General features: G+C 41.3%; 4 protein-coding genes across 12 annotated transcripts; 1 reads left to right on the top strand and 3 right to left on the bottom strand.

The window, feature by feature from the left end:
* Positions 1-17,299: 17,299 nt before the first annotated feature.
* On the bottom strand, positions 17,300-25,945 carry UTP18 (UTP18 small subunit processome component). Of its 2 annotated transcripts, XM_033077033.1 has the most exons (14): positions 25,616-25,945; positions 25,358-25,485; positions 25,170-25,265; positions 24,359-24,438; positions 24,049-24,134; positions 23,366-23,491; positions 22,348-22,522; positions 21,925-22,025; positions 21,077-21,167; positions 20,640-20,763; positions 19,571-19,745; positions 18,715-18,857; positions 18,084-18,143; positions 17,300-17,474 (listed from the first exon to the last, which is right to left on the bottom strand). In XM_033077033.1, exons 1-13 carry the CDS (start codon positions 25,913-25,915, stop codon positions 18,119-18,121), a joined length of 1,650 nt encoding a protein of 549 aa, XP_032932924.1. In that variant the 5' UTR covers positions 25,916-25,945; the 3' UTR covers positions 17,300-17,474; positions 18,084-18,118. The 2 variants fall into 2 exon arrangements, with proteins under 2 accessions (XP_032932924.1, XP_032932923.1); XM_033077032.1 differs by having other exon boundaries at positions 17,300-18,143.
* Positions 25,946-26,501: 556 nt separating this feature from the next.
* MBTD1 (mbt domain containing 1) lies at positions 26,502-60,624 on the top strand. Of its 8 annotated transcripts, XM_033076580.1 has the most exons (17): positions 26,522-26,609; positions 28,351-28,539; positions 34,156-34,357; positions 35,488-35,624; positions 36,200-36,314; positions 36,403-36,488; positions 41,921-42,038; positions 42,643-42,777; positions 43,247-43,335; positions 44,656-44,890; positions 45,409-45,464; positions 45,720-45,824; positions 46,635-46,788; positions 49,187-49,269; positions 50,243-50,477; positions 51,027-51,104; positions 57,353-60,624. In XM_033076580.1, exons 3-17 carry the CDS (start codon positions 34,204-34,206, stop codon positions 57,469-57,471), a joined length of 1,899 nt encoding a protein of 632 aa, XP_032932471.1. In that variant the 5' UTR covers positions 26,522-26,609; positions 28,351-28,539; positions 34,156-34,203; the 3' UTR covers positions 57,472-60,624. The 8 variants fall into 8 exon arrangements, with proteins under 8 accessions (XP_032932464.1, XP_032932465.1, XP_032932463.1 ...); XM_033076573.2 differs by lacking the exon at positions 28,351-28,539 and having other exon boundaries at positions 26,502-26,609; positions 35,488-35,621; XM_033076574.2 differs by lacking the exon at positions 28,351-28,539 and having other exon boundaries at positions 26,502-26,609; positions 36,406-36,488.
* Positions 60,625-61,673: 1,049 nt separating this feature from the next.
* On the bottom strand, positions 61,674-64,737 carry LOC117005444 (nucleoside diphosphate kinase). Its single transcript, XM_033077061.1, has 6 exons — positions 64,712-64,737; positions 63,998-64,219; positions 63,675-63,807; positions 63,118-63,219; positions 62,343-62,455; positions 61,674-61,910 (listed from the first exon to the last, which is right to left on the bottom strand). The coding sequence occupies exons 1-6, from the start codon at positions 64,735-64,737 to the stop codon at positions 61,793-61,795; spliced, it is 714 nt and encodes a 237-aa protein (XP_032932952.1). The 3' UTR covers positions 61,674-61,792.
* A 1,156-nt stretch (positions 64,738-65,893) lies between these two features.
* Positions 65,894-69,703, bottom strand: LOC117005321 (nucleoside diphosphate kinase A-like). The gene is made up of 5 exons (XM_033076859.2): positions 69,323-69,703; positions 68,722-68,854; positions 68,095-68,196; positions 67,353-67,465; positions 65,894-67,044 (listed from the first exon to the last, which is right to left on the bottom strand). Exons 2-5 carry the CDS (start codon positions 68,848-68,850, stop codon positions 66,927-66,929), a joined length of 462 nt encoding a protein of 153 aa, XP_032932750.1. The 5' UTR covers positions 68,851-68,854; positions 69,323-69,703; the 3' UTR covers positions 65,894-66,926.
* Positions 69,704-69,942: the final 239 nt, after the last annotated feature.

The following is a 69,942-nucleotide window of genomic DNA, read 5'->3' as shown; positions in this document are numbered from 1 at the left end:
AGGAGCACATGGCAGCACAAAAGGGCACAAAGGAGCACATGGGGACACAAAGGGGAACAGGGGGACACAAAGGAGAGTATGGGGGCACAAAGGGGCACAAGGGAGCACAGAGGGGCATATGGTGGCACAAAGGGGCACAGGGAGGCAGAGAGAGGCACATGGGGTGCAAAGGGGCACAAATGGGGCACAGAGGGGATTATGGGGACACAAAGAAGAGTATGGGGGCACAAAGGGGCACAGGGGGACACAGATCAGCACAAAGGAGTACATGGGATCTCAAAGGAGCACAGGGGAGCACAGAGGGGCACATGGTGGCACAGAGGGGCACATAGTGGCACAGAGGGGCACAGAGGGGATCATGGGGACACAAAGAAGAGTATGGTGGTACAAAGGAGCACATGTGACACAAAGGGGCACAGGGGGGCACAGAGGAGAGTATGGGGGCACAGAGAAGCACATGAGGGCACAGAGAGACTTGTCTCCACCAGATCCTTGTCCCCACCAGACCCTTGTCTCCACCAGACCCTGTTGGGAGGAGGTGACCCAGGACAGACCCTGCAGGAGAGGAGCTGCTGGAAGCTGCCAGACAGGTGAGCAGGGTGTGATCACCCCATGGAAGCACATTCAGAACAAGTGTTTCTGATGTGGCAACGTGGGATAGGTCACAGTGAGAATTGCTATGTAGGGAAACACTGTGCTTTGAGAAATTGTATAAAAACAACCCTTTCTTTGAATAAACCTTTCAGGTGCCCTGCAGGGCTGAGTCCATGTCATGGTTGTTCACAATCCCTTTGTTGTGTCCTGGGATTTTCTGAAGGCATCCACCTTACCCACCCACAAGAGACTTTTATTTTAAGAATTCCTGCTTATACAGAAAGAATAGATTTTTTTAAATCATCCTAAGGCCTCATTGTATAAACAGAGGAAAATGCAGATAACAGATACCTGTTATCTTTCTTTTTGGATCTCCTGACTTCTGTTCTACCCCCTTATGTCCTTCAGAACTTCCAGCTATGCCAGTTCTTGCAATAGATTAGAGCACCCACACATCTTACCCCTTCTGTGTCCATACCATAATACCACAAGATATTTTTCACTATTTAATCCCCATTCTGAGATATTCCAGTCAGGCTCTTTCAGCCTCCCCTTTTCAAAAGAACTGACTGGAGAAACAGAAATATCTGCTAATGGTACCAAACCCTTTCAGCCAGGGAATGGCATTTGCAGTCTCCCAGCACAGATCAGCATGTAAGTGCTTTCAGAACAAAACCTGCTTAATTATTCCACCCAAGGCTCACACACAAAGAACAGACTCATTGGTTTAATTATTTGGAGGTGTGGGGGGGAGACCAGTTCTTTATTTAAAAAAGGAAAAAAACCTCCACTCCACTACATCAGGTAGTCCTTTTTTTGAGATCAGCCTAACCCATCAAGCACAGAGCAGGAGGGTGTCAGTGCTTGACACAGTCCTTTACCTGCTCCACAGAGGAGGCAAAAATCTACAGCTAAACCTGTTGCAAATTGGAAATAGAAAGAATCACACATATATACACACACAAACACCACTTTCCTCCTCCCTTCAGGACCTGCCTCTCCATCCCTGAGCCATCCTGCTCTCACTGACACCTCAGGTTCCCTCCTCCTTTTCTCAGTGCCCCACTGGGGAGCAACAATCAATGCCAAGTTCACAGGGAACAAACACCAAGCTTCAGCCTGACAGTTTTTCCCATCATTTTCTAAATGTCCTCTGCAAGCAGTGAGAGCATCCAGCTCGGGCTGCAATCTCAGCTGCTCTGTATTCATCTTCCTCATGACTCTTGGAGCTTCAATACCCAGCCAAACCCACCCAACTAGTGCATCTCCCTTCTGCAGCACAAATACTCCATTAACATTGATATCAGACTCAATTTGCTTGCAGAAAAAAAAAAAAAGCAGTAGGACATTAGGTGTGGATTTGTCTCACTGTGGGAAAGAAGCTTGGATTGTAAGAGAAGTAAAGGTTTGCAGTACATTTGATAAAAGTGAAGCAAAGCTGTACTGAGAGAGGCAACCAGTAACAGATTTAATCAAAAAAGCCACTCCCAATTCCACTCCAGATCTGCCTGCAGCTGTGTCTCAAAAATCCAGGGGAAAAGCAGCAGAGGGCAGAGGGGAGCCCTGAGCCATGGCAAGCCCCAGCTCCCTGCACACACAGCCCCAGTGCTGCACAACAGCCAGGAGCCACAGCTGTGCTTCAGAAATTCCCTGGAAAACAACAGCTTTATTAAAGTCCCTTAAACCTTTATTCCAACTGACCTAAAGTAAACAACTTCTTACAGTAGGCAGCACTCAGATCCACTGGCCAAAATTTAAGAGGGGGCCATAAACACCCTCCACACACACACACACACATCCTTGCTGAGCAGGCTCTTCCCAACAGATTGGAGCCTTATCCCTCAAGCTGCTCCAGTTCTTCAGAAAAACAACCCTTCCAGTGCCCTGGGAGGATGAGCAGCTCCAAGCCAGTATCAGCAGTCCCTGCTCCTGCCCAGGGAGGAGGCTGCTGCCACAACCAGGCTGCTCCCTCTCCTTGCCAGCACAACCAGGAGAAGCCAAAGAAAATCTTCCCCTGCACTGCTCAGTCCTGCCCTCCCCTAAGAGAAAGCAAACACACAAACCACAAAGCAAATAAAGCTGATATCTTCCATCAAAGCCCTATTCAGAAAGGTTCCCTCAAGTTCAAGTAAACCAAGGGCTCTGTGTTGGAAGCTGTAATTAAAATCAAGCCTTGGAGGCTGTGGGTGGCTGGAACTGGAGCACACACCCTCAAACCTCACACTCATTTTCCCCAAGGAATGGTGATTTTGGAATTACATCTCAGTTGTTTCGCAGTCAGACATCAAGGGGGCAATGGACAGGGACACTTCAGTCAGCCCCTAGCCCCAGCAGTACCACAGAGTGATGGACACATTAATAATTCCAACAATGTGCATTGTAAAAAGTTAACACAAAGGTCTCCCACTGGGGGAGCTACACAAACCATGAACTGGCTTCCTCGAGGAAATTCAAAATGCAGCAATAAAACTCCAATCAAAGAAAGATAAGCACTAAAGTGGGATTAACAATGTGCAGCACTTTGACATGTGATATGAGCCAAAACAACATCAGCAGCAGGAGGAGCAAAAGAAATCCTGAATACACTGATGTGGTTTTTCCTTGAATTTGAGGAGAGGGAGAGGAGAGGGAGCCAAGGCTCATAAAGGCCACACATCCAGGACCTCAGGCAGGTGACATGAACTGCCCTCTGTGACTGTCACCATTTCTGTGAAATGCAGGAGTCTGGGCAGCTCTTTGGGACTGGACTAGCCTGAAGTCAGGTTAGATTAATCTCAGCTTAAATGCTTCGGTATAATTTAAAATCTTCAAGGTAAAAAAAAAAAAAACCAAAAAAAACCCCAACAAAAACAAACAACAAAAAACCACCCTAATGAAGTTCCAGTGATGACAGTGATGTTTACCACTGTTACTAGAAACACATCCCATCAAACAAAACATTTATTTTAATTGGCTTCTTGAGTGTATGATCAGTTTGTTTCTGCAGATCTTCGACACATCCACATATGACAAAAACTGCAATGCTTGAAAACCAGATTACTCCAAAAGTGGAAACATTTTCATGAAATTACTTAAAAGGCTTTTTCCTCCTGATTAGAGCATCCATAATATCACCTGGTAGGAACTTTGCTCAACTCTTTGACTGCCACAAGTTCATATTAGCTCAAACTCAGTACTGGTGTACAATAAAGTCTATGCTGAATTATCTAGTTAAAATAGATCTTGTGTGACTGCATTAAGTTTCGAAGGACTGGGCTGGCACCATTATGTAGCCCAGCATTAATCAAAACATTTTTCCTCTCAAATATAAATCTCTTTATAGAATAAATGCTATTCTTAAAATAAAAATTAGCACACCTAGAGCTTGTTTTCTCAGAGACATGGCTAATCAATGTCTAATGTGGTGAACATAACACATTACATGCATTTTCTGCTAAGGTTAAAAATATAGAACACAAAAACTGTGAAGCTGTGGTACAACAGGCAAAATGGGTAAGAACAAACAGTACATTCAGAAATGAGAAATAAAAGCAAAATGAAAAAGAAATAGAAGAAAAATATTTAACTGCCTGTGTGATCAGGCTGAGTTTTCAGCCCCCAGCTCTTGTTTGCACCAACAGGGCAGGTTTGGGGCACCCATCCCTCACAGCATCCCTGGCACTGCCTGAACCATTAAATGCTCATCAATGTGCAGAGGGCTCTGCATGGATTTCGCATTATGAAATGACTTCTGGTGGCACAGCATTATCTCAAATACTCCAAAGAACCACAAAAGGATCATCATTATTTAAAACAAAACCAACCAAACAAAAATACTCCAACCAAACAAAACCAACAACAAAAAAAACTTCATCAAAATTTCTCTAAAAGGTTCTAATAGCTTTCATTGGTCTGTGGAGGAAAATAAGTCCAAAACAACAACTAAAGAACCAAACCCACAAACCACATAATGGGGAAAGGGAAATGGTTGGGTCTGGGCTCTTTTTCTTTTTTTTCTCTTGTTTTTGCATCATGTAATATCCAAACTCCCAACAGAATACTTTCAGTGGATAAATAGTTTTCTAAAGTTCATTAAGATGAACAGGAAAAAGCTGAGTGCCATCATGTGGCACCAAAGTGTGCAAAATTTGTGTTTATTTTCTCTAAATGCATAGCATTATTAAATGCATTCATATAGTAAAAACTCTTATAATTAAAAAAATCTGTATCTGCCAGAAATCCTTTGAACTTACAAAGTCCATCAAATTTCAGAAGCATTAGCCCCCAATTAAATCACTGTAACCCTCTTTAAGTAATGCTAAGTTAAAAGATAAAGAGACATGATTGAGAATTTCTGATGCGTCATTACTTAAAGAAAAATATTAATAGCTCATGAAAATTATGTAAATTAGGAACAAAAAAATGAAATTATTAGAAGGAATAAAACCAACTGTGTAGGGGATTTCAAATGGAGAAGGAGTAGCCTGTACTCAGAGAGAAACTGCTGTACTGGACAGCTGTCCATTGCTTAAAAAAAAATTATAACAACTCAAATGCATCATAAGTCCATGCCCTGAAATCCTAAGGGGATGCTGCATGAGCCATGGTTCTGATGGGAGATGTCATCAAGGGTGGTGCTTCAAAATATTAGACATATCTTTACTAGACATAAATGCAGAAAATACTGTACCAAGCTCTTGTCAGTTATTATATCCCAAAACCTCTCAAATCTGAAGAAGGAGATTTCCTGTTTAATGACCAGAAATGAGGAAGGTTACAGGGTTAAATTGTCTCTTTGCAGGACTGGGATGTGTCTCACTAGAAAAAAGTCATTTCCATCAGTGCTGCCCACACACTAATAACTAGTTTAAATATAGTTATTAACCTCATAAAATCTACCAAAATTAGAATTGTTTTGTTTAATGACCAGCCATTTCTCAACAGCTGGTGGCACCCACCATGTCTTGTATCCTATCTCTTATTTAAAAACAAATCAAGGTAAAAACATCACTTCAAAATTCAGCATCTTGGCCCTGTTTATGTTTGTCTTCAATTAACTCCTTCAGACCCCAGCACTGTGGCAATGATCATTTCCTTTGTTTTCTCCCAAATCTGACCTTGTCCTCTGCATGTCCAGCAGCAGACCCAAACCACAGTCCTGCAAAGGCCCTGGTCAGAGCAAGGCATGAAGCTGAGAGCAAGCACAGGGGTGGTGGCTGTCCTAGTTTGGAGGACAGGTGTCTGCTGAGAAAGGCAGGAGCTTCTCTTTGAAATGGAGAATGTAAACTCCCTTCCCTCCAAATTATTATAATTTTGAAATCAAGGGGCTCTCAGGCAAAGATATGGGAATTAGGAATAACAGTTCTTTACTAGGGAAATTAAAATAGAAATACAGTACTACAAAGAACAAACCCCAAACCCTGACACAGTCAGAGTACAACCTGACACCCGTCAGTCAGGCAGGGTGTTGGCAGCAGTCCCATCCCATGGTGGCTGCATCCTCCTGCAGTGACAGATGTGGCTCAGTTGGAGCAGTGCTCCTGTACAAGGTGCAGTTTCCCTCCGGAGCTCCAGTGGTGATGTGGAGAAATCCGGTTTTCCTCTGGAGTCCAGTGGAGAAAGGGGCTCCCTTAGTGTCCCAAAACCTCTGTTTTATCTTGGTAAGAAATGTTGGGCTCTTCCCCCTGGCTGGAGCAACTCCCAATGGGATGCAGTAATTTTATCAGTCCCACAGTGGGACTCAATGGCCATGAGCAGAAAATGACTGGCTGGAGGAAGGATGGGGTGTGAAAAGATAAAGAACAATGCCCTGCCTGGTTTCAATGGATGGCCCATTAGCAGAATATCTCCAACGGAGATCAGGATCACTGCCCCCACCCTCAACAGATGGTGATAGAACAGATCCCTTTTATCACATCCTATATTGGAACCCAAGACAGTGGCACTGGAGAGGGAGGATGTGCAAGCACAGACCCAGAGCTCTCACTGCAGCCCCAGCAGGAATCCAGAGTGCTGCTTGCAGCCTGAACTGGGAGTGAACCTCCAGCTGCTTCCGTAGGCAACATGTGGCACTTTCAAGCAACATTGCTCCATATAAACATAAGAAATAGGGATTTACAGTTTCTGCTTTTCCTTCTGCCTCTCACAGAAATACTTTAAATAAACCTCCCCAGCTTCTCTCTGCTTCAATTTGGGAAGCTGAGAAACACTGGATATAAAGCATTACAGATATGTAATGTAGTCCCACTCTACCACAAGCTTCAGAATATTTCAGCATAAAGGGCTATCTTTTCCCTGAAGATTTTTATCCAAAGAGACAACAATCTAGAAGCAGTGTCGAATAGGTGCCTCTCTAGACACAAAACACCCGAGTCAATTATGTGCATAACTTTGAGCAATTCTAACTTTGAACAGACTTCAAATGAGAAAATATAGTGCTGAATTTACATCAAGTTAAAAAAACCCCCACATTTCAAATTCATTTTCTTTTAGTTTTTTTCTCCACTGCTCCAGATCAGATTTTGTATTCCTACTGTACCCCCTCCTGTGATGGAAAACCACAGCATAATTACCCCTTTTATCAAACCACAGGGTTTATCTAAAAACCAGATAAGATTTCTGTTTTCCACAACTCCAAAAGGAAGGTTGTTTCCAAACCTCATCACATCAGCTATTACAAATATCTTTCTTTTTCAAATTTGTCTCTAATCAGTGACATGGATAAATAAGTTTTTCTTTGCACCATCATTGTTTGGACACCACATTTATTTACTCTTCTGAGAGGGTTTTACCACAGAGTGCCCAGGACAGCACCAGCCCATCTCAGTCTCAAGATGCCAGAGCTTTTCTGCAACCCTGCATGTTCATTTTCCACTCAAGTTCCATTTTCTTGCACAAATTCCCAACATTAATAACATGGATATTGACAGATAATCACTTTTCCCTCGCCTTAGCCAGGAATTGGAAGCAAGGCATTGTATATGAACATAAAATGGGTATAGATTATGAAGGAAAAATCTTCAACAGTAATAAATGTACAATGATTCATCAATCAGTTTTTTGAACAGATGACAATTAATTAATTTTAACTGCAAGAAACAAGGGAAAATACTGCAATATTGTTTACCTGTTTATTTTTCTGGTCTATTTTTCTATTATCCAAAAGAAATGGATGGACTTACAGTTTCCAATTTATACATGTTAATATTATTAATATATACAGATTACTGAAAATCTTCAAGTCTTACTTGTTTGGTCACATGGATTCCCAGACTGTGATGTAAGCTCTGAGTCCTAGCTCACAAAATTTTGTTGTTGTTGTTGTTTTTGCAATATTCAAATCTTCTGTATGTGCAAACAGTGTAAAAAGAAAAATTAGCTCAATTTCCAAGTGTGTGGAAACACATTTCTAGAACTTTAACCCTTTGCATTTGATAGGGTGCTCAGGTTTAAAGTAGTTTTATTTGCAAGATTTATTTAAAAGCACAAACCTTTCATTAGATTTTACTAAATGCATTTTCACCTGTCGTTTCTATGACACTCTAAAACCCAGATTTGACTTCATGTGTGTCATGCAGAACTAAGACATTGCTGTGAACATTTTCAATGGGAGTTTGTAGAAACAGCAAAGCACAAACAGCTTCTGCCCGTGAAGTTATTTCACAACAGAACCCTCGTGGAGCAGGAGCCTGAAGACAGAGCAGCACCCTGCCCAGAGTTGGAAGACACTTACAGTGATAAAATGAATATTATTTATCTGTTTCACCACCCTGTATTTACACAGGTTCTGAAAATGCCCAGGTGCTTTGCCCTTTTCCAAGGCTCTATCATTATTAGCTTGTTACACCACAGTGGTTTCAAAACCCTAACGTTTTGTTCCTGTCATATTCCCTATTTTATAATCTTTAAAAGACATAGGAAAGGAACTCTTTACTAACCTGTAAAATATTATTTACTCAATAGGGAGGTGGTTTCTTTCAAGCAGTCACTACCAACTTCCCATAGCTACAAATAGAAATGATAAAGTACAAGAAAGCTTCACACAACTCTGAAAAAAGCTGCATTTCTGTGAACAATAACTACCACCAATATCACTTTTCTTATTCCATAAAAACTTTTATTACCTTTTTCCTCCCCTAAGAAGATGGGTGAGCACATGTGGCTGCCCTGTGACCAGTACAAGAAGATGGTGTGCAGTCTGTACACCCAATTTCTGCCTTAACTAACAAATAAAGCCAACAAGTGACATGGGTAGGGAGGAAGAAAAAAAGGTGAAAATTGAAATTCTAAACTTAGAGGGAATATGCTTGCATATAAGAGGAAAGATTTCAAATGAGATTTTCCCATCCATACAAGTACGTATTTGGTACTTATAGGCTAGAAAAAAAAGAAAAAAAAACACGAAGAAAGAAAGAAAGAAAAAAAAAAGTTGGGGGGGAAGGTAGTGATGCTATCTGTGTTATCTGGAGTGCATGTTCCTGTGGGTTTTGTCTGGATCACAGGGGGTACAGGCAGTGTTTGCAGACTATCAATAAAAATCACAGGTGAGTGACTCCTCTTTTACATCCCCTCCACTCTCTGCCTTCCCATGCAGGTCCCTCCACAAGAGCTCAACACCTCCATTCCTGACTGCAAAACACCAATACCCACAGATGGAAGGTTCTATCAGAGCAGAATTGCTCTATTAGTAATAAATTAGGAGTTAAACACTTATCAGGTTGGGGGATTTAGATGAGGAACATGAAGTTGTTTTATTAAAGTAATTTCTTCATTGAGTGCAGATTGCTGTGCATTTGGAATCGTGCTCTTACAGTTTTATCTTTGAGAAGCAAAAAAGATTATTTCAATGGGCTAAGGCAGGTTTACTTTCCTGGAGTTCTTTGGAATGGATATCTTGCATGATTGAGCAGAGCTTTGTTCAATTCTCAAAGCAATTTACTAGGATTGAGAACAAAATGTTTGGTAGAGCAAGTTGTTCAGTCCTGGATGATTACTTCTTATTCCAAAACAATTACAATAAAGGGAAAATGGGTTATGTTCCTGTAAAAATATGACTTTTCCCAAGTAGAGCAAAGAAACACATGGATACACAATTTACAGCCCACTAAAGGAACCAAAGTCAGTCCATATTTTGCCCAAAAGTGCCCAATTAAAATTCACTGCTTCTTCATTTTTAATAATTTCAGAAGAGTTATATAAAGTAGGATACATCCCCTCAGTAATCAGTAATGTGCTTTTTCCCATTCTGTGTTATTAGCTCCAGTTCCATGCAGGTTTGAAGTGGATGCTGCAGTGGTGAAAACACCACAAGCAGAGCAAGAGTATTGCTTGGGACTGAGCCTCAGATTAGCAAAGAAAATGAAAAGCCATTGCTTTGCTCTGCACTTGTTCCATTGACAAAGGACTTCTCCCAGCTCTGGAAATAGAATGTTAAATTGAAAAGCTTTGGGCTGTGCTCCTCATACCACTGCATACCATTTACCCTCTGCAACTGCAAGTGGGGGAAGGAAAGCAGCCTCAATTTTCAGAGATTTCTGCAGCTGTAAGTGAAGTCTATTTGGAAAATTGAGACCTCATCAGATTCTGTCTGAGGAGGCAAAGCGGGGGATAAATTAATTTCAAGTCTGTGATGAGGTTATTGAATAAAATGAAATACAATAAAAATCATTTAGCAGCCAGAGAAAATGTAAAGAGAGACACAGAGATTTGAATTCTCAGCCTCTTCACTCAGGCAGTCAAATAGTTTTAACCTTTACATAAATAGCTTGCTTTCAAACATTTACTAAGTCAACAGCACATCATTCAGATGTGCTTTTGCACAGCAGAGCTTCAGTCATCCCCACCTGCAGCCTCACCCCAAAGTGCCTCATGCCAAACCACTGGCAGGACATCAGCTGCTCTCAAGGCTTCAGAAAAATAGTGATGGTCTGCAAAAATCACTTCTCCAAAAGACAAAGGGCCACATTCCTTAATCTTCACAGTGCACAAACGTAACATAACAAAGTACAAGAGGAAGTACAACAAAGGACCAAAAACAATACAGAAAATGAGCAAAATCCGAGCATAAATGGGTATTTTAACATTGATGTTCCCCTCTCATTTACATCTCTGGCCAAAGACCGTCAGCACTGTGTCACAGTGGACACTTTTTTTCACACAGCAATAGCCCATCTTTATTCTTCACAGCTCCTATTTATATGGTTGTCTGAAAGCATCATGTTTAATTCTAATTGGTTTGTAACTTGTTGCTGACCAGTTCATTAGTTAGTAGTTGCTAGAGTACATGTTCACCAGGAGCTTTCTTCTCTAAAGATCTTCACATTCTTTTTTCCTGGGGACAAGGCTGGTTCTCACAGTTACAAATCCCATTCTCATGGTTGCTTGTCAGGCCAGTTGTTGGCCATTCTTAGCTGTAGCAGGCCTGAGCCATGATTTTACAAAGGTAACAAGGCTCTTATTTTATATATGTTTACATATATAATGTAATATATCTATTTTTAATACATATATAATATATATTGTATAATATTATTATAACAATATTATTATATGATACGATTATATGATGTAATATGATATAGATTTTTTAATATATTAACATATATTTTTATTTTTTTATAGTTTTTTATGTATTTACATATATGCAACAGCACTTCCATTAATTAGTGCTAAATCTGGTAAGCAATTTTTGGATGATGAGCATACCTGTCCATAAAGTTAGTTTGCAGATAGAACAAGCAGCCATCAGGTGGTTTTTTTTCTGTCCATGAACTAGAAATTGTCCCAGAACTAAAATATTTGGAGTCCACCATGCCTTGCCTTACCTCCTGAGCCAGTTTTGAATTACTACCTGCCCTATCTTGGTGTGTCCAGCAATAAACTCACACTTTGAAAATCAGAAAAATTGCAGATTAGTGCTTTTAGCAAAATTCCATCTTGACAGGTTTTTGTGCGCTCTCTCTCCAACAGCCAGATCTTTTATATAAATTAATTAGGTGGAGTAGAAGTTCTGCTGGTTGAATATTAACACCTCTGCTCTTGCTGTCCGTTTGTACTGAGGAGCATGCTGAAATGCCAGGTTGGTGCAGATTTTATGCTAGCCATGTACAAAAACAATTACTTGCAAATGAAGCTGACATCATCTGCCCTCCAGCACTGGAGCCGTTCATCAGATGTCTTATCTCTGCCATGTATCTCTTGATTCTCTCTGAATTATTCTGCTGGGTCATGAAACCTGCTTATTTTCAGTTTTTAGAAGATTGTTACAGTTTTTTAACCCTCTTTCATACTCTTCAAATGGCTCTAGCATCTAATCATGGCTAAATAGCAGAATAGATTAATTTACCACCTCAGAATGAAAAACAAAGTTAAGGAAAATGGATTTACTTTTACAAAAATACAACCTTGCAAATCTTTTTGGGGCAGACAACATGTTTTTGCTTTGTGCTTGCCTGCAGCAAAGGAGTTCTGGTCCAGGGCTGGATTTGCAGATGCCCCCTTAAATACACAGTAAAATTATACAGGGGAAAGGAATTCAGGGGAGAAGCTGAAAAAGGCTTTTTGTCTCTGTGCATACAAACAAGATAAGCTCCAGGAAAAGCAGAAGAGGGTGAAATCCGGCCATGGAACCAGTTCTTGACCAGGGTTCTTTCCCCAGCTTCCCCAGGTGAGGTCCCCCACCCACCCCTTGCTAGAATGATCCATGACTCTTGCCCTCCCACCTGTGTCACCGTGGAAAAATCAGATTTTGCTTGAACACGAGAAATCTGGAGACAGCCCTTGTTTATAAATGCATGTCTTGGACTGTTTTTAGGGTTTTTTTTAATTCCAAGTTTTGTGCCTTCACCAAAGCTGGTGCCAAGGGACATCACAGTGGTTTGTTTAGGGGGACAGACTGTTCAATCTTTCCCCCTTTTCCAGCAGCAGCACATGAGGTTATTAAAGATTTACCATTTCTAGTTCCAGTCCCAGGTTACAATTAACATCTTAAGCCATGGAGCTTTTCAAAAGCTATAAATTTTACCTGGAGTGTAGAAACCTCCTCCTTGTTTTATCCCACTTGGCTTAGTTATATTAAAAAGGAAAAAGTGAGGTTGGAAAGTAATGATGTTGGGGGGCAAAAATAGAATTTATCATGCTGAAAAGGCTTTAGCCCTGCAAATGAGTTCTTTGTAGCAGTTGTCAGAATCAGGAATGGCAGAGGCAGAACCTCTGGGTGGGGCTGCTGGACCCGGGAATATCAACAGCCCAACCCCACAGGGGCTGCAGGTAAGAACAAAATTCTGTGACAAGGTCTAATAACTACTTCCCTCCCTTCTTTAAAAACAAAAAAAATTATGTTTTCATTCAGTTGGATAAAGATTTACTAGAATCTCTGGCTGAGCAGAGAAGGGGAAAAGAGGGGGGGAATGCCCCATATCAGAGCTGTGTGTTTTTACACAGTACTAGACAAGGAGAACACATGAAGTATTTAAAATTTGATTTGAACCTCAAAGAACATCTTGTTCTCTGGGGTATCAGAGAGCAGCACAGAGAACACTTACCCACACCAACTATCTGCATATGGTTCTTCTGAGTAAGAGCACCAGAAGGCTCTTTTTATTAAAATCTTGACATTATTGTTTTTTTCAGCTGAAATTTTCGCAGCTATTTGCACATAAAATCACAATGCTCCTTTGCAGAGCTAAGACAAGCTTTCTTCTGACAAACCATCCACTGCTCTTTTAGCTTTAGAGGAACCACATCAGCAAAAATACTGCCAGAAAGAATTGCACCCAGGTGCAATTCCAAACATCACAGCTCAAAGCACATTGTGGATGCCCAGGGTAAAAGCAGGGTACAGGAGCTCCAGGGTAACTGGCTGCATGCAGAGTGACCAAATTCAACATTTGCAGCAGCAACTCCCCTGCTCCCATGAAACTGATTGACATTTAAATAAAAATATACATCTGAGTTCTTTAGAGTGATCTCACTTCTACTACATGTGTGCAAGCATATGTTCTGGCAATTAATGATGCTTCTAAGTGCTGTGCTCCTACTCTGGGCAGGGAATAAACTGAAGTCTTAAGTAATTTTGCCTAATAAAGTTAATGAAGTATATGCTACTAGCTGGAGTGTAGCAGTCTCTTCCCCTTCATCACAGTATATGTAAATTCATTACAATAAAAATTTACTAAACTCATTTTTTGCATATTTTCTCCTCTGGTTCTCCTTACTAGGCTGATCTCTGGAGGTGGCATGGCCACTCACAAAGCAAATTGTGTCTGTAAGTGAGATTGTCACAATCTTCACAGAAACATGTGCTCTGTGTCCTTGAGAGCAAAGGATCATTTGGTATCAAAGTGCAGGAAAACTATGAAGGAGGTGAAGTAATGAAGCAATGACAAGCTCATCAGGAACATAATCTAAATGGAGAGCAGCCCCATTAAAGGCACTGGGTAACTTTGCACAGGTTTAAGGCTGGTACGAGTGGTAACAGGAATTACTGCCTCATATTTTTAGATTAAGGGCATTGCTGATCTAGAGACCTCCTGCAGCCTTCTCTGAGACTGCCAGAGGATAGATTGGGGAAAAAGGCAGAAAAAACTCATGGATTTGGGGATTCCTTAAAGCATCAGCCTGGAGCAGCCACAGGCCATGCTGCTTTTAGTGAAACAGAGCTGGACACACACCCAGGACACCCCCAGGCCTGTGGGACCAGCTGTCTGCAATTTTTACATTTATATACTGAATATATACTGAAATACTGATGCCCAGAGACACCCTGTGTCTGGAAATCTTGGTATCTATAAGTAGTAGGAGAAAAATGAGGTTTCCCCTCTCCTTGAGCATCTTCCCCTCACTGAACTGCAGCCTTGAGGGGCATCACTGGTGGAGCATTAACCTTCTCTTTGTCCACAGCCCTTTGCCAGTCCTCCTTGCACAGAAAAGCATCTGACCAGGACAAAGAAGGTGTTTTATGGCAGGAGCAGGGCTGTGTGTCCTGGTGAGGAGAGTCTGTCAACAGCCCTGCCCATGTGGGGCAAGAGGATCTGGGCATGGGCTGCCCTTCCTGCAGGGCCCTCCAGCAGAAACACCTTAATCACTGTATTTAAAAGTTAATAAAACCTTCCTCAGTTGGGAAAGTGGGATAGCAGAAGCCTGACCTCTTCATTAATTTGTCATATGTGCTTCACCTTCATTTGCTCTTGGTGATGTGCATAAGCACACTCAGGTTCCCAGCTGAAAACATGCTGGAAAATGTTGGGGTTACTCTATGCAAGTGAAATAACAAATCAGCTACACCAGCTTCATGGTTTCACATCCTTTCAGAGCTCAAACACCCCCTCATTTATTATTCTATTTGGAAAATCTTACATCTTCCCTCTGGGGGAAATCAGCATATGGCAAAGACAGGATTAGAGCAGCAAACGAATTCAGGTGAAGTCCTGTTCCACTGGTTTAATTGCTCTGAGGTGAAGACATGATTTGATGGAGGATCTGTTTGCTGGAGGATATGTTCAAACAAATCAGTGAGTTACTATGGCTAATTTTAAGTGCAAGTTCCAGAGGTATTCATTCAGCTTCTTCCCAGACAGAGGCAGGAGAGTGTGGAGCACACAGCAGAGCTCTGTGTGAATTGTAATGAGACACTTGTTTACTGCACATCCCAAGTTCAGACAAGCAATGTAGCATTAATTCATTATTTTAGCAATAGGTCCAATGCTGGATGCATGCTATTGAACAATTTTATCCAAATTATCATTTGAGTTTTGCAGCCTGCAGAAGTCATTGCAGATGAAAATTCTCTTGAACAGTTTTTTGCCAGTTGCTGGGTGACCTTTCTACTCTTGTGTGTCACAGCCTCTAATTATCAGACCTACCCCTCACATCACTGGAATTCACTTTATTGATAGAGAACAATAACTGACAGTTCCATGTCCAGTCTTTTTTTAAACATGTCTGGGGATGTTGACTCCTCCACCTCCCTGGGCAGATGATTCCAGCAGCCAATCACTCCTTCAGTGAAGAATTTTTTCTTGACATTTAACCTAAACTTACCCTGGCACAGCTCAGGACTGTTCTGACAGTGGCTGCCTGGGAGAAGAGACCAACCCCACCTGACCACTGCCACTTTTAGGGAGTTGTGGAGTGATAAGGTCACCCCAAATAAATCCCAGACTGGAGTAGATTCTGTCCCTGTGGAGCAGCAAATCCTGTGCCAGGATATGGGAATTCTTGGAGCAGACTATGGAGATCACTGTATCAAGCTAAGCTCATAAAGAAAAATCTTTGTTCCACTGTTCCATAGCACAGGCTGCTACCATCTTGACTTGGACAGAAAAATGAAAAAAGAAAAAAAACCTATTTCCATTTACAATTGAAGCCTGGCCCCACCTCATCTGGAGCTGCTTTTGTGGTGAAGTTGGGTTAATTCCTCTGCATTTTTATTGAATTCTGAGAGTGTTCATGTGAGAGTGGTGTGTTGATTTGAGCTTGCCAGCATATCAACACGGGGATGCCCCTGATACAAAAATTCATTTGCTGAGAGAGTATTGGAGTGTGATGGAGTGTTTGCTGGGGTTCTGGAGCTGCTTTAGTTTCCTGGCTGAGTTCACATTTGTGGACTGGAAGCACCCTCTTGTGTCAGTTTTAGTGATTGCTAAAACTTAGCAGTCTCCTCTCTCTTTCTCCCTTCCCCATAAATACAGTTGTGACTTTCAGAAATAATAGCTTGTATATTTGTAATTGTTGAATATGGAGCAGGTTTCTTCTAAAACTGAAGTGAAAGATGATATACCAAATTCTCCATTGAAAGACTGAGAAGAGACAGGAGGAAACCCACCAAGTAAATCTAGACCTGCACCTCTGGATGCTCCATGCAGCCACTGGATGGATCTTCCCTCAAAATGTCTGGGTGACCCTAGCAGAAACCCTCCAAGACCACTTGTTCCTGGCATGGGTGACCTCAGGGAGCCCCTGTCTGTGTGCCTGGTGGGAATTCCACTCACAGCAAGAGACTGGCCCTTCATGGGTAATTTCCCTTCGTGGTAGATTCCTGGGATGAGTGGAAAAGGATTCTGCCCCATGCACCAGAGGAACCCCAAGAACTGGATCTGCTGGGGTCCTCCAGGGCCATATTCTGCATTCAGTTTTTCTGTAGGTGACCATATCAGCCTCTCCCAAAATCCAACCCATATTCAAATCCTTCTAAGGAACAGAGTGAGTCCAGTTTGGAAAATCTATTCTATTCTACTGCTTGGTGTGATTACAGCAGTGCAACACTGTCCTTGCATTTAATCCCAGGGTACTCCCCCAGAGAGTATTTCTCACCTGCAGGGATAGAGTGTGGGCTGGGATCCCTTCCAGCAGGAAAGGAAAAATGCCTCCAGCAGGAGGCAGGAAAGCATAAATTGGGTGAGATTTTTTCACCTCTTGCTTTAGGGCACCATGCAGCTACAGCTGGGAAGTTGGGCTGTGCTGCAACACCAACAGCAGAGGGTACCAGGGGCATGGGCTCCTCCAGGCAGCAAAGTGCTGTTTGCAACCCAGCCTCAAGGGATCCAGGCTGCTGGAAAAGCTCCTGCTAAATGCATGGAGCAGAGGGCATTTACACAAAACTTCTGTTTCAGCACTGGAATGTTTCACATGCTTATAATAATTAAGACATTTAAGCACTTCTGGAAGACACCAGCTTGAATGCCAAGCAATAAAATCTTACTTGTGACCTTACATGAAAGCACTGGAATAAGTTGAAACAAGTTGCCTGGAAACTTACCAGGTGTATTTATTTAAAACAAATAAACAAACAAACTTTTTTTTTTAAAAAAACATATATATTCTATTAATATTTTGTAGCTTCCATATTAAAAAAAAAACAAACTTTGATTTTATCAGCATCTTGTATCTGCAGGTTACAACACCTGGGGAAAGACCAGTAGAGATAATTTTGTTAATATTTTCCAAACACCAAGCCATCACAAAATTCTGTGCAAGCTTTAACATGCAGCAGTCAGAACAAGTTCAGCCTCCCCTCATTAACAGAGTTTTTGTCAATCTACTGTATTACTGTCAGGCCTACAAGTCTTTCCAGTTTCCCAAGAAGACATTTAAGTGTACAATAAAATCATATCTGCACACAAACTATGCTTCAAACTACAGTAATTTTATATACATGAATAATAAATTCATGTAATGGGAATTTGAAATGATACAGACTTGTGTGGGCTCACAATACAGGATCAAGCCCAGTCCCTGCCAGCCTGCAGCTGTTCATCAACATTGCTGAGTTTGATTTAAATATAATCAGCTCAGTCTGGCTGGTTTTGGTTGAACTATCAACTTGCTGCATTGCCAGAAAAGCTGAGAGGGACAAGTCCAGTCCTACTCCAACCCTACTCCAACTCCAGGCAGGACAGATCACACAGAGCTAGGAAATCCCTCCTGCCACCTGTAAAGAAGTGGAGGCAGCAAAATGAAAATTTTGAGGCTCCTCAAGCCAACATTGTGAACAGTTCTGGTTCAATTTTCACCTCAGTTACTGGTTCATTTTCTCCTGTATCTTCTTTCAGAAGGATGAATAATGTTTCAGCCTGAAGAAAAAAAAAATTGAGATATTTAAAACTTCTCAGGAATGTGTTGAGGGGACAACACATTACTGCAGTGTCCCTGAGTATCCCCACCTGATCTGAAACACTGATGAAGTAAAAGACAGCAAACATTCATCTGCTAGAATTACTTATGTGCCATTATAATATGAAGTCCAAAGAAAGGACAAATCACAATATTTATTCATATTTAGGAATATTTCTGCAAATTTTCCCTGGGTAAAATCATTAAAATCTTATCTTAAAATTCAGCAATTTATCAAGCACCATGAAATTGTGAGTTGAAAATAAAATATTCCTGCTTAGAGTTAGCACTGCTCCTCACCCCTGACCACACCAGCAGAGGAGGAAAATAAAAAAGTGTGGAAACAGAGTGTGTTGCACAATGAGACAAAGAGCAAGGGTTGTTCTCCAGCAGGGAAAGCCAACTCCAAACTCCAGTAACTCATCAGGTGAAATTCAGATCAGGAATGACTTTATCCCTTAGAGTCATCTGCCCCATGTTACAGAACACAAACATGTTATCTGGGATTAATGGACCTAACTTAGTACCCACCTAAATAACAAAGCTTTGCCTTTGTTATTTGCTACAGAGAAATATCCACTTCTGGGAGAGAAGTCCATAGATTGAGCAAGATAAATCTGTTTTCTTCTGAACACTGGGAAGTTTGAGAACACAGTATATGAAGGAAGGTGCACCTATTGAGAAATAGGTCAGAATTTAAAGTTAGGAAAAAAAAACCACTAGAAATAAAATTAAACTACAGATGCATAATTGAAGTTCAAATGTTCAGTTATAGTCCTTCCCTATATGACTCTACATACAGAATTCTATTGGAGAAAAGGAGCAGGGAACACACCATGGAACCAATTATTGCAACTCTCAGGCCTACAAATCCTCAGATTAATTCAACAATTCCACTGTTGGCCAGAATTCTGATCAGGCTGGCAAAAAAAAAAAAAAGTACTAAGATGGTTACAGTGACCAGCTGCTGAAAACTCACATTTGCTGCTGGCAGCACTGAAATAGAATCACAGGCTGGTTAGGTTGGAAGGTGCCTTAAAGTTTTCATCCAGTTCCAACTCCCTGCCATGGGCTGGGACACCTTCCACTAGGCTAGGTTGCTCCAAGCCCTGTCCAACCTGGCCTCAAACACTTCCAGACATTTTAGAGAGCATTTTAAAAAAGTAAACTAAACTACAAAATGTTATTTTCATAGGAAATTTACCAAAGAAAATAAAATTATGTTCTTGTAAATGCTGAGTGTCTTGGCTTGGCCATGTCCTGATCTGGTTGGTCCAGCACCTTTTACAGCACCTGTATCTGCTTCATATCAATTTGATTATGTCACCAGCAGTATTTTTAGCAGGATATAAAAACTCATGCAATAAAGAAGCTGAACATAACATACCAATTTGACAGCCTCATCAGTGTCACGGGAAGCCACAGCCAAAATCTCTGTGGTGGGATTAAAGGTCACACAGGTGGCAGAGGTGACAAGGTTCATGATGGCTTTAACTGGCTTAGGATGCTTTTCTTTGAGGCAGCCATCAGTAGTGTATAAATTTACAACTCCAGAGGATGAACTAAAGAACAAAATGAACAAAGATTATACTCAAAAGTAACAGTTCAGTACATGATGCCTTGTTCTCTATAGCCACTACTCACCCAAAAATATAATTTCCAATTATTTACTTGAGTTTGTAGTAATATTTTGTTTGGAGCTTGATTTTTCTTTGGAGTTATAACAGTATCTAGTGGAGGGGGTTTAGGTTTTTGCTGTTTTGGATTTTCTTTTCACTTATATACTAAGAGATTCAGCTGTGGAGAACCTTGATGAATTCAGGATGAATTCAAAGCAAGGAGAGATAGGTATCAAAATATTCTGAAATAACTTCAAATTTTTTATTGTGGGGCTTATTTTATAACTGTAGTATTATCTCACTTTAAAATCCTTTTCTACAGTGAGCTAGGAATAGACATATTGTACTCCTGGTATTTATTTGCTATTCTCATTTAAAAGAATCCAGACACTGGCTGAAACTGCATCTTAATAAATTTGGAGTAACAGTTCCAGCCTGTAGCTTTGAGTTGAGGCCCCTTTTGAAAGGCTAACATGCTGCCTGGCAGCAGCCAAATTCAGAGTACAGGGAAGAGAACTAAAAAAGGAATGAGACCCTGAATCAACATTCTTGTTACAGAATTTGTGATTTTAGTCAGTGTGATTTCAGAATTAACTGAACCCATACATGGCAATAGCAATACCAGTATCACTCCTTTGCTTTAGGTGTACTATGGTATTTTATATGTACAAAAAAAAAGTAAATTATTATCATAAAATAGGGAATATTCATCTATTCATGTCTATTCTAAGCTTATTAGAACCAAACCCTATTCCTACACTCCCACCAGCCACCCATAAGTTCACTGAAGAGCTTCAAAATGACAGCAGAAGAAGCTGTCAAAGTTCAGACACTTACCCACATGCCACATACTGGTTATTTTTTGAAACAGCAATGCACTTTCCTTCTAAAGAACCTTCATCTTCAAATTTGTGTAGACACTTTCTGCTTCTCACATCCCAAATGAAAACTTCACCTTCCTCTGGTTGCAGAATGAAGGATATTAGAGAAAACACACACATCACTTTGTTGATCCATTTTGCTAAAATAAATTTAATCGGATGAAAACTAGAAGCTCATTTACAGCTATCAAATATAGGGTATTTTTTAAAAACCCAACAATTAAAGGCACACTAAAATAGTTAATTCCATTCTTTAAGGATTGATCACTTGGTTGTATTTTTAGGAGAGATACTAGCATCAATTTTTAATTTTTTTTTTCTAAAATGATAAGTGACTTGTAAGAACTCATGTAATTTAACTGGAATTATGATTAGAGCTGCTGGAACACTCACTTGAGTAGCTGTATATTTTACTGCTGTCTGGGGTGAAAGCAGAGGCAGTGCACCTTCCATTCACCTTCATAGTGCTGATCAGCTCTTTGGTCTGCAGGATGAAGAACAATGCTGACAGAGATTCTACCAATAATCTACAGAAAAGTTGTTTCCTGTCCCACAAAAATCTTAAGTTAGCTACCCTGACATTCAGAGAACAGCACCCACATTTTCAGTGCCTGCAGAGCAGAGCACAAGCTCCTGAGTCCAACTGCACTGGATCAACAAACACTTGTTTGCCCCTCACTGAAGGGCCTGAGTTACACAAAACTGAACTTTCTCCTTTAAAAGTAATTTTCCCTGTGAAAGTTTAAAACAAATCCACCTGCCAGCATAAGGCATTTTAAAATTCAGCTGAAGGATTGCTCTATGCATTATGAATCAGTGTTTGGCATGATTCATGAACAGGGTACAGCAGCATGCACTAGCATGACTCCCAAAAAAGCAATCCTGTATTTCTTCCACCCCCAGGTGCCTGTTCCCATGCTGTTTCCATTCCTTTTGCCAGCACAGTGCTTGTGCAAGCAGCTGAAATACAGCATTGATACATGACTTCTTGCAGCTGAAAACCCCCTGGAACTGCCCTGAGCTCCACCAGCCCCATGGAGCTGCAGAACAAAGTCTCAGAGAGTCCAAATTAATTCCCTGAAGTGCAGAGGGCTGATTCAGCAGTGCATTTTGAGGGCTGTCACACACATGTCACACCTTGGCTTCAGCTGAAAGTCAGATTGCCTTGCAGGGGGGATAAAGGCAGATTCAAAAGGGAAAAGACACCAAGTGAAGCTACATGAGCCATGCAGAGGAAGTACCTTCATGGAGAGCAGGTGAAGGTAGCCTGAAGTTCCAATTAGCAACATAAATGATCCATCTGGAGACAGTTCGAAGTTTCTGAGAAATTTTTCTTCCACACCTTTAAAAAGTGATTTGAAATTTGAAATTGGTTTAATTTATACCTTGCCCTCAACATTTAGAAGTAGGATGAATATGACAGAGACCTGACTCCAGTTTTTCATTTCTGCAATATGCTATCACAGAGAAGCTGAACCCAACCTTGCTCATGTGTGATAATTAATATCCCAGACAAATTAACACTAAAGGTAATTTATATCCTTGAAGACAAGTTAAAAATACAGCCTCCAACAACCCACTGCACTTTCTTTTAAAGCAAATTCATATCCCATTTCTATTTGGAACAGCTTCAACTGCCAGACACTCAGAGCTGCAACACATACCTCGTACTTTTGGGATAGGGATGATAGTCCCAGCTATCATGTCATACACAAAGAACATGCTGTGGTGAGTACCAGTGGCTATAACTTGTTCTCCATCCACACTGAAACGAGCCTTGTAAATTGGAAAACTCTCTAAATAGATGCTCTGTATTTTTGGGTTCCTTATACCGTCCACCTTCAAAAAAGAAAGCAACAAACCAGGTTATCATATTGAGGAATGTATTAAATACTTTTACAGAGAAAAATCATATCAACTTCTCAGCTGAGACTTAAGCAGTAAGAGGTACACTACTTCGAAGCCTTAAACTCTTCCTCTTTCCTACAAATTACCTAATTCTTAGTTTCTCACCTCATGTAACAGGCACTCTGCCCTTCTGATAGGCCTCACACCTCTTTCCCTTCCTCATCTTGCCCATGTTTTGTTCAAATAATCACTTATATTGTGCTTTTTTTAAATGGAAACATCTGCTTTGATTTGGGTTTTCTTGCAGCTCTGTGAGGATATCACATTCCACTTGTGTCTGACCATTCCAGTGATACTGAGCTATGCTAGAAGCTCCTAAGTAAAATTAGGATCTTGAGTATCTCGGGATGAGCATCTTCTTCCTGCAGCACAGCCTCTCCATCCCCAACATGATTTCACAGCAATTTTACAGTCTCAAAGCAAACTGGACTGCTCCCCTCACTACAGGATCTCCAAACAACTTAGAAACATAAAACCTCGTTAGTACTCGTCATTGCAAATCTTCAAACCAGAAGTTTTTGAACACAAATCTTCAGCTAAAATCTCTGAGACAGAAACTTTGCCAGTACTCTACATGTGCTTAGTGTGAAGCCACAGGTAGAAATTCCTTCCAAGACGTTTTAACCAAGGAATTTCCATTGCAATCACTGCCATTACACCCAGTGTGCAGAGGAAGAGAGAAAACAAAGTCTACCACTCCAGGCCATTAAATGAACACTCAAAAAACAGGCTGTGTTAGTGAGCATTAGCAGAGTACAAACTGAAGCTCTTCACCTGGAACAGGGACACAGAGCGATCATGCCCAGCTGTCATCACCACTTGAGCTGAAGGATGGAACTGCACTGTCACCAGTTTTCCATTGGCAAAACGTTCCTGGTTTGCAGGAAGGCAGGTGCTCATCTACAACAGATCAGAGAGTTTAAAAAACCCCAACAATCACTTATGCTGAATAAAAAGACAGTTACTCTTTATGCTGCAAGACCTCCAGCCGTGTCATGAAGTTTTGTGAGGTGAGCAGAGCACACACAGCCTGCTCAGGGAGCTGCTCCAAGGCAAACACAGGCTGAACTCACTAGATTTTCTGCTGCTTTAAAACTGAGTATAAAACCACATTCTGACTCATCTGAGGCAGCTGTAGGAGACAGTGTGAGAAATACTCATTTAAAGCTGTCTTCTTAAAGAACATTTCAATAGCTTCAGAGTTGTGGGAGAATTCCATCCTCCCTCTGCAGAAATTAAAATCCTGCTACATAATGCTATTTAGAGTGCAGAAAATTCTTATATCAAATAATCTACCTCAGTTTATTGTTTCATGTTTTCATAGGAACTGTTCAAATTGCTTATGCTCCAGAGCTTCTAGCTGCAGAAACAAATTCACAGAATTCCTAATTTTATACACAAGAGTCAAAGTGTGCACTTAATTCTAACTGAAGTGAAAAGATAAGGTTTGTATTTACCTTCAAAATCCCTCTTGGCAGAGACTCTGAGCTCCTTATGAAATTGCCAGTCCTGCGTAGCAGATCATCATCTTCATCACTGTCACCTCATTAAACCAAAGCACATGGAAACAGCTCATTGCACAAACACCCACAGCAAAATCAACATTCCTCACTGAAACAAATTAAAGCACATTGAAGGAACAAAGCAGACATATCCAGCATATTATCACACTACTGAAACTGAGAATGTATCAAAAGTAACTATCTTCCAGCAAGCTGAACAGGGAATCACAGAAACACTTATCAGAATAATATTGGATATACTTACTATCACTTGAAGCTGTTTTGGATTTCTTCCTGTTTTCTAGATCAGCCCAGGCAGGAACTCCTCCCATGGCTTGCTGAAACCTTAGGAGAAAAGAGAAAGACAAAAAAACCACATAACTTTCATGAGACAGCAATTTCCTTCTATGAGAAGCAACGTCAGAATTTTGCAGGATTACTTGCACTTAGAACACAATGCAAGTTTATAGTTTTTTTTAAAAAATGTTAAGAGTTCACTGTTTCTTGTATATTCCCTAGAGGACAAATTAGTTTGAGCACTTTGATACAAATATTAAACAAGTTAGTCTAGACAATGCTAATGCACATTTTATTTACTATTCTTAGTATTGTCTGTGATTTAAAAACACTGCAAATACTGCAGGAAGCACTGGCTTTGACAAGGCCAAAGGAGCACAGTGGATAAAGAGCAAAGGGACTATGAATGTCAAATAAATGTATTTTAGGTCACAAGATTGTTGGGTGGGAGATCAACCCTCTGGAGATCATCCAGACCAACCCCACCCACCAAGGCAGGGTCACCTGGAGCAGGTGACAGGGGAACATGTCCAGGTGAGTCTGGAATGTCTCCAGAGGGACACTCACAACCTCCCTGGTTCCAGAGCTTTGTCATCCTCCACTGAAAGAAATTCCTCCTCAAGTTGAGATGGAACTTTTTGTGTTTTAGTCGATGGTTATTGCCCCTCATCCTGTTCTTGGCACCACTGAAAAGTCTGGAACCATCCTCCTGGTACCACCTTGGAGATCAATGATCTCCTCTCAACGCAGTCAGCCACAAGAACAAAAGTGAAACTCACTGTTCCTCAAGTCTTTTCTTCAGTTTTTTCTTAGTAAGCGTTGTCTCGGCATCACTTTTCATGAAATCTTTCCTGTACTTATGGGTCATATCAACACTAGAGAAAAAAACCACACAGAACACAAAGATCATTCAAAGCAAGGCCACTTACAAGCACTCCCAAGTGTGAAATGTAATTCCTGAACTTACTTTTCCTCGGCTTCATCATCCTCATCCACCCAGGCCGGCTTTTTGGGCAGTAAGCCACGTTTCGCTTCATTTTCCACCTCCGAATCGCTGGACTCTTCCTGGAGGTCCTTCCCCTCTGCAGCAGCAACCTGAAAACAACGGCAGGGGCCGTGTGACCGGGGAGCCCGGAGCCCGGGCAGCGAGGGAGCGGGGCCGAGGCGGGCACTGAACCCCAGGGCACTGAACCCCAGGCAGGGCCCGGGGCTGGACGTGCCGTACCCGTCGGGGCCCGGCCAGGCGCCGCAGCAGATCGTCCTCCTCCACGTGGACGCTGTCGCCGAACACCAGCTCCTCCAGCTCCCGCTCGGCGCCCGACGCGCCGCTCAGCGCCTTCAGGTGGCGGGCGCGCCGCGCCGCCTCGGTGGCCGCCGCCTCATTCGCCGCGGCCAGCTTCGCCCTCCGCTTGGGTCTCGCCCTTTTGGCCGCTTTGGTCGCTTTAGACGCTTTCTTCGGCGCCTTCATCCTGAGCGCTTTTGCCGCTCCCCGCTCCCGCCCCGCGGCCGCCGCCGGAGCCCGCATCGCGCACCGGAAGCGGAACACGTGCGCGGGGTGACGTCACCGCGCCGGGTCCCGCCCCCGCCCGCGATAGGCTCCCGCTGCCGCCACGCCCCGCCCATGTGACCCAGCCCCCGCCCCCCGGCGGCGACCCCCGGTCACGTGACTCCTTTCTTCACCTCCCTTTGCCCCCACGCCCCCGCCCATCCCAAGTTCCACGTGACGCAGCCACGGCTCGGCCGCTCCATTGCGAGCCCGCGGGGGGGATCCCGGACTGGGAGGCAGCACGCGTCCCTCACCGCTTCTCACCGGGCCCTCACCGGGATATTCCCTACGCACCGTCACTCGCTGGCGGGCACGGCTGCTCTTACCCTCCCCGCGGTCCCCGCCTTGGTGCGGAGCGCCCACCCCCGGTAACGAATGAATTCGCCCAGAGTGCGGGGATATGGCAGTGGGGCCGCCCCGCGCAGCCCGAGCCCGGCGGGGGCGTGTCTGCGCCTGCGCAGCCGTGCGCCCGTGTTGTTGATGTCCCGGCGGCCGCAGTCGGTCCCGGTCGCTCCCCGGCGCTCGGAGCGGCTGAACTGCCCGGGCCGCCCCCGCCCCGCCGGGCTCGGCCCCGACCGCGGGCACCCGCAGCGCCCGAGCCCCTGGGGCGAGCGCGCAGAGGCAGCAAGCAGCTCCTGCCCATGAGGGCCTGATGGAAAACACAAAGGAACTGGTGAGTACCGGAGCCCGCGGGAGGCGCGGCCCCGCGGAAGCCCCAGCTCCTGAGGGGGGGAGCGGCGTGGGCTGAGCCGCGGGTGGGAGCGGAGCGACCCCCGGTGCCCGCGGGGGGAGGCGGCCCCGCAGCGTGCGGGAGGGAGCGGGGACACCCCGGGTGCTGCGGGGGCGGCCCCGCGGGGTGCGGGGGGCTGTGCCCGCCCGGGGCGGGGGCTCCGGGGGCCGGGCCGGCGCTGCTGCTCGGGGAGGGTCCCGGGGAGCCGCGGCAGGGTCCGGCCGTGCCGCCCCCACGTGTCCCGGCCGGACCCCTTTGTTGTGGCCCGGCTGTGCGGGGTCGGGTTTTGTCCTTTCTCCCCTTTCCCTGTTGTCCCGGAGGAAAGTTTGAGCTTCTCGCGGTGCCCTCGGATCCGCTTCTCCCCCTGCTCCGCTGAACTGCGGGGTTTCAGTAACTTCCTCCTGTACTTCCAGCCTTTAAAGTTCACTTTTCCGGCATCCTCGCATTAAGTGCTGGAGAGTTTTCTTTAATATCAGCGCTTCAAAAGTTTTGCATTCTTTGCGGCCGCTTCCCCCCTCCCCGTGCAATTTTTATGACTTCTGATATTGTGACTTTGTTCCCTTTATAAGGAGTAGTAAACTTGTGAAACCAGTTTCACTTTCAGGTTGTTGCTGGAAATGTTTGAAAGTGTAGCAATTTCTGCCCCGCGTGGCTTTGAAAATTAAATGTCCTACTACAAAGCATATGCTGATGATGGTAAAAAAATCTGTGTGTGAAAAAGCAATTTATTTTAAAATGTGGCTGGCAACTGTTGTGATTTTTCACATCTAAACCTAGTCGAAACTGAAAGCTGCAGGGCAGTTTCTTGTATTTTAATTGAAAAATTATTTTGCAGGCTTGAGGACCTGCATTTACCTATTTATTGTATTCAACAGTTTGATTTTGACTTAAAAGGAATGGAATAAGGCTATGAGAGTCTAATCTGGAGCCTTTAATGAGAACTAAAGCAATGTATTTCCTTAAGAAGGCAATAAAACTTGGCAGGTCATTTGTCTTTACTCATTTCTTCAGCCTAGGCATCGTTTTGAGAAAGTGTGTAATGTAGGCTATAGGAAACTCTGCAGAGGGATCTTGTCTCCCAGGAATAGCTCAGGTATTGTTCTTGAGAACATGTGGGCTTGTGCACGTGCAGAGAGATTGCAGACTGGAAGAATTCTCTTCATTGTTCCCTGAAGAGCAAGGTGCCTCTGGTAGCAGTGGTAACATGCACAGAAGTTCCCTCTCATTGGCTTTCATTTCTCTTACCTTCTAAAATCTGATTTAATTTTGCAAGGCTTATCATATCTTCTGAAAACCACTGCTGCATTCCTTCATTTCTCAGGTAAGTTGGTACACTCTGGGCATGTGGGATTATTTGCTGAACCTGGCTCTGAGTACATGGAATGAATTCAGGTGTTGAAGACTTTGGTTTTGGGTTGGTGGTGGTTCTGGGTTGGTTTTTTTTACATTTAAATTTGTTATTTTATTTGAATTCCTGTTTTTTTTTGTTTGTTTGTTGTTAATGGTAACACAGTGTTTAAAGTGAAATATTTGCCTCTTCCAAATACTCCTGTAAGGGCTTTGTAGAAACATAATGGAGTTTGTAAAAGATTTTTAGTTTTATCAAAACTCAGATATTTCACATATTAATCATCACACCCCCCTCCAAAATTTCCTGCTAATGTGATATATTTTTTTATGAAAGAGTCTCCCCTCTTGTGTGAAACCCCCTGGGGAAGAGGCTATGGACAAAACCATTGGCAAACAGCAGAAACTGGCTTCAGACAAAATGCTGTCATACATAGCAAATGAAGAGACAGGAAAAAACATTTCTGTAATTTTCCAGCAGAGATTTTACTTATAATAAGAGTGGAAGGCACATTTCCAGATAGAGGTGAGTTGCTTATATAAAAAAAGTAAGTTTGGTTGGTTCTGATTTCCAAGAATCCCAAGATGTTTAGCTTTGGGGTTTTTTGTTTGTTTGTTTTTAATGAAAGCTGAAAGTGTGTTTTCTTTAAATTGGTACCATGTTTGAATTTTCTTTTTTGGTCATGTTCTGAGGCACAATTAGGCTTCAGTTCCACAGGGACAAACTACAATTCTACTGTAAATTCTTTTGGCCAACTTGCATTTAGAAGAGTTGTAATAAATTAGTTCTATTGTAGTGTTTCCTTAACATCCAGAGCTTGTAGCATAAAGCATCAATGAACTTTTGAAAACAAAACCTGTGCATCAAATTTAAGTCTAACTTGGAAATGCCCTTGGATCCATTAAGGATATGTGATTAAAGTAAATCTGTTTTACAGCAGACCCTTGGCTTGAAGGTTGTGGTGACCTCATAGTTGACCTTGGTCTCAGATCCCATCTGTCCATAGTTCTGTCCTGTTTGGGGGGATTGGAGCTGGATATAGGAAGTGATGCCTCTGTTCAAGTGCTGGTGTACCCTTGCTAAAGCTCTTGTACTCCAAGCTCCAAATTGCTGCCCTTCTGAATTCAAGCCCTAGATTGAATTCAAAAGTACCAACAACCGTTTGGAGTGGTTTGAAACCTTTCTGTAGCCGTTTTGATTGATCCTCCTGTGGCCAGCTGCACTTACCTGGGGTAAAGAGGCTTGGTTACATAATAATGGGGTGTTTTTCTTGCAACTTTTTACCTTCAAAAGTATTTTGCATAAATTTTGCCAATGCTTGAGAACAGTTTTCATAAAGTCACTAAAGCCATTCCCTGAGTGTTTGATGTCTAAATAACATGAAATGGTTTTTCTACCATGGATTTCTCACCCTTTGTGCCCACTTTTTTGTGTTGTAAGAGTAGTTACTACACTCAAAGAATGTATGCTATAATGTGTTGATCAAATTCAATGTGTGTGTGCATGTATATGTATATAAAAATGTATGTTAAGAGTGAGAAACTGGTTCTTTTCTTATTTGTTTAGAGTTGCCTTCCTGCTCTCAGGAAAACCAGTTTCCTTAACTATATTCTGTTTCATACCATTCGCCTTATGTAATGCTTAATTAAGAGTATTTCTTAAAAATACTCTGTTGTCAAGTATTCACAGGGAGGAGGGGAAGAACAGGAAAATGGGAAGTTGGGCAGAATAAGAAAGCAGTTCTTAAGAGTTCCTTTCTCCACCCATCCCTTCAAAAAAGAAAAGTATGCAAGAAACCCCCCAAGCAAATCGTGCAGGGTAATTTGCCAGTGCTGCTCACACTACATTTTACAGTGCTCTGACTGAAAACCTCTGTTGAGGAACCAGTAATCTTTATTAGGAAAATAAACCTTAGCCAGAATGCCTGAAAGTTTGTCTTGTTCTTTTGTTTGTGCATTACTTCTGCTTAATGTACAGATAGGCTCTATTAGTGGAGTAGATACTCAAGCTGCTGCTCTTTTGGCATTAACCAGCTGCCAGGTTCTGTTTTATAGCAAGCCAGGCTTCTGCTCCAAGCACTTTCTGTGGATAGACAGGAGGCTGTTCCCTGTTCTGTTAGAAGTTGAACACTGATCAGGTTGTGTTTTGAGGAAAAGACAATCTCCTCAGCGTGATTTTTGGTGCTAAGTCCAGCTTTGAAGAGTAGGAAATTGGTTTGATGTTGATTTGAGGGTTGGTGGGGGTTTTTTGCACACTTGTTTTTGTATCCAAGACCCTGCAGCTGCTGTGGGGAGAGGTTCAGACAGACAAGGTGTTGCTGTCGTCTGGGGAGCCTGAAAGGACTTGTCAAGAAGTGCTTGTCCTTCACATGCCCAGAAATGACTTCCAACATTGCTTGTTCCATCACCTCAGCAGGGATGAGATGAGGCCCTTTGACCTGTCATGTCCTGGGTTCTCCTTTTGCCTTTTCCAAAGATAGGGGTGGGAACAACAAAGGGGCAGAGGATGTGTGCATGAGGTAGATGGTTCCAATTTCCTGGTGCCTCTGCTGAAGCTCACCATAATCTATGAGAGGCCACCAGCTCTTCAGGAACTGTTGATGAGATTCTAGTTGAGAGCTTCTGGAAAAAGACTGAGGCCCTAGAAAATCAGAGAGGGGAAAATTTTGTACTTAATTTTCAGAAGAAAAAAGTGAAACCAGCTAGCAGGAACTGCAGGCTGCTGCTGTACTAAAGCTGCTGCTTTAACTTGTTTATAATTGTTTGTCCTTTTTGTAAGGATGTATCTTTGACCTTTTAATTCAGAGCAATGCTCCAACTTTTTTCACTTCCAGATGTTAGAGCTCCTTTTTTGTTCATCTGAATTCTGCAGGAAGGGTTATTGAAACTTCCTCCTATTCACTTATGTCCACAAATGCTGTGTTTCAACATGGGTTAAAAAGAACCTCTGTGGTGTTTGTTATCAAAATAGAAGTGTTTTGATCTGCTCTAACAAAATTCCACCATAGGTATTTGTGTATCATCTTCCCTAACTTTCACCTACTTTTGCATACAAAATATTTTGTTGGGTTTTTTTTTTCCTGTAAACCCTGCTTTTTTGAAGTCTCATAAAACATTTTGAGTAATTTCCCCAATTGCAATCCAGGTAATAACTACAAATTAACATTAGGAATTTCCTGCATAAATTATCTGGCAAATATGGTCATCTGGCCAAAGCTGGGATACAAATGTTTTATAAAAGCTACAGTGTTATTTTAAAATGGTAAGCAAAACTGCTGATTTAAATTGCAGATTTGGTGTTCAGTAATTTTGAACTGGAACAATTTGGCTAAATATTAAGTAAATGGAAAGGTGATACATGAGATTTGTTTTGACAGCATAGTTAAACTCAAAAACTTGATGATTGCTACTTTTGTAATTGTATAACGCTGAAGAACAGTTTTTCCTAATCGAGCACCCAACTTTTATTTGCAAAGAGAAATTGTTTTCTTTCCTATCTGTGGATATTGTGGCAAAGAGAGCTTACCAGTAGTACTGAGGTTCTAAATAGAAGTGATGCAAAAGAGCAACCAAGAGCCAGGTGCCCTGGTGTGGTGGTCACCTTGCCCTGTGCTTCAGCTTCTGGTCCTTCACCTTGCCCCCAGCTCCCAGTTCTTCCACCTTCCCTGGCAGTGGGAGCAGAGCTGGCATGGGAATGGGCTGCACTTCAGTTCCTCCTGAGCAGCACCAGCATTTCAGACCTCTGCCAGCAGAGCACTGAGCAGAGCTTCCACCCTATAGGTGCAGCTTCTCAAGTCTGGAGTGGGAAGGGAATTTCCTGAGACTGACTTGTACTGCAGCCTCCATAAGAGGGCTGAAGCCATAGAATCACACCTAATCTCTTAGTGAAATCAGAGCAACTGATTTAAAGAGGATGAGGGCATGAAGAGGGAGATCCCTCCCTGGGCTCTGAAACACCATGAGTATCTGTCCATAAAACCCTCTTAGCATCACAGTGCTCTGGTGGTGCTGCTGGGAATGCTTCATAATGAATCACACTTTATATCTTAGCAGAGACTGTGGGCAAGAGAACTTAAATACTGTGAGATATTAAGGAGCTCCTGAAATCTTGAGAAAGATGTCTAGTTTTCATCTTCTGCTCTGAAAATTCCTGCCTGTGTTGGCAGGACTGTATCCATGGCAACGTTGTGCTCAGCTTCTGCCTTAAGCTGCACACACGTGCACACACAAACAAGTCACTGGTCATGGATGTTCATGGCAGGGGGGACAGGTGACATAGGACAGGTGACACTGGTCATGGATGTTCATGGCAGAGGGGACAGGTGACACAGGTCATGGATGTTCATGGCAGAAGGGACAGGTGACATAGGACAGGTGACACTGGTCATGGATGTTCATGGCAGAGGGGACAGGTGACATTGCTGCCAGCACAGGTCAGCTCTGGGCTTTGTCTGCCATGGCTCAATGTTTCCTCTGGGAAACAACCCCTGGGCACCCTAATTGCTGGTTTCAGTGCCTTGAGGAATTTGTCAGGTTATGGCCTATTCTAAATTTGAATACAATTTTTTTTTTTTTTTGCTGAGGAGTACATTTATAATTAACATTGCGCTGATTTTTTTTTTTGTTGTTTTGTTTCAGAACTACTGTAAGTGTGTTAAAAGTGTTGGCCTTATTGCATAACCTTTTGTGCTTACTGGGTTTTTGGAGAATTGCTTTTTTTTAATAATTGCATGCTAGGGTTGGGTCAGCATGGAAATCAGTTTTCCTTTGTACCTACTAGGAAATTCTTCCATAATAGGATTTACTTAGATTGCAAAGGAGACTGTAATATAATGTAATAAAGGGATAGCATGGCAGAAAAGGGCTTGAATGAGATCTAGCAATAGAGATGTTCAGGCATATGCTCAAGGAAAAGGATTTGGGGAATTGTGACAAAATCTTGAAGCTATGAATTCAAATGCAATTTAGGAAGGAAAAACCCAATCACATTGCTTTTCTGTCTACACTGACTTTTAAATAAAATTAGCTCTTGGAAAAGGAAGTTGAGCCAAAGGCTTTCTTAATTTTTCTTCTGTTTGCTTGTCTGTACTTCATTCCCCTAACTTATGCTTTTATTGTAGAGTTTCTTGGTTTTCTTTTTATTTGTTATTTCTTCTCAAACTTAGTAGATACTGTTTAAGATTATGGAAATAATATGAAACAATTTTTTTAGCTTAATGAGGGCAGCTCACATAGGAGTAGCCTTGTTTCAATAGAACTGTGTAAGATATTAATAAAGTGAAGATTGTCACTGTATCAAAATGCATGTGGTGGATGTGCCTCAGAAAAAGTACATCAGTTCATCTCTTGCTTCTTTAATGTCTTTGCTGGAAATTGCTTAACTGTCATGTCTCCTTCAAAATTGTGTGGTTTTATCCTACTTTAGACTTTTTTGAAACTATTATGTATGTTTTTTGTGTATGACAGTGGCAAATTAGTCACCTTTCTCTCTTTCAGCATTTGTACAGACCCTATTGCCATAGTAACTGAGCTCTTCATAATGGTTAATGTATTAATCCTCAGAACAGCCCTGTGAGCTGAGAGGTGTTCCTGCTTCACACAGGAGTCACGGATTCATAGGGGAGCTGAGTGATTTATGGATAACCCCACAAGCCAATGAGAGCAGAGAGCCTCTCATTCCTGTTCCTGTGGTATAAGTGCCCTCTTGATTGAACTGTCTTTTCTCTGCCCAGCTTTCTCAAATGAATGAATTTTAGTGGAACTGGCTGCAGCCATCTGGAATGTGCTCATTTGCATATAAGATCCGTGTGGCTGTCAGTGTTCAGCACATCAGGCTTAATGAACTCTAAAGATACCAAGGACATTAAATGTATGGATGACTCCTGTGTATTCTCAGTGGATCAGGAGATAGATTTTTTTTTTCCTTCCTGTATATCCCAACACCAAAAACTGGCCAGGTTTGATTATAGCAATGCTCATGTAATTGGCAATACATGGCTCATGTCTGTCCTGATATAGCAGTGCCTTAAAATACCTACTTTTGACCTGTGAAACTTTTTAAGCTTAACTTTGAAATCTTTGCATTGAGAACATTGTGCTATTCTTTGGTTTTTTTTGTTGTTTGGTTATTTTGAATTTTTAGACAGAACATAGTTCCCGAGTGGAAAGGAAACGCCGAGACTCGTTCGGGATGTTTGACGGTTATGATAGTTGTAGTGAGGACACCAGCAGCAGCTCCAGCTCAGATGAAAGTGAGGAGGAGGTTGCTCCTTTGCCATCCAGTCTCCCAATTATCAAGAACAATGGGCAGGTTTATACTTATCCAGATGGCAAATCTGGCATGGGTAAGTATGTGCTGTGTGAGTGCAAGGAGTTGGATGTTGATGGGTTTTAGCCTGTGCTGGGTTGTGAGGGTCCCATCCCAAATGTTGGTTTCAACTGAAAAGAGACCAAAGCAGCTAAAAAATTGGGGTTGGTTGGTTTTGGGAGGGGAAGTTGTTTGGGCTCTGAAAATAAGAGAGGGTTTGAATCCTGCTGATGGGGAAGAAATGGTATGGGAACATCTGCCCTTTGTCAAATATGTTCTCTGCACATGCATGTGTGTGTTCTTGTGTGCATTGGTTTTATTCTTGGAGCTTTCAGGACAATGTCTGTGTTCTATCTATGCCAGGGCATACCTTCTGTCTGCCCTTTAGGTTGAATATAGAATATGTTTAAATATTTTTCTTCCTATACTAGGAAGACTTCATTACTGCTACTGTATAAAACCTGTTAGTGTGTACCTGTTCACTCCTCCCTAGATGTGAGCTGGAGGATACTAGGAAAATAAATTTAGAAGGGAAGATTTCTTTTATTATCAGGGAAAAACATTCTATATGAAATCCTAATGATTAGTGTAGAGCTCTCTCTGGGCAGAATTTGGGTATTGTCTCACTGACATTAGTTGGTCTCTGAGTCTTGCTCATCATGGAATACACTGTGGGTGATGCTATCCACCTCTGAAACATGATTCTTGCCAGAAAGAAACATTGGTGGGCTGGGGTACTTGGGATATGCTAATTTATGAACCAAACAGGGGATCTGATTTTATTTCAGATTGGAAGTATTCAATATTTAGAGGAAATCAAGATTGACAGGCCCAGATTCAAAGCAGATGCTTCCTTGAGAGCAGAGTAAAACCAAAAATCAATTTGAGCTGATTTAGCTGACTTATTCACTTGCTCTGGGGGTGAAATTAATGGGGAGCAGAAAGAGGCACTGTTTCACCAGTGAATTTGAAGTTCTTGGTGTTTCACTGGTATTAGTCGTGGTGTTCTGAATTTTTTTGACCCCAAAGAAAGTTGCACAGGAAAACTTCCAAAACTATTCCATGGTACCACCTCCAAGACTTTCATTCTATCCTCTTCATGAATCTTTACTGCAGTTCTAACTCCACTCTTAACATGTTGGGTTCTTTTTTCTCTCCTCTGATTAGCTACATGTGAGATGTGTGGCATGGTTGGTGTCCGGGACGCTTTTTACTCTAAAACCAAGCGCTTCTGCAGCGTGTCCTGCTCCAGGAGCTACTCCTCCAACTCCAAGAAGGCCAGCATTCTGGCCAGGCTTCAGGTAGTGGTACAGACACCATTTTCTTTACATCCTTCCTGTCATCCCTGGGGCTGAAATTGGGGGTTTGTACAGATGGCTGCATGGTTTCAGATCAGTTTCTTGGGTAACTTGAAGGGTTTTTCATAGAGTTGCAAAGTAGATATATCTCTGAGTTAAAATATTAATCAAATAAATGTTTGTAATAGTCAAGAAAAGACAGAAAAATGTCAAGAAATGTCTTTACACCTTGTCTCAAATTCATTGCAACACATGCCAAGAAATTGCATTGCTGTAAGTTGGATTAAAAGTTCTTCATTTTTTACCTACTTTTAAGAGATACCTTTTTTCAGGTAAACAGTGAATCTATAATGCTGTTCAAGTTGGGATGATAGTACAAAAATTGTCTTTTGGACACTCCTTACTACTGTTTTTAAAATTCATTTTGTAATACATGTAGTTGTGTGATACTTAGTCTCTGTGTACTTCTAATTTTAGTTTAAATCTGCCAAAGATAGCTTCAGACCTGTGGAATTTTCCTGATGGGAGTTTAGAAAGATGTTATTTACTTGGGTTGTTTTTTTGGGGTTTTTTTTTTTTAGGGTAAGCCTCCAACAAAGAAGTCTAAAGTTCTACAAAAACAGCCTTTAGTGGCTAAATTAGCAGCATATGCCCAGTACCAAGCAACTTTACAAAACCAGGCAAAGACAAAAGCAGGTAACAGCATATAAATGGAACAGAGAGAAAAACACTGAAAGATTTGTGCCTCAATAGCAGCTTCCTAACTGAAATAATTTTCCCTTAGCAGCTGTCCCTGTGGAAGGTTTCAGCTGGGGTAACTACATCAATAGTAATAGCTTTACAGCAGCTCCTGTTACCTGCTTTAAACACGTGAGTATTTCTCAGTTTGTGCTTTCCTTCTGTGTTTGTTTGTATGAGTGAGTCCGTGAAAGTTCTTGAATTAATTTTTCCAAAACATTCATATCCAAATATTTTTAATGATCTGTGAAATACAACTGTGAGTATGACTACTTTTTGGATAATTATCTCTCCTTTAAAACCATTCTGAATACAATCAGTTACTTTCATCATATACACACTCTCATAAATAAAAAGGAAGTCTCTTCCACACTTGAGAATTGTTTTTCTTATGTTCAGGTCACAAAATCATCCCATGTACTGCAGAGTAACAAACCAACCAAGTCAAGCTGTACTGAAAACTGTTACAAAAAGCTTTTTAGATTGTCAGGCTTGTTCCATTGTGTTGGGTTGATCTTTTCATTACATACTTAGGTTTGGGGGTTCTTAATTTTTAGTCAGATTCTCCCTGTCAGTGGTGCTGATTGTCTAGTATGGGGAAAAAAATGAAGACCGCTTAGAAATCTGAAATTTAAAAAGTTTTCTTTGTTTTAGAGTTGAAAAAGTTTCAGACAAAAAAGACATTCTTTAATGACTGAGGAAATTAGGGATTGGGAGAAATACTTAGCGCCATCTGTCTGTATTGTGTTTGTAAAATTCCAGTAATAAGACTTTAGACTGGCAATTAAAATATTGTCAGTACTTTGTCTCTTAAGTAAAAGCTTTGACAGAAGGTGTTTTCTCAGCATATTTTTTAATTTGAGAAGTTGAAGTGTTCTGTATTACAAATTTTTTGTTTTGCTTGAAATTATGTGCTGAAAGTTGTAATCAAAACAAACATTTTGCTTCATGGAAGTTGTCTGTGAGGGAGAAGAGACATTATTTTCTCTCTGGCTCAGGAATTCCTGCTGAGCCCTCTCAACTCATAAAGCAGTGGGAGTTGAGGGCTCCTGGCAGTTGGCACTTTGTGAATAGTACCCTTTATGCTCAGAGGTCTCAGCTACTGCCCAGAACACAGCCTTGCCTTAGGAGAACTTGGGGAATTTGTATCAAATTCCACATGCTTGGGTCAGCATGTTTGCACTTTGCTTTCACAGCTATGTATCTGTAATGAGTGATTTCATAAATCCATATCAAAAAGCATCATTTGATACCATGGGCTGTGCTATTGTATCCACAGATGTCTCAGGATGGGTGGCATCCTCTGTTAGAGACAGCTACAATTGTCAGGTCACTTGTAAATCATGCTCCAGCGTTACATTTTATCAAAAGGAGTTGTGTCGTCCTTTCTCACTGCTTCATTCATTCAGCTGCCCAGTGAACCAAGACCCCACTCATGGTCACCTTGTACCTCGAAAATTTTCACCAGATAATGGCAACAGTGCTACCAAGTAGCCTGAAAGTTGTTTTTCTGTCCTCAATTTCCTTTTTCATACAAGTAAAATGTGAATCCTGCAGTTTTCTTTGGAGAGTTCTACTTCTTTGGTGGATATGAGTTAGTGTTATAAGGATATGATTTGCATGAAACCTTAATGTATTTATTTCTTAGAAAAATACATTATTTAAACCAGTCAGAATCTGAAAAACACATCAGTGCTTTTTTGTTAGATCCTTCTCTTTGTCCCACTCTCCACTGATAATTAAACAATATTCTTTTTGCCTTTCTGGGAAGATTATTGCTGTTTTCTGTGTACTGTATTGCTTTGATTTGTAAAAGTTTGTATTATTTGATGTTTGTTTACCATCCATATTATGGATTTCATGCACCTGTATGTGTGTGATGGAATGCATAAAGCTTATTCTGCTCAAGACCAAAGTTTTGAATTGACAGTAAAATCATGACATATCTACCCTTAAATGCATTATTCAATAAAATATATTGAATTTACTGGTTACTCTGGGTGTATCTGTATGGGTATTTGACAGGGAACATTAGGATCAATATTAAAGAAAGTTTAAGGGAATTAGGAGCTATGAGATTTTGCTTTTTAATTATTTTTTCTGATAACCTAGCATACTTCAGTATCTCAGGTCCAATGCACATTTTACACATCTGTTTTTCTGGTTTTGTTTTTTTTTTTCCTGGGAAGCTATTTCTTCAATTTAAAACAGTTACATTTTAGAATTAAAGTATCTAATTCTTGGGAAGTTCTCTCTCTTTCTCTTTATGATAAAAATTTCAAAGTATTTTGATGTACTTCTTGTGCTTCCATGTTACCTTTATTCCAGACTTTAGTGTTGAGTAACACCAATGAAATTCAGCAGCAATGGAGTGGCCATGCCCATGACTTCAGCATTCAGTAAACTGAAGTGGGGAACTGCTTTGGTTGGTGTCCTACAGGAAGCCCAAGATAATCCAGAATTCCTATTTGTGCACCTTGCAGCCTCTTTTTTATTTAGTCATATTGCATTAATCAGGCACACAGCAGTAGCTGCTGCAAGGACAAAAACTCAATTTAATGTTTTTAATATTGAGTTATGGCTTAGTCATATACAGTGAGCTCACTGCTGACCTGCATTCCACTTTTTCTCCTCTAAACACTTACTCTTTTCTATAGGTGCTTTTATTAGTTCAAACCATTCCTACAACTGAAAGCAAATTACAGTGGTTTGAGTTGTTTTTCAGTACTACTTACTGAATTAAGAGCACAATTAAGAGCAATTATTTATTTTCACTCTGTTTCTGGTGAGAGGCACATTTCCTAAAGTTCTTTCTTCCTGCTGAATTTTATCCTGAGCCAAAATATTTTCTTTCTCTTGATTTCTTGTGTTTTTAAACGATATCCAGTGATTTAAGGGAACATTTCCAGGATGCTACACTGGGTGGCAGTGCTCTGCTTTGAAGGTTTTTGTCTCAGCCCTTTTGCACGTTTTCTCCTCTGACACTACCTGATGCTGGGCCACTGCTCACACACGAGGTTTCAGCATTCCATACAACTCAGGAGTTGATAGCATCACTATCAGGATTTGCCATTAAAATCCTGATTTAATTTAAAGTCTGGGATCATGGCAGTGTTGATGCCATCCAAAACCTTCAGAAAGCACAGAAGCAATGTGAGCTCTTGGTCCAGGTGCGTACGTGGGAATAGTTGGCCTTGAGGTGCTCCTGTCCAACAGGCCCTTCCTGACTGCACCTTACCTTGCAGAGAAGGCCCTTGGTGCTCACAGATAGAGCCCTCCCAGGTCATGTCCCGGAGCAGGAAGCCAGGAAGCAGCTCTTCCTTGTTTGGGAGCGATGTGAAGTGGATCTCTTCGTCATGAGTCTGAAAGGTAAATTTGTTCTTACCTGTAAATGATGGTTCTGCTAGTTCACACTATGCCAATCCAGACTGCAGTCACCTTCCAGCCAGCAGATAAGTAAGACTTAACACTTCTCTAGTGCATTTTGAGTTTTTAAAAGCACTCTTCAAACATTGATTGATCAATCAGATGAGACAGAAGAGAGGTGAAGATGGCTGTTACAGCCCTGGTTTATCCAGGTCTTCCTGCTTCAAGGATATCCCTAATGAGTGAAGGAGGCTGAGATGGTGCAGGTGTGCTGTAAACCATCCCTCAGGACAGTACCATTGTCTGACATTTCAGCAGTGTGCTGCACAGGATGGCTTCCTTCTTGAAAGGGTTGAGCCATATGGATTGGTGTAGGAGAACTAGCAGAACCAATGTTTTCACAGACAAGGACAAATTTAACTTTCTGCTATTTCCGTCTATACCAATCCACGCTCTAGAAATGAAATTTCCATTATAGGTTGATGTCAGAAGTGTTTGGATATACTGTTCTCTCTGAATCAACTGAATAGATGAGCAGGCAGTAAAATGTACTTCAATTGAGTGCAGCTGGATTATGAAATTATTCAGCACTGTTATTTTTGATTGTGTGGAGTCATCTGTATCTCTATACAGGCAACAAAATTTGCTAAAATGTGCCGCTTGAAAAGTTTCCCAATTCAATTAAAAAATATACACGTCAATTTAGAGAGGGAAGTGAGTATGAGATGGGACTTAAGTTGTATCTGCATATTTTGTGTGTGAAAATAAGCCATCTTTTCAGTTGGATTTTTCTCTACCTGCCAGTTGGCAGGAGAGAGCTCTGTGGTCTAGACTGGTGTAGATGGGACATAGCAGAATGTGAAGAGACCAGGCTTCAAGAATGAAAACTGGCATATTTACACTTCCTGTAAGAGTTAAAACTAATATAACCTCAAATACTTCAACTAGTGAAGGCATTCCCTTTTTTAAGATAATTTCAGCTTCTAGTGCTGCTAGTGGCAATTGCTGATTGCCAGCAAAATTCTAATATTGTCATTTTCAGTCATTCAGGATTAATCCACATTTCTTTACTTGTAGCTCTCAGCAAAAATTCTATGCAGTTGCAGGCTATTCCCACTGAGTAGTTCAGTTCTCTGGGTTTGCCAAGAGCTTTGTAAATGAGACGGTGCAGAGCCAGAAGATCCCTCCTTCAGTTCTCCCAGTGACAGCTGGGTAATCTCTGAACTGATAAGAATTTCTCAGAATTGATGTGACTGTTGTTATAAAACAGCCAAAATCTGAATCTCTTTCCTGAGTGGTCTCAAGTTTAATGCAGACTGAGACATTTTCTAGCTTGTTACCAACATAACTTTGGTTGAGTTACTGTTAAGAATTTAGGTTCTTCAGCACTGTACATTTCTGGTATCTGCAATACCATCTTTGTCTGGCATTCATGATGCTCTGTTCAACAAAATGTTCTTCTGGACTTAGCAAATAAAATATAACTTCTATCACCAGCTTCTGCAAACCCTTACAAGTTCATCAGGCAGATATTCCTTCTTGTTCCTAACCTGTTCCTCACATGGGACAGTGTGAGGGATCTTGCTGTGCCTTTCCTTCTGGTGTCCATTAAAAAGGTGCCACTCTGAGCTTTCTGTTCTTTTTGCCTGCTCCATGGAGTGATGTGAAAGCCTGTTCCTCTGAGAGAGTGTGAACCAGTGGGTGATAAACCCCACCATAATAAATCATCAGAATAGATTAAAGAAGTCATTTTTAGGCATTCTTCCAGCAGCATGCCTGACTTGCAGAATTTAAAGGTTTTCATGTCTGTGCTACAGGTACCATGATTTTCTTGCAAGTAGAATTGCACAGCAATTTCCACCATTTTTACTAACAGCAGTAGTTTCTTCCTAATTGAAACATCACAGAATAAAACTGACCTTTGAGAATGTACAATTTGTACTTAACTGCTGTCCTAACTTGGACTGGTATGGGGTTTTTTCAGTAGATACACAGGAATAACTGGATACAATTACAGTATTGTGCATAGTTGTCAAATCAAAGCCAAAGTAGGTTCTCATAGAAACAGTGGTTTCTAACCATATGTTTGTTATCTGTATATTGAATGTTATGTCTTTTTAAGTTGCTTGTAGACAGATAACAAAAAATTAATATTTTCACATGGTGAACTGATGACTTTTTAACCCCAACCTTGACAGGCACCCATGGGGACTTGCTGGGGTGATATTGCAGAAGGAGTGCGAGTGGAGGTTCCAAACACTGACTGCAGCCTACCTACCAAAGTCTTCTGGATAGCTGGAATTGTAAAATTAGCAGGTAAATGTGTTTTAGTTGAAATTAAAATAATCAAAAGAACTGTGTGAAGGGATCAAAACTTCAGTGATCAGCTGATGAGTGTAGTGCTGACACTGGTCAGGCTGGCAGACCCTGCAGGTTACACATTGTAGTGCTGTCACTGTTCTGCACTTGCTGCTGTGATGCTTGAGAATATCTGTCCTTGGTTTGGATTTTTTAATATTGCCTCAGAGTGCAGTAAGAGCAGTGCAGAGCAGATAGGAGACTGTATAAGAGTTGTCAAGAAGCCTCATTGTCTTGGTAAAAAGTTAGAAATTCAAGGTCACAGATCTAAGATATGAAAAAGCAGATACTGTGCGTAATTTTCTCATCTATATTTTCTAAAGGATTATAGTTCAAGAATTTAAATTTTATTTAAACTTACTTACATGATAATACATGCATTTATCAAGGTAATCCATTCTGTGCATTAATAGCATCCAGAAATGTGCCACAAAAAACACCTTACTATTAAAAATTACATTTAGAAACCCAGTGTAAATGTACATTATGATTGATCAAGAAATATTCATACATATTTCATAATCCTGTTTCATTCTTGTATTTTTTTAATACTTTGTTTCAGGCTACAATGCTCTGCTGAGATATGAAGGCTTTGAAAATGATTCAAGTCTTGACTTCTGGTGCAACATTTGTGGGTCTGACATCCACCCAGTTGGTTGGTGTGCAACCAGTGGGAAACCCTTAGTTCCTCCTCGAAGTATGTAAATAGGAGCCTCACTGACTGATTTCAGAGTGTCTTTATTAAACTAAAGTTGTTCATGGCCCAGATATCAAAGTATTCTTCTACATAAGAACTCCTTCAACAGTTATGAATTAATAATTTTAATTATTAGATAATTAAGAGCTTGACTGATGCTGAAAGTTTTTCTTGGATTAGCCCTTCTGATGCAACTCAGAGCGTTTGAGGTCAGGGTGGCAGCAGTTGGCTGATCAGTGATGGGAATGTGCACTGATTTTATTTATACTTTTTAAAATTCTTTACCCTGGCCCATAAATTTAATCTTGGGTAGCATTCATTCTCTGAAGAGACTTTTTGTGATTACTGTCATCTAGGCCTTCTAATAGTCATCTGGGATTTCTTCTTTACATATTCCACACTCTAGTATTGTCTCTAACGGGCACAATTAAAAATCAGTGGCTTATTTTTTCCCCTTCATTTGCAACAGCCATCCAGCACAAATACACAAACTGGAAAGCTTTTCTAGTGAAACGACTTACTGGTGCCAAAACACTTCCTCCTGACTTTTCTCAGAAGGTAAGGCTGATGCAGTTGCAGTGATGTTCTGTAAAAAAACTGGGGCACACTGTGAAGAACTGAAATATTTTACAGTGGCACATTAGTTCCTCTTGCAGTGAAGGAGACACAATAGTTTTTTCCCTTAGGTATAGTTTCCTTGGAATCCTTTCTCCAGTTATGTCCACACTTGTGAGTATGCATTTGGAAAGCTGTTTGCTCTAGAAAGAATAGCTTTCTATAAAAACTAGTTAGTCTAATTTAATTTTAAAATACCCCATTTAAAAAATCCACAGAAAACCCAGAAGTGCTCATGATACGTAAGAAAAGTGCCCATGCCCTGTGATAAGTAAGAAAAATGAATTTTTCTGATTCAGGATGATTTTTATCATGCACTATTTCAAGAAATATTCAAGAAACAGGATATGTTAATACAGCATGGATGTAGAAGGAATAAAGAGCATACTTTGAAATCTTAGTATTTTTTTTCCTACTCTGGACTAGGTTTCTTTCTAAGTCATGTCTTCAGGTGTGGCAGCTGTTGCATAGTGTGCTGTAAGTTTACTTAACAATATTGAGATGATGGTGCATACAGTTCTTAGTAGAAATATGAGACTTAATTTGTTACTTTACACTGCATGTAATGTTTAAAAAAACAACCAAAAAGCTTATCTGCAGTTGTTAATTTTTATTTTAAAATTGGCTCAGTTAAAAGCCAAATTAAATTGGCACAATCTCAACCCTTTGGGGAGCTGGTAATAAAAATGGCAAGTGACTGATTTTTAAACACAGTCTATTTTCACAAAGCAGATTAACATCTGTTTCCTCTCTTTTGTGTATTTTGAGAAATACTTTTGTAAGCGGCCAGCTTTAATTATGTTGAAGGTTTGTTTTCCATGCCTTAAAATGAAGTATTTTAATGCTGCTTTTAAAATGCTGTCTTTTGAGTGGATGACAAAGCAAGAACAAAAATTCAGGAGGTTTTTCTTGTTAAAGTTGTTTCTCAAGGTAACTTCACCCATTGTTAACAACTGAACAAACTTTCATTATGTCAATGGAAAATTCCTTGAACTTAAGTGAGAATTGTATCTCATCTTAAGGGATGACCTTGAAACAATTAAAGCATTGTAGGATCTATTCTTAGTTTTCTGAAATAATTTGTTACAACAAAATAGAGAGAAAATTTGTGTCACTTCTCCAGGTTTATTAACAAGTCCTTCAATTAAATGAGGAGTGCATCAACACTATGCTTTAATAGACAGGATATGGAAAACCAGAGGATATTCTTGCAGAATGTGGGTCTGAGGATATTCTTACAGCATGTGTTTGTGTTGCTTCAAGGTGTCTGAGAGTATGCAGTACCCATTCAAAACTTCCATGAGGGTGGAAGTGGTGGACAAGACTCACCTGTGCCGCACCAGGGTGGCGGTGGTGGAAAGCGTCATCGGGGGCCGCCTCAGGCTGGTGTATGAGGAGAGTGAGGACAAAACTGATGACTTCTGGTGCCATATGTACAGCCCACTCATTCATCATATTGGCTGGTCTCGAAGTATAGGACACAGGTTCAAAAGATCTGGTGAGTTTTTGGTTTGGGTTAGAGGTGTTTTGTGGGTGGTGTTGGTTGGGATGAGTCTGGCTTGAGCAGTTTATACAATTAAACTGCCTTGAATAATGATATTTAAAAATATGATATCATGTGGCCCAGGATTTTAATTTTCTTGCACTCAGGAATTTCAGTTAAAATGATAATTGACATATTATACAGCAGTGAAAAGCTACAATAGTCTTTAGGCTGATTCGTAATGTTTAGAAGATTCAATGATTAACAGAGGCCAGGAAACTGTAGGCAGAAAAACCTTGAACTGCACAATTCAAGCATGGTAAACTTAATTTTTCCTGCTGATACCTGGAATCACAGCCCTGCTTCACAAATTCCTGGTTTCTTCACATCTAACTCCTCTTTTTTTGTACAATACAGTGTGGATAAATATCCTAGTAGATACAGAATTTCTATCTACTTGCAAGCATATTGTTTGCTCTGAACAAAACTTTTGAACAATATTATAGTATTATTATTATTATTCTTCCTTGTAGATATTACAAAGAAACAGGATGGACATTTTGATGCACCCCCACACTTATTTATGAAGGTGAGTTCAGTAGCTAGAACGATCTTTACAGGCTTCAGGACCTTTAGTCCTGTTGTGTGTAAACCAGACCTGAAACTCTATTTACATCCTGGCCCAGCACAAGTATTTCTGCTTTTATTTTCCAATCTGACCTCCCTGATACAAGCAGAGCTGGTAGAACAGATATTTCAGTCTGTTGATTTGGCACTGTGGGGCTGTGTTTTGTTCCAGGCTCATTCAATTCTTTGTTTCTGCTGTTGTTCTGGGATTCTTTAGGTAAAAGAGGTTGATGCAGCTGGAGAGTGGTTTAAAGAAGGAATGAAATTGGAAGCTATAGACCCCCTAAACCTTTCAGCAATATGTGTGGCAACTATCAGAAAGGTAAGAAAGCAAATGTGTGTTTTGGTGAGGCAGAGGGGAATCCTTTTTCCCTAACCTTGATTCAGGCTTGAAACAAAAGGCTCCAAACCAAAATTAGTGGAGTTCCTTCACACAGTGAATGGGGAATGTCTGTCCATTTTTTTATACACAACTGCTATGAAAATGTGCTCATGTAAATTTGACTTTAATCTCTGGAAATTCAGCCTTGCCTTTAATTGGAATGTATTTGTTATATGAATTTCCAGGAAAATATTCTGCTAATTACACCAACTGTTTTGCAACTGTTCAAAACCAAACCTCATCTTGCTGACTTGGAGAAGTCTATGAAGACATTTTAAGGCTGTCCTTCTTTATTGGCTTGATTGAAAGGGAGCCAATCCATGTGAAATCTGCTTTAAAAGAGAAAATGTAAAAAGCAGCTTTGCTGAATTGTTTAACCTTTCCAGTGGGGAAGAGAGTGGTTGTGATTTTGAGTAATGGTGTACTGAAAATCCTTGCAAGCTGGAGAATAGACTGAGTTATAAAGCTTTAGAAGTAGAGCTGATGTTCACAAGAAAAATAAACTGGAGATCAGAAAAAGGAACTGTTGATCTCATAACTTTGCAGTTATCAAAGGTACATGTACCAGTTGTATTCACAGTCCTGGAGACAGGCAAGATTTGGAGGGTTTTTGTTACAACTGAATGTCCTTCTAAGTGTGCTTCCATTGTTATAGAGTTGCTTTCACTCTTGAAACATGGCATGCTTTCTTTCTAGCTTTCTCAGCCAGCTGAAGGTATTTAATGTGGAATTTTTTTTCTCTTTACCAAGGTGTTAGCAGATGGCTATCTTATGATTGGGATTGATGGCTCAGAAGCAGCAGATGGGTCTGATTGGTTTTGTTACCATGCCACTTCCCCTTCTATTTTCCCTGTTGGTTTCTGTGAAATTAACATGATTGAACTAACTCCACCGAGAGGTACAGGTAGCATTCTGCCACTTTTATTGTGAATATTGCTCACTCATACTGCATGTACCATATGCTTTGTTTCATAGCTCAGCCTACAAAATTCAGGTCACTTCTTAGGACTTTCTCAAGTCTGAAACAAATACAACAGCTTTACTTTGAAGTAATCTAAACCAGAGGTAGCCAACTCTTCATTTAGAAGTTGTTAGATTGATTATTGGCTGAAATAACTTGAATTTGCTGTCAGAAATTGAGGATTCCACAAAGTCAGTGGGAAGTGTGGGAGTCACTAAAAGGGCTCTTCAGGAAGTGTCTCTGATTGGGAAGTCCTGGCCACCAAAACAATTAATGAACATTGTAAAGAATGTCAAGCCAATTCACAACTATACCAGTCAGTTTTTGGAAGGCTACACTAAACTTGAGCTTTACACTGAATAAACCCCTCTGTGATGAAAAGCTGTCTTTTCACAAGCTCATGTGCCTACAGAAGACTTTACCTCCCTCTTCCCATTTTTTTGCCTTGGTCTGGCACTTTTTAAGAGGATCATAGTTATCTAACACCAGAGGACAATGATTTTCTGTGGCTTTTTCCCTCCATTCTCATTTTTGCAGGCTTCTACTTGTATTTAATGGATTATTTTTCTAGGTAATAACTACAGTGTAATGCAACATGAAGAAAGTAATTTCGTGTCATTTTTGTTGTTGTACAGTGACAACTCTGTCACCCTAGAGTGTGAAAAGTGCAGTTATAGAGATTCAGTTTTATTTTTCAGTCAGCTCATTTTGTGAATTTATTGCTAGAAATTCATGGGCACCAGCATCCCTCAAAAATCTGAGCTGCAGAGATTCTTACAATAGAAGTTTTTATGGGAGGAAATGCTTGTGTATCAATACATATCAATCAATTTAGAAATAGATATATGAAACTGAGACAGAATAGGAGAAAAACTTGCCTTTGGTGATGACATTACCTCTTCACTCTTGAAACACTTTCAGAATGTGGATTTTGTTGTTAGCACATTTATGATATGTAGTGTTTCTTGTATCATGGCAATTCTTTACCTCCATATATTTTCCCTTTTACTGCAGTTTTTCTTAAGTCCTGTGTCATCAGTGCCAGACGATTATAAATCACACATTCATTAATCTACAACTCATTTGGAGAGGAGTTACTAACAGTAGAATGCAGAGCATAATGCGCATTAATATTTTTAATAGGATCAAAGTGATTGAAGCTCCTTTGCTCTGACAAGGATGGTATTTTGCTTTCCAAATTATGGGCTGGAAAATGCACAGTTTAATTCTGCCTGGTCTGACAAGGCCCATGTGCACATTTCCTGTGATGATCTTGAGTAGAAATATACTGGTGTAGCAGAGGAATGTTCCATAGAGAAGGAAAGCATTAATATGCAGAACTGGTACAGTATTGCCATTATTAATTAGCTGTCCAGCTGCATTGTTCATGGACATATTCCATAGCCAGTGTGAGCACTCTTATCCAAGTTACATTTAGCATTGTGGATAACTTCAGCTGCTGTGAAATCATTGGACTTTGCAAGGCTCATTCCTCCCAAACATCATCATCCCATGCTGAAATCGGTAGCAGATGAAGATGCTTGGGCGTTTTGAGGGATGGGGTTGAATTTTGAGCTGTGGGTACTGAGTGTAGAGCCCTCTGACTCCACAGAGGTGAGATCCAGAGCTGTCCTGCAGCTCCCATGCCATGCCCACTGCACTGCACATTTTCAGGATGTCCATCACTGCACTCTGCTGCAGAGAAATCCTCCAGGCAATTGTTAGACAATTAGAGAATTGTTAGTTTAAGCAGTTGTTGAAGTTGCCCAAAGGCAAAGATATTCCTGTGTTTTATGCATATTCAGGAGCTGCTACATATATTTTTGAGATTTTCTTCCCCTTATAATAGCTTTTTAAAAATACTCTAATTTTTTCTCATTAGATATTACTGCTATTTTTACCCTTATTAAACTTTTAAAATATCCATGTTTATTCTTACCATTCTGTTCCTGACAATTTAAGTGTTTCAGTAGTGGAGCTCTTCCCCCACAGGGAAAGAACTGTATGTTCTGAATTCATGATCTGTTCTGGGTCATTTATGGTGGGCATTTGTAGAGATAAGAATCTGTGTAGACAAAAAACTTCCAGTTGCAGTGATTAATCTTAAATTATATCTTTTATGTTACCCAGTGCTTCATTCTTCTTGTTTGCTGCAAATGAGCAATGTCCAGGTGGCTGTTTGTCACTTAGATCAAAGTTCAGAGAATGGAAGTTTCTGATACTAATGTTTGACTTTTGTTGTCTTTTTAGCTGTAGCACTCTCCCAATGTTCTATTTTTGCTGTTGTTCTTACAAATTAAGTTTGCAGCTGATGTATGAAAATGTTGTTTAAAATTCACAGGTTATGCAAAACTCCCTTTTAAATGGTTTGACTACCTCAGGGAAACTGACTCAATAGCAGCACCAGTAAAGCTCTTCAATAAGGTAATGAAATTATGCATCTCTGTACTGGAATTAGTGTTTTCTTTACATCTTACATAGTGCATGGGATGGACCCATTTGTTAAATACAGTTTTGAAAAACTAAGACTTTTAGATATAAGAACCATTTGAGTAAACAGAGGTTGCTATCTCTGAAGTGTTAAACAGATGCAGAGGTACAGGAAACTGCATCAATCATACTTGGGTTTTTTTTCCATATTAAGTTGATTGAAATCCCTGTTTCAGCACTGTACTTAAACTATCTTAATGTACATGTCTGTTTACTGATGTTTGCTTGTTGGGAAGGGTAAGGATTTGACAGGAAGGTCTCACAGATATGGATGTATAACAGAAATGAATGTAAAGTCTGAAGAAGGAATAGAAATAATAGCAAGTTTTGATATAGAGGAAAAGAATTGCTGAGCCAGTCTTACTGGGTAACTAAGAAGGCAAAAAGCAAATGAGTTAGAAGGGGCTTTTATGACTCTGAGCAAAGGATAAATCCACCTCAGACAAAAGATGTTTTTACCAAGCAAAAAGATTTTCACAAACAAACAAAAATACCATGTTGCAAGTAGACAAATGATCTCAGAATTTTCCACTGCTAGAAAACTGAAAAACATCTTCTAGCTTAAACTGTACCATACTAACCTTTTGTGATTGGAAAACAGTAACATGGATATGGTAATGTTAGTAGTTGTGATAGGCTGTAGATAATAGTAAAGGTATTGGTTGGTTGTCATGTACTAAGGTGACCTACAGTAAAAAGTAAATCATGCATTGTAACCAGAACTAGAGGGAGCTTTCAGAGGAGCCCACAGCTGTGGCTGAAAAGGCTCTGGGCTGGGCTGGGCTCATCACCCACAACCCATAAATTGCTGCATCATTTGGCTATAACAAACAGCATTTTAAAGAGCCAATCTGGAGCTCTGCATCCCTCATTTGGACTCTGACACTTGCCCTGTTTGCTTCCCCAGGAAGTTCCCAACCATGGGTTCCATGTTGGCATGAAGCTGGAGGCCGTGGATCTGATGGAGCCTCGGCTGGTGTGCGTGGCCACGGTGACGCGCATCATCCACCGGCTGCTGAGGATCCACTTCGACGGCTGGGAGGACGAGTACGATCAGTGGGTGGACTGTGAGTCCCCAGACCTGTATCCTGTGGGATGGTGTCAGCTCACTGGATACCAGCTCCAGCCTCCAGCACCCCAGTGTGAGTCTTGCTTTGTCAATAATGGAAATTAATTTTGTTTTCCTAACCTCTTCCAGTTAGGTCCCCAGGCATAACAAACATAAAAAAAACCTGCAAGTTCTAATCCACAGTTCTAATCTTTCCCACTTTGATTTCTAAAGTACTTCTGAGTGTTCTTTACTATTTTTCAATGCCACAAGATGCTGATTTGATGCAGGGGAAAACTCTGGAGGAGCTCACTGAGAATTTATATTGCTTTGAGACTGCCTGTGTATCTGTCTCACCTCCTGAATTTGGTGGAACTCAGTCTTTGCAAAAACTCTGATTTATTACATCACAACTTGTCCTGTCAGATCAAGTGATAGCTGATGAAATGTATTTCAAGAACTGATTTTTAATGAGAGAAGTTCATATTAAGTAGTTTAATGCAAGTTGGTTTTCCACAGTAAATTTGTCTTTGTTCAGTCACTAAGGAAAAACTCTGTAACTGTGTAGCAGCTTTGATGCATTCTAAAATGTTTTTTTAATAATAAAAATAAGCATAGATTTTTAATTCTTCATTTTTTGCAGCATCAAGAGATAGCCAGTCAAGTTCATCCAAACAGAAGAAAAAAGCTAAATCACAACAGTACAAAGGACATAAGAAAAGTGGGTGACAAAACAGTGTTTGCACTTTGCCTGTTGTTTTAAAGCTTGTGGTCTCTACCTAAGTCCCTGTTCTATTTGCAAATGTTGGTGTCCAAACAGGTGTTATGCTTAAAGGTGCAGTATGCCACAAAAGGAACTTTTTCATTGACAATAATCATTTTTTATAACTCATGGTAGGGTAGATGTTACTAATAATAATAATTTATGAATTGTAGATGGACAATGGTAAAAATAGTTTTGTATTCTGATGTAATTTCAGTTAAATAATTTATTGGCTGTGTAGTATATTTGTAGTTGTACTGCCTTGCACAAAATACTCAGGTATCAACACAGTTTTCCCTCTGCTGTCTGTAACACAGGTGAAGGAATAAGAACCAAATTACTGGGATCAGAAAGGATGAGGTGTAGAAAATTTAAATTATCATCTAACTGACTTCTCTTTGAAATAAAAAAAGCTACTTATTTGCCAGATCTTTTGATTTAGGCCTCTATGTAAATTAAGCTTTTGTATTTCTCCTTTCAGAAGTATTGCTGTATGTGGCTGTTCTTGTCACAGTAAAACACAGTAATGACATTTTTAAGAATCTATAGTGTTCAGGTAGTTTCCACAGTAGTTGATTCCCTTGGAACCAAATTGTCAAAATATAAAATCAGTTTGCTTAATTTAGTCTTTGCAGAGTGTTTTGTTGTACAGAACTGATGTGAGGAATTAAAACCTTGTCTTCCTGGTGAATTTGTGAATGGATGTATTAAGGCCAGTTGGAACCCACTTCCCCAGTCATTGAGAATAAAACTTTTGCTGTGTTGATCTTTGGGCATGAAGAGAAGTTGGCTGGTGGGTGCCATAGATAAAACAGGTGTCTGGGAAGTTCTTAGAACCTCTTAAGTGCCTCAAACATTGCACTGGTTTTACTTTCTGCTGTTGGAGGAAATAAACAGTAAAATCCAGATCCTTTGCAGAATCTTGCAGCAGTATTTTTAAGTAGAATTCAGGTACTGGAAAGCTCCTGATTTGAGAATATCCAGGGGAAGCTGTGAGTGCTGTTGCTTTAAGCTAGGGAAATATGGCTCTGTGGTTAATTACCTTTGTTGTAGGACCTGCTTTGTATAATTCTGCACTGTCTGAGCAGATTTTGTTTAACAAGCTGTTCTAGACAATCATACTCCTTACCTTATCCCCTTCCTAATGCCTCTGCTACCTGTCTTACGGGAAATGTGACCCAAACTTGGAAAATTAATTCCTCTTGCTTAGTGCCATAGGAAGCTTTAGTCTAGCTTTAGAAAATTTAGTCTAGGGAAATTAGTTCTTAATTTCTCACTAATCTAAGGTAAATGTTGCCTGCAGAAGCAAGGAAGACTTCTGATTGTGTTCTGGGCTGTTTGCTCAGTACTAAAAAATCCTCTTAATCACCAGGAGATGAGAGAGCAAGGTCAGGAACAGTTAGAGCTGGCTGCCTCCTATATGGGTTTTTTCTAAGTAGGTTACTGCAACAGAAGTGCTGAGTCACAGGAAATAACACTAAAAATGTCTTCTGAAGCTTTTTCTTGTTCAGCACTTGTAAATAAAATAGAAAGTTATTTTGTAAAGGATTTCAGTCACAAAACAATTTAATGCAACCACAGTGTTTTTATGGTACCATGTAAAGTCACCACAGATGATTAACAAGAAATTGTCTTAAATTAGATGAGTTTTAGCAGGGCAGGGTTATTTCCACACATTTTTCTCATGTGCTCACAACACAGCCCAGGATGTCAGTGAGTCATTCTGCTGTGATGATGCAGATTCTGCAGTGTCCCCTCCTCCTGGGAACCTTGGGAGTGTGCATGTTCCCTGGGAAGCAGAACTGATTGCATGGTAAACACTTTGGGAATGCTTTTGGGGGAACTTGAGAATCTCCCCCAGTTCCATTTCCAGTAGTGTTTGTTTCAGTGAGTAGGGTTTTGTGCTGTGTGCCTGCTGCTCAGAAGGCTGTGCAGGTGACTTCTTGAAGGCTAACATGCCTGGATAATTAATTAATAATGAAGGATGCAGTATCTGCTGGTATTGTCTACTTCCTCTTGGGTGTGTCTGTCAGAGTAAGGTTACTGAAATGATAGTCTGACCTCCATGTTTTCAAGGTTGGGATTCTGTGGACACCATTCTGCCTCATTAATCTCTCTAAAAGGCTCACCCTGAGGTTGTCTTACAAGAGGAATATTTAGGCAGGGTTGGTATCTTTAGCATATGCATAATCAGTCACCTTTTCAGGGCTGGGCTTTTGTTTGTCTGTCTGACAGTGCTGATAGGACTGAAGCATCAGCCACAGTCCTGATGTAGCTGAAAGCACTGATTTGTACTACAGATTTTGTACCTTCAATACCACAGAGAACGTGCCTTGAGCACAGAATGGGAGCATCTTAGTGACAGAGGAGAAACATGGTCTTTGTGTGGGAAATAATATACCATATTATAACATTTTTTTCAAGAATATCGTGTTTAATAATTTGAGGAATTTTGGAAGGTTTTTTCTATATGCTGAAATGGTTATTTGTGTTTGTAAGGCACTGTAAAATGGGAAATACATTCTGAGGGAATTAAGAGCATGTATTTTTAGAGGTGATAAACTTTGTCTGGAGATGATTATTTCCCCAGAAGCATCCTTCTGTTTCTTAGGCACACACACTGAAACAACTGCAGCCTGAAACTGAGCCAAGGTGTCTTGGGTGTCCAGGCAGAGCAGTGTGTGTGACTGTGCAGTGTAGCTGCAGCACAAGTCATTCACAGCATTTCTGTTTCATTGATAGAACATGAAATAAGTAGGTCATGGCATTAACAATGCCCTTGAAGCCTGTAGAATTCAGGGACTACAGTGTGGCTGCTGAGCCCATTATTCCCAGTAATAAGGGCATGGTGCCATGGTGCAGGCCCTGGTTTGTGAGGATGGGTGAATGTCAGGCAGAGCCATGCTCAGTGAGCAGAGTTGCCTGATGCACTTTAACCCGAGCGTTTATTTTAGTTTGACTTGATGTTTAGAGAGGAAGATGCCAGTTGGGAAGAAACCTGTCAGTTTGTCCAGCCCAGCCATGGCAGGGGAGGTGTGGAGGAGCTCTGGGCATGACGAGTTGGTTCCTCCTGCAGCACAGACAGCCCCTGAGGCCTTCCAGCCTCCCAGGAATAGCCAGGAGCTCAGTCCCAGCCTGCAAACAGGTAACTGCTCCCAGCAGTGTGGCACTGCACAGTGAAGCTATGCTCCAGGGTGTCATCTGCTGACTCATCCAATCTTTTTTTTTTCCTTTTGATTTTTAGTTGGTTCAGTTTTTTTATGTTAGAGAGCTTTTCATTCTCACTGATGCACCATGTCACTGAATTAATACTAGCAGAGGATTGCAGCTGGTTTAGAGCTTCTGAGCAACAAGGTTGTGGTGTGGGTTACTGAGAATCCCAGAGGGGCTCTGCAGAGTGTTAAAATGCAAAAATCCACCCTGTAAAACTCAATGGTAATGTGGATCTGAGAATATTGGATGTAAGTAGGTCATTGTGTAATCTCCTTCACAGAGGAAATAACTATATGCTGTAAATAAACATTTTGTCTTTTTATGAGAAAAAGGCAGTTATCTGGGAAAATATCTTTGGATGTGTTATTTGAAATTTTGTGGATTACTGAGAAAATATATATATTTAAAGCAATGTAATTGTGCATCTGTATGTCTGAGCAGAAAAAAAACTTAAGAGTTAATCAGTAATATTGAAGTAGATTAAAATTTTGAACTTATTTAAGTATAGTTTACATAATATAATCAATCTTCAGTTATACAAGTTCACTTCAAGGATCTGGTAGGTTTTCCTTTTCCTGATATCTCTGGCAACACAATGCAGTAAATTATTGCTAACAAATACATAGTGGCAATGGGAGCTGTCAGGCTGGATGATGCTCTCCCTGCAGGGCAGTTGCCAGGTTGATAGATTTAGCTTCAGATTTGCTTGATTACTCCCTTAAGCTTGCCTTAGTCTGCACAGGCTGCCCTGTCAGCACTCTGCTGACTCTGGAATGCATCCAGAACAGTTTGTCTTGTCCCTGTGTTATCCATTAACAGACTGGGAAGAAAAGAAACCCACATGCCACCTTTAGGACCTGAAGAAGACTTTTACTCTCTTGCTCACCTCTGAACACTTCTCAAGGACTCTTTAGTTTCACTTCATGTTCCTACTGGTGTGTACATGCTGTGTTTAACAGAGTCTTTGATGCCAAAGAGAAGCCTGGCTTAGGGGAGAGTGCTCTGGAGGATCTATTTGTGCACAATTGCTCTTCTCTTATACCAAACCTACACCTGCATTGCATTTCTGTAGTGCAAAGATATACACAGTGTGAATTTCTGTGTCAGGTTCCTATGAAACACCTGTGTTCTGAAATTTCATGTCCATGGGAGAGCTCAGTAAGGTTTAAACCCAATTCTTTCCCTTTTTGTATTGTCATGAGCACAGGAAAAAGGCTCATCACTTCTTCACCTTGGTTTGTATGAGGTGGTTTTGCTCTCTAGCAAATTCCTGGAGCTGCTTTAGGGTGCCATGAGTACTTTGCATCTTCCAGTCATCTGAAATGATCTCTTAAGCACTCAAATCCACCTGTTGAACTGCTTCATTTTTAAAAAGAACCTACAGCAAGCCTGGCAGAGGAGGAGACTGTTCTGAGATTCACCCAACCCTGGAGCATGTTGCTCCATTTGCATTGGTTTTGGGAGGACTGAATGTCTGTCTCTGTGTCCTGGCAAATCACTGAGACAATGCAGAAGGGGAGTACCTGGCCCATTTGTATTCCTTGAGTTGAATGACTTCCATTAGTTTTCCTTTTTCTTCCAAGTAATTTGATGTGTAGCTGTAACTAATCTTTTCTAATGGAGGATTGTAGTTACAAGCTGTATAATAGCAACAAATGAAGTAAGATACAATTACATATCTAAATGTGAGGACTTTGGCTCAAATGAGTCAGAGACAATCCAAATCATGGCAACTGCTGTTACTCCTGTACCTGCAGGAGCTCCCTGCTGGGGGGAGAGAAGGGACACAACATGCATGCTGGCTTGGTTTGTATTCCTGACCTCTGGGTGGCCTTTGCTTAAGGCATTGCAGTGTAGCCAGTTGTGTATCTTACCATTCAGACAGACTTTGTTGCCCCCCAGAGACCAGGAATCTTGGTCAGAGTTGGGCATGATGCAGGGAAAAGTGTTAGGGAGAAAAAAATAAAGAAGGGATTGTGGGTTGTGTAGTTGGGAGGAGGAATCTATTAAAGAAAGATGAGGAGAGCTTGCATTATGCTGCAACAACTTTTGACATCTTCTACTATTTTAATTTTCAAATTTTATTTTTATTTAGCACAGGAGCTTGTTTCAACATAGAATATTTATAAAAGAATAATCAAATAGCTTGTAAACCTCTGCAGGGCTATCAGTACCAGGCTCTGGGTTGGGGCTTTTTCCTTTCACTGCTTATTTCTGCATTTCAAGACACATTGACAATGGATATAAACTTTATATTCAATAATTATAAACTTTGATACTTTTCTCATTCATTTGGTCATAGAGAAGCATTTATTTTTGTATAATCAACCCTTTAATGTGGGTACTGCACCTTTAATGAACGTTTACATGTTTTGTTTTCAGTGTTCTTTTCATTGTGCTCATATTTTGATAATCATCTCATTAATGAAACTGGAAAAGTAATTGTGGTATTGATACTGAAAAACATCTTTGTCTTAATCCCACTTCTATTTAGTTTTGACAAAAGAAGAGAGAAGATTAAAACTACAAAAAATGTTTTGCTTTAATGAAACTTCTGGGATCATTAAAATTTTAATGATGGATTGAGAAATCTCTATCAATATATTTTGTTGTCTCACAAACTGTTTGCAGTAACTGGCTAAGTAATTAGAGTTGTAGGCTAACTGTTGGCCATTTTCAATCTCATTTTTACTTGCATAAAGAGTAAATAGGAAGCAAAGTGATTTAAAATACTCAGTTCTTGAGATAATCTGGTAGAGAATATATTGTAAGTGATTTGAAATCTGTTAATATTAGAGCATAGTTTCAGGCTCCATCTGCACTCACAAGTGTCTGTTCTCTGTGGGATCCTGAGCGTTAAAGCATTGCTAAAATGCAGAATGTAAGAACATGGGGAATCTGGGATGCTCCAAATATCAACAATATGAAGTAAATTTAAGCAAAAGTTTCACTTATAATTGTATAGATGTTTAATGTGCATTTTGGATTTGTAGTGACTTCGTTCCAGCTGAAGGAGGAGTTGCTGGATGGAGAGGAGTACAGCTTCCTGCAGGGAACATCCGACCATGAGAGCAACGGCTCTGCCAGCTACTACATCAAACAGGAGCCCTGAGCAGCTCCCAGCAGGGAGGGGCACAGCATTGGTCATAGGAAAAGGACCTTTCTCCAAGACTGACTGACTTTGTTCCCACTTGGATGGTGCAGTTCAGGTGACTGTGCCTGGCGTGCTTGGCGAAATGTAGATGAACTAGACTCAGTTCCGAATTTTTTGGAAGGGCGGGGAAACTATTTTAGTGAAAAAGATTTTTCAATTTATTAAAAACAAAAAAACAAAGGACACTTTTGTGTTGTACTTGAAGCTTTTGAAAGAATTTTGTAATATTTTCAAGTTCAGATTTATTGTGCATTGTTAACAAGAACTGAAATTCTAATTTTTTTGTAAGATTAAAGTTTATTTAGCATGATTGTGGGAAGCAGTTGGAGGAAGATATAGCTGCAAATACAAACGAACTGTCATAACAAATGAACCTTTTTGGTACAAGTTGGGAGACTTTTAGACTCTTGTGAACTGCACTGGTCACGCCTCTGGTTTTTTAATTGTGAAAAATAAGGCTTTAAAGCCCTGATTTAGAGGCATAAATTATATGTGGAAGATAGTCCTGTAAAGCTCTACTCAGTGAGTAGCCCCAAGTGCAACAGAGCCATCGCCTGAGGAAGATTTTAACTTTTCAAGGTGTTTTTATTTGGTTTAAAATATCCTTTTTTATATAAGGTTTTGTTTTTTAACGTTCCTTAGGGTCTGATTCAGTGCCCATTAAAATCAGTAGCCTTGTCTCCATCGACTGCAGTGGGCATTGGATTGGATCTGCAAAGCTCTTGTCTGTATGTGAATGTCTGTAGTCTTGGAATGCTTCAGCAAATGTTTACAGAGCCCTATGCCAAACTGGAACTTCGGACAACTCTCATTGGAAGGTTAGTTGTAGCTCTGAATTTTGACTGAAGAAGCAGCTTAGATGGACAGTCATTAAGGACTCCCTTGGTAGTGGAAAGGAACTTGTGAGTATTCTTGTGATTTATTTTTTTTCCCCATTCAGAAAGTCCTACATGTTTCCTTACCATCTTAAATATTTATCTGTGACCATTCCGAACTGATGTGCCACGTGGTTTCAGGTGAGCTGAGAGGAGCCCGACATTGTGGATTAAAAATGAGTTCAGTCCTGCAAAATTCATGTCTTGCTGCAATATGTAACATAGGCATTGAGACTTGAGAACAGCATCAAAATCCCATGGCTTTAGTCTGTAATTCATAAACTGGATTTGCCTATTGCCTGGAATTCTTGTCTCGTGTCAAGCATCCCATTAGCCCCACCTGATCAGCTTCCAGATTTTTACAAGGCAAAAGTCACATAAAAGGGTGAAAATGACTGCTTAAACACAAGGTATTTTTGCAGGAGTTCTTAGTAATTTGGATTTTATCTTTCCATAGTTTTAACCTTTGTACATTTTTGTAAATGGTGTTGCTGAGTGAGGTGGTTGATCAGCCCTGCAGAGCTGTGACTGGAGGAATGTGCATCAAGAGCTTTAGCTTTTACAAGTAAGGTTCATTAACTAAACTCTCAGGAATTATCTCATAAGTTCTATAAGTGCTTCTGGGTCTTTACAGGTCCCCTTCAGAGCAGTACAATGATCATCTGACTCTTGACCATAAATTAGGGCTTAAAAAAAAAAAGTGATCAGAAATTAACATCTGTATTCTATAGCATAAGAAATGCTTTAAGGACATCAACCCACAGAGCCCCAGGAGACCATTTTTGTATATTGTTGTTTGAGCTTAAAAGAAAATGCATAGAAAGTTGAAAACCAGCAATTTGATTATTTTCTAAAATATTGCTCCAAGTTTGGGTACATAGTATTGGTGATATGCACAGGTTTACCTCATTCTATGCAAGAGGAGTTAATTATGTAAAGTTTTGTATTTACTACTGGAAGTAAAACATGTCCTGTGTGGTGTAGGAATGTCTGGAATTCTTTTCTCCCTTACTGGTAAAATTTCCTTAATAACAACATGTTTTTATTGACAGAATCTGTTAATCTGATTACAAGAATCTATCACTTCAGATGGTAAAGACATTTTAGCTCTCTAAAACAGCCATAAAAAGGATTTTGTTGGACCTGGTAGACTTCAAATACCTTATCTCAGATTCTGACCCACCCATGATGTTTATTTTGAACAGCCTAGATTGGAGAAGTAGAATTAGAGACCATTGTAGTGACACTTTGAGCCTTGATTGTTTTCCTGTTTCTCAATTTAATCTGCTGTAAAATCCAGCTCTGCAAGCATTGATTTAATTTTGGTAAGTATAGCACTATTGATTTTTTTTGTTTGTTTATTTGTTTGTTTTTTTAATGCAACAACTTATAGGTTGTCCCATCATCTGGAACAAGGTTCTCACAGTCTTTGTTTTCTTCTCTCATCAACAGCTTCTGACTTGAGTAGAAAAACTGTTGCATTAATTAGTGTGTCATAATGTAGAAGGTCGGGCTAGTTAATGAGTGAGGTGCATTGCCAGGTCACTAAACTGAGCATTGTCCTGAGTATTGCCCAGGCTCATCCCTGATTTTGGAGTCAGTCTTCAAATGTCAAGAGGGAAAAATTACTCCTGAACACGCTTCCTGTGTTGGGAGAAATGTATGAACCTGTTCTAGAGTCTGTCAGTCTTTATAATATTCTGTTACTCATCAAACACTAAAGTCTTTGAGGTGATGTATGTTCTCGTGACTTCAGCAGTTGTTGAAACTCTTTTGTGTCTCTGAGTTCATAAAATGCCTCAATTGTGTAATTGTCAAGTGCAGTGACGTGTGCTGAGCAAACCATGGCAGGAGCTGCCGGGAGTCCCTTGAGGAGAAGCTCAGGGAGAGCCTGAGCACGGTGCTAGCAGGGATGTGAGCCCCGAGAGCCTGGGGGGGCCCTGGGGCAGCTCCCTGGCCTTGCAAAGCATTCCTGTGGCTCTGGGATGGTTCTCTTGGCTTTCAAGCTGTGGTACCTGGCTGAAGGAGCGGCAAATGTTGGACACCTAAAACCTTCAGTGGGGTTGGACTTTTTGGCATTTGGCACAGCGGGTTTTTCTGACCATGAGGCAGCCCAAGCCCTGTCCCTGACTTGGCTGCTGCCCCTCTTTTCTTGTTCCAGATCTCTCTGCTGATCTTTGATTATTACATTATTTTCAGTAGAACTCTCTAACCTGTTCCTTGCTGCATCTGAGGAGAGCTACAGCAGTTATTGATTCGTTGTTCTACGAATACTAACACGGGTTTCAGTGTTTGTTTTGGTTTTTTTATTGTTGTTTCCTGTGATGTGAATACCCTCCCTCGATCTTTGTACGATGGTGCTAATATATTTGGTAACAATCCTTTATTGGGAAGGGATTTTTAAAAACTGTGATTTCAGCTGAATTTTTCTTCCTTTTGATTTTTTTCATATTTAAAATAAAAAGCCACAGCCATTTATACAAAAAAAAAAAAGGCATCAGCTTTGGCCCCTGGGAAAACGTTGGGGCGGGAATCAAGATTAAACAAATGGGTTTTTACATCATTTCTGTATGTATTTGATATATAGATCAATATCTGTACAAATTTAATCTTTTATTTTCTTGGTAATTTGTGTGGTCAGTGAGAGAGTATTTAAAGCTTTCTCATGCAATGTACATAACTCAGTGAAAAAATGCTTTTGGAGAAATTAATGTTACTTTCATTTTTACGAGACTGCAGATTTTCAGCATGGATGTGAAAAACATTAAAATTATAACTTTGTGTACAAGATGAAAATAATTCACTAAATTTGCCTTTTTTACACAAAATAAAAATGATTAAAAATATTTTTCTGACTAGTAGTTGTTTTGTTTAAAAGACACTCTTAGCCCTATTAAAAATACCCACAATCTATAAAAACGTGAGTATTTCAAGTAATTTTAAGTATGTTAGTGTGACAAGACATCATGTGAGACCCTGAGGTCTCAAGGTAAGGGGTTTGATAAGAGAAGATGAATTAGATAAACATTTCAGAGAGCAAGCTTTGCACTGGGGTCTCATTTAATTTAGTTTTATGTGTAATGAGGGAAAGTTTGTGGTCTCCCTTTTTTCCTCTAGCTGTGTTGGAAGCAGCTCCAGCCTCCCTTCAGCTCTCCCTCTGCAAATTTGCCACTGTTTGAGTCCAGCACTGTGCCAGGGTCATGTGTCAGTGGCTCCTGAATGACTAAAATGACTTTTATGAGGATTTCACCAGGGGTCTGTTGTAAGTGAATGCACCACAAGGAATTAGTTCACAACCATTTATTTGACAGTCACTTTCAGCACTAAAAGAACTGTGGTTGCTCCCAGGGCAGCAGCTGGAATGAGATGAGGTGTTGGAAGGCACAAATCACTGTGGGAACCCATCACTCATAGATCCAGTCGTGGGCACAGGGCTTGAAGTCGATGAGCTCAGTGGGTTTGAACCACAGGTTGATCTCCTTCTGTGCACTCTCCACAGAGTCACTGCCGTGGATGATGTTCCTGTGGAAGGAGACAAACATTGTTCCCTACAGAAATACACTTACAGCAGCCTTGTTCTCCATTTGCAAAAATTTGGATGAAGCAGCTAGAGAGGGGAGACTACTGCTGTTATTTCAGATAATGTTCCAACACCCCCACTCCCCCAAGAGCTAATTATGCCTATCAAGGTTGTTCTAGAGCTACTGTTTTACACCAGCCCCTGCCTGAGCTTACATGCTGCTCTGGGGAGGAGCTGGGCTGCAAATAAAGTCAGCTCTGTGCCACTGTCCTAAGGCGCAGCTATGCACTGTCACCTGCAAATGAAACACCAGCACACTAAGGTCTCCACCACCAACTCTGCCTTTCCAGAATAAAACTGCCAACAGTTTTTGTGTTGGCAGATAAACAGTGAGTAGGAGCTGTTGAGTTTTTAGTATCAATTAATAGACAAACCTTCCCACTTGAATGCAGAAGTCACCACGGATGGTGCCAGGCTTGGAGTCTGCAGGGTTGGTTTCTCCCAGCATTACTCTCCCAGTTTTAACCACGTTGAGTCCTTCCCACACCTTAAGGTAAAAAACACAAAAATTCTGTTAAGCCACGCTTAGGCAATTCATCTTTGCTCTACCACTGAAGACAGGAACCTTGCCTAGATTCCCTCTTAGGCCTGTAAAGGGGACAAGGGGAAAAAAGCCATGAACTGGAAGTAATTTAAGAATGACTATCAACATTGTTACTGCAGTGAAGGAGATACTTTACCAAGCCTCAGGTAATGTACAGAGCCAAATTCTACTTTGTGTGGTGGTGGAACAGGGACACCCTGCTGAGTGTTCTCTGCTAGATCATCATCACACCATGAGGTGATACTGGAGCAAATACCTTGTTTTGGGGGGAATGTAAGAATGAATGACACACAAGCTGGGTTTTTGTGTCACAGATCCTGACCTTTTTTTGCCCAAGAGATACTTGGTGCAGAAGATTTGCTTTCAGGAATTTTGCTTTTACATTTATATATTAGGCATTTTAATACACATTTTATATGTGCACTTTTCTCATTATAAGCTAATTTCACTGTCTTAATGTCAATTTTTTTTCTTTTGCCACTATCAGAACTAGGTAGTTTGGAAAAAATGTTTCTGCAACACTATCTCTGAATATTTTTAATAATTTATACAGCAAGACAAATGTATTCAAGAAAGTAATCTTAAACTAAAATCAAACCACTTACCATGGCCACAATAGGTCCAGAGTTCATGTATTTAACCAAGCCAGGGAAGAAGGGGCGGTCTTTCAGGTCAATGTAATGCTGTTTGAGAAGCTCTTCAGAGGCCTTTAAAAGGGGACACGTAACTTTAAATAGAATTATCTGAATATCATTGAACACAAGGTGTTAGAGGTGCACGACTAGGGCGTTAGTGATTAGATTCGCTAATAATTAATGTTCCCAACAATGCTGCAGTGCTTTGCGGCACGGTGCTATTGTGCTATCGGTGCTGTATCATTAAAGGAGTTCTTTGTGGCAGCGCTGGCAATTTCAATGATTTCTGTGCACTGCAGTGACCCTCAGCGATAAGAGAGCACAGGATCCCGGGGTGGCGTTACCCAACCTTTCAGCCAAGGCCATTCCAGCTCTATCGGGCTGAATTAAACCTCTGCAGCAAAACTGGGCTTTTTTTGGGAAGGGGAGAAGCCGCGTGCTGGGCAGGAAGCGGGGCCTGGCCGTGCTGCAGCACATCCGCCGCCAGCTGCGGAGACTGATCCCGCGGGCCCGGCACCGACACTCACGTGCACGAACTTCATGGCCACGAGGCGGAACCCCTTCTGCTCGAACCGTTTGATGATCTCCCCGACCAGCCCGCGCTGGACGCCGTCGGGCTTGATGGCGATGAAGGTGCGCTCGCCGTTCCCCGCCATGGCGCTGCGGGCGGGAACGCGGCGTGAGGGGACGCGCGGCCTCAAGGTCGGCGGCGGCCATGGCGGCACCGCCCTGCCACGCGGCACGGCCGCGGGACACCGCCCGCAGCATCCCCCCGGCCCCCCGAGCCCCGCCGGGCCCCGCCGGGCCCTCCGCCCGCTCCCCCCGCACCGCGGGCCCGGCCCGGCCTCACCTCTCCGCCGCTGCCGCTGCCGCCCGCGCCGCTGCCGCCGCAGGAAGAGGCGCAGGCGGGGCCGGGCGGGCCGCGGATCGCCCGCCCCGCGCAGGGGAGGAGCCGCCGGGCCGGCGGCGCTTCGGGGGCGGGACCGGCAGCGCCGAGCGGGACCGGGCCGCGATGGGGAGAGGAGAGCGGAGCAGCCGGGAGCGCTGCCCTGCCGGGCCCGGCGGCACAGCCCTGGTGCGGGACAGGGCCGGGACGAGGATGGCAGAGCGGAGCAGTCGGGAGTGCTGCCCTGCCGGGAGCGCTGCCCTGCCGGGCCCGGCGGCACAGCCCCGGTGGCTCCAGGCCAGGCACCTGTCGCCTCCGCCACCCCGGGGTTATTAATTTACAGGCGCAGCAACTGTGGCTTAAGCTTTTAGAGCACTGAAACGACGGCGGATGTTTAACATAACATTTTGTACTCATTTTTCTGCTGGGTTGCTGCTTTGAGGTATTCCCGCGGCAGGACCAGCCCGGCTGCACAGCACAGCACGGCTACAGCTACTCAAAGAATTATTTATCACAGCAAATGTAGGATCCATAACCCAGCAACATTATCAGTAATTTTAGGGGAAAGACGAAGTGCCCAGTGCCAAAACCTCACAGCCCCTGAACCCGTGTCACAACATGAGTGCGTTGTTGCTTTTTATAATGTTCACTGCTTGGCCCTTTCCTAGCTGACTTTGCCTGAGCGAGTTATAATCGTGCACCATCACTGCAGGTGGGATATCAATGAAATAACCTCTGAAGTCCTTGTGTTTTCTCTTATTGAGGCCCAGCTAGTGGCTTCACAGGGTCAGTTCATGGTTTTACACTGCTCCTGCTCAGGCACCTCAGCCCTGCAGGAATGCTGGCTGCCCCTCTTCCCAGTCTCATCATACTGGGGACATTAACATTGACAGCACCTTCCTGATACCCCCACTCCTCCACATAAACCACATTTCTCTGTCTTGTAGAATCAAGAAGTCTCAAGTAACCTTTTAAGCAAACATTAAAATGGAGACTATTCATCTCTGCACAGGTTTGTCACATATTCCCTTTCCTCCCACTTCTTTTAACCCAAGGATTTATCTTCTATAATACTGAATATTTTCAGAAGATAAGCTCCCAGCCTCACCTACATCTTAATAGTCAGAGAATTTGTTCTCCCTCCTTACACTCAATTTAAGACAAAATATTTAAAATTTAATTTTATTTCACTTAAGAAACAAATAAATTGTTTTATTTTGTGCCATCTCTTTTTAAGAGCTCAGTATCATGATAAGGTATCATAAGCCTTCAATTCAACATTCACTGCACAATTCAGTATTCAGACACAAGAATTTACTGTGGTGGGAAAAAAATCCTGGAGCTTGAGCAACTGATTCTATGAAACTCTTGCTCTTAATGAATAAAATGTTGCAGGAAAATAAATACACAATATCAATCCCAACTTCCTCATCCAGTACAACTTGTGCTGTTGAAACTGAAACACCTGCATTATTATGACTGTACTTCTTTACATCATTAAATAAATACAAGACAATAGTGCTAAAGTCACTTCTGAAACAAATTATCCACGGACCGTTTGCTTTGTAGATCCAGCTACTAAAGAACTGTCTCAGTTTGAAAAGGCAGGTGTCTGATAGGGAAGGAGAAGGAGAAGGAGAAGGAGAAGGACAGCAACAAGAAGAACAAGAAGAAGAAGAACAAGAAGAAGAACAAGAAGAAGAAGAACAAGAAGAAGAAGAACAAGAAGAAGAAGAACAAGAAGAAGAAGAACAAGAAGAAGAAGAACAAGAAGAAGAAGAACAAGAAGAAGAAGAACAAGAAGAAGAAGAAGAAGAAGAAGAAGAAGAAGAACAAGAACAAGAAGAAGAAGAACAAGAAGAAGAAGAACAAGAAGCTCTGGGTTGGGTTGTGGTGAATTCCTTTTCTCAAGCAGCAGCAGCTCCTACCAGAAGCAGCAGAGAGAGGGGCAGTTGCTCCCTGCCCTCCTTTTACCTGGGCCCGGCCAACCCTTTGTTTTCTCAAGTACCCATAAATACCAGCAGTCGTTTTCCAGCAACTCAAGGGAAAAATTCTATAGGTAAGAAAGAACAAAAGAAAAGCAACCTAACCCCCAACAAGGACACTAAAAGAGAACAAAGCTAAATAATCAGCTGTTCAGCTGGCAAAGCAAACACCACTTAGAATCTCCCTCATCCATCCTCACATTAATCTTCTTTTCACATAAAAGGCCATTTCATAAAGCCTGGTCAGTTAATCTTTAAATGCTAAATTAAATTTAAATTTTAATCTTAAAATGCTAAATAAATCCCATGTAGAAGGAAAAAAAGAGCAATTGAAACAGTGTCAATGTGGAGGCCAGATGTCATTTTAGCCAGAGCTGAGCTCTCTGTGCACACAGCATGTTCTGGGGAGAGAACATGGGCTTTTTTTCTGCAGCTGATTTAGGAATGGGGACACACTTGACTTGATATAAAATAAATCCTCAACATTTGGGCATGTTATCAATGCATTTACACACCATCAGTTGTCCTCTCGTGTTTTAGCAAAGTTAACCTCTGACTCTGAGCCATTTGCATATTTATTTACCAAATAAATTTTTACCTATTTTTTTAATGTTTACCAAAATACTCTCTATGACTATAAAGTGCTTCAGAAAAATATATCTGTTATCTGCTCTGTGTTGTTTTTCACCTCATATCTCTCAATCCCAGAAGCAGCTTTTAAAACGTGCAATTCCATCTGTAACTTGTCAGCTTTTAAATCAAAGGAGCAGCAAGTACTGACTCTATTTAACATCCACAACAGAGCAATCTCACTGTTTTCTGAGGTTTCTACCAGGGAATTCTTCAGAATAGCTAGAGGCTGGCAGTTGCTCATGGACATGGGGATATCAGAAGATCCAGGCTGGGTGTTAATCATAGATCCACTCATGAGCACAGCTTCTGTAATCAACCAGTTCTTCAGGAGTGAACCATAAATTGATCTCTGTCTCAGCACTTTCCAGAGAATCACTGCCATGAATGATGTTCCTAGGAAAAGGTGAATACAAGAGTAAGAGAATTCTTAAAGTAAGCTTCTTGTTTTGAAGTGCTTACCATCATGAACAGCAGCTTTAAGAAACAGTAAAGTTGGAAAAGACAAAGCTTAGGCAGTGCCAGCTTTGCTCCTCATTTTTGTCAATGGGGACAGCCATGACTTGATCCCCATCCTTAGATCCTAAGGGCACAGGGAATGGCACCTCCATGTGTAAGACAGAGAAGGATGGAGCACAGCTCCTGTAAATATTATGGCATAACACTTGGCATTAACTGGTGATACCAAAAGTTTTAAAATTTACCTTCCAACTTGGACACAGAAGTCCCCACGAATAGTGCCGGGCTTGGAATCAAATGGATTGGTTTCCCCCAGCATCAGTCTTCCAGTCTTAATCACATTAAGACCTTCCCACACCTTAAAGAAAAAAAAATCCATTCAGATTATTACATTTTAGCAGCAGATAAATTATACCATCCACAAGAACACAGCGGTGTCCATCATGGCACAAATCACCATCTGAGACATATTTTATCTCCAATTCTTCTGCCAAATTCTTGAAGCCTCTGCTCACATGGTCCCTCCCCTTCTTTACAATTCCCCTCCTCACCCAGGTGAGGAGAGAACAATTTTCCATCTCAGTGAGTCAAACAGTCTCACAGAGCTGTCTGCTCATGGGACCTCAACTACTTTACAAATACATTATCAAAGAGAAAAGAGATAAATAGAGTTAAAATATTCCACCATCCTTTTCCAGCTTCCTTACTACACAGCATTTCAGAGTGGGGCTTTTCTGCAGGTTTGCTGTTTCTCAAGGTCCTGGTTTTGACTCCCTTTTGTCCCTGCCCTCTTCCTCCACAAACTGACTCAAAGGAGAGAAAAATTATTAGGAAAGATTAAAGAAAAAGAGTTAACAGCACATCTTTCTATACTAAGAATTTGAATCCAGATTTCTAAATCCTTTTAAAAATAAACAAGAATCCAACAGGTGACACAATCTCATGCAGGGAAGACAACCAAGCAGTTTTTCCTTGCCAGGAGCTCACCATGGCTACGACAGGGCCCGAGTGCATGTACTGCACCAGCCCATCGTAGAACGGCCGGTCCTTGAGGTCGATGTAGTGCTCCCTCAGAAGGTCCTCAGAGGCCTGGGTTAAAAACCAGACAGACAGAGAAAAAAGCTTACAGTAAGAACTTAAGAGCATAGTGAAATCACAGAGATTAACCACAGAGAGCTGGTAATCCTGAAACATGCACGCACTTCAAAATTCAGTATTTCTAGCACCTTCCTAGGACTTTTGGTCGATATGAATTTGATCTGTTTGCTTTAACAACAGCTAAACTTAGAAAAGTTTGTGTTGTCAATACAGGCAGTTTGTGTGACCTGGGATTTGTGGAAGATACTCAAAGATATTTGTTAGGCATAGGATGCACCTGGAAGAATATTCTCTTCAGACTAAGGGCATCAGGTTACTAAAATTAGTGTGCTTAGCACGTCTAAAGCATTTAGCCAGATCTGGGAATTGGAACTTTTCCAAAAACCATCCCAAGTATCACTTCTCAAAATTTCAGTTTTAAATGTTAGAGACCAAATTTATTGTTACAGCATGCTGCTCTATTTGAAGGCGACAGCTGATCTAAAAAAGCAGACACAGCAGTTAAGGAGAGCTTACCTGTACTAATTTCATGGCGACCAGTTTGAATCCTTTTGTCTCGAAGCGTTTGATGATCTCCCCCACCAGCCCCCTCTGCACCCCGTCGGGTTTGATGGCGATGAAGGTGCGCTCGTCGATGGCAGCCATGGTCCTGAGGGGGAAAATAAAGTTGTTACTCCAGGACTGTGCAACCCCAGCCCTATCTGCTATCAGTGTAATTAGATTGGCTGTGTCTGTGGGCCTGTAATCCACGGTCTCCAATGTCTGGACAAACCAGTGACCACACACAGGTTTTCCCAAGTGCTGCAGGAGTGAGTTTGGAGCAGTGGAAGGGTGCCAAGTGCAGGAAAATCAGCGAACACTGAAATCAGAAGAACTCTGAACGGAAAGGAAGGTAATGATCAGCATGGATCCATCTTCCAGTGTGTGCAAAAAATTACTAAAGTAATCTACAAACAGATTGGAAACCAGCTGGAAACCAGCGGGAGCGGAGGTGTCCGTGCACACCTGAGCGGGCAGGTGAGGAATGCGGGGAGGCTCCGCAGGGGTGCGGGAACACTGCCTGGGGACACTGCCCGGGGAAACGGGGACCCTTCCCTCTGCCCATAACTCGGCTTACCCGCTGCTGTTCCGGTGGCTCTCGCAAACCTTGAAGCCCTTTCCCCCGCTGGTGGCCCGGTGGCTGTGGCAAGCGGTGTCCCCCGCTGGTGGCCCGGTGGCTGTGGCACGCGGTGTCCCCCGCTGGTGGCCCGGTGGGTGTCGCAGCGCGGATACCCCGCTGTGGTCCCGGGTGTCTCTCAGTCCGTGTCCCCGCGGGCTCTGCAGCCCGTGTCCCGCGGGGGTGGCTCTGTCAGGCCGTGTCACCGCGGGTCCCCGCTCGGCTTAGCCGTGCCCCCCCGCTCGCCGTGGTGACAGCGCGGCCTCCGCCCGCAGAGCGCGCCCGTCCCGCAGCGAGCGCCTCCTCCCTCGGCCCTTCCAGCGCTGCCCTCCTGCCTGCTGGCTCCCCGCTTTTATTTAACAACATTTAAATTTTTTTTTAATTTTTAAATTTTTTTTATAATTACTTTAAAAAATTATTTATTTAGAAAAGATTTCTTTAAAAAAAAAAAATTAACGTTATTTATCATACCAAACAAAAATCTCGTTATCGTACTGCTTGCAATTCCTCTTTAAAGGAGGTTATTAATTTTGTTCGTTTTTTTTCTGGTTATACTTTATTAGCTCTTTGAATCAAACGAT

This window comes from Catharus ustulatus, chromosome 20 (assembly GCF_009819885.2).
Source record: "Catharus ustulatus isolate bCatUst1 chromosome 20, bCatUst1.pri.v2, whole genome shotgun sequence".
Classification (NCBI taxonomy): Eukaryota; Metazoa; Chordata; class Aves; order Passeriformes; family Turdidae; genus Catharus; species Catharus ustulatus.
The sequence above is the reverse complement of the archived record's forward strand: the minus strand, read 5'-3'. Positions and strand labels throughout refer to the sequence as shown.

Excerpts from the sequence above, each read along its gene's own strand:
- LOC117005444 (XM_033077061.1), bottom strand. The coding sequence starts at position 64,737 with ATGGTGCACGATTATAACTCGCTCAG. Across the intron at positions 62,456-63,117 it reads CTGGACCTATTGTGGCCATG|GTGTGGGAAGGACTCAACGT; the intron begins GTAAGTGGTTTG and ends TTTTACCTTAAG. Across the intron at positions 61,911-62,342 it reads TTCTGCATTCAAGTGGGAAG|GAACATCATCCACGGCAGTG; the intron begins GTTTGTCTATTA and ends CTCCTTCCACAG.
- UTP18 (XM_033077032.1), bottom strand. The coding sequence starts at position 25,915 with ATGCGGGCTCCGGCGGCGGCCGCGGGGCGGGAGCGGGGAGCGGCAAAA. Across the intron at positions 22,026-22,347 it reads CCCTATCCCAAAAGTACGAG|GTGTGGAAGAAAAATTTCTC; the intron begins GTATGTGTTGCA and ends CACTTTTTAAAG. Across the intron at positions 18,858-19,570 it reads CTGATGAGGCTGTCAAATTG|GTGCACCTTCCTTCATATAC; the intron begins GTATGTTATGTT and ends ATTTCTCAATAG.
- LOC117005321 (XM_033076859.2), bottom strand. The coding sequence starts at position 68,850 with ATGGCTGCCATCGACGAGCGCACCTTCATCGCCATCAAACCCGACGGG. Across the intron at positions 67,466-68,094 it reads CGGGCCCTGTCGTAGCCATG|GTGTGGGAAGGTCTTAATGT; the intron begins GTGAGCTCCTGG and ends TTTTTCTTTAAG. Across the intron at positions 67,045-67,352 it reads TTCTGTGTCCAAGTTGGAAG|GAACATCATTCATGGCAGTG; the intron begins GTAAATTTTAAA and ends ACCTTTTCCTAG.
- MBTD1 (XM_033076572.2), top strand. The coding sequence starts at position 26,589 with ATGGAAAACACAAAGGAACTG. Across the intron at positions 26,610-34,155 it reads TGGAAAACACAAAGGAACTG|ACAGAACATAGTTCCCGAGT; the intron begins GTGAGTACCGGA and ends TTGAATTTTTAG. Across the intron at positions 42,039-42,642 it reads TGGAATTGTAAAATTAGCAG|GCTACAATGCTCTGCTGAGA; the intron begins GTAAATGTGTTT and ends ACTTTGTTTCAG.